At 41.6% G+C, this 72,089-nt stretch overlaps 4 protein-coding genes across 4 annotated transcripts; 3 read left to right on the top strand and 1 right to left on the bottom strand.

Annotated features, from left to right (window-relative positions):
* Positions 1-15,340: 15,340 nt before the first annotated feature.
* LOC128744469 (pupal cuticle protein-like) lies at positions 15,341-16,901 on the top strand. The gene is made up of 2 exons (XM_053841511.1): positions 15,341-15,450; positions 15,717-16,901. Exons 1-2 carry the CDS (start codon positions 15,439-15,441, stop codon positions 16,191-16,193), a joined length of 489 nt encoding a protein of 162 aa, XP_053697486.1. The 5' UTR covers positions 15,341-15,438; the 3' UTR covers positions 16,194-16,901.
* A 9,012-nt stretch (positions 16,902-25,913) lies between these two features.
* Positions 25,914-32,218, top strand: LOC128732389 (uncharacterized protein K02A2.6-like). Its single transcript, XM_053825637.1, has 5 exons — positions 25,914-26,936; positions 26,978-27,948; positions 27,994-28,091; positions 30,112-30,133; positions 31,924-32,218. The coding sequence occupies exons 1-5, from the start codon at positions 25,914-25,916 to the stop codon at positions 32,216-32,218; spliced, it is 2,409 nt and encodes an 802-aa protein (XP_053681612.1).
* Positions 32,219-49,139: 16,921 nt separating this feature from the next.
* LOC128743415 (cuticle protein 18.7) lies at positions 49,140-50,454 on the top strand. Its single transcript, XM_053839991.1, has 2 exons — positions 49,140-49,328; positions 49,455-50,454. Exons 1-2 carry the CDS (start codon positions 49,314-49,316, stop codon positions 50,418-50,420), a joined length of 981 nt encoding a protein of 326 aa, XP_053695966.1. The 5' UTR covers positions 49,140-49,313; the 3' UTR covers positions 50,421-50,454.
* A 513-nt stretch (positions 50,455-50,967) lies between these two features.
* LOC128732387 (uncharacterized) lies at positions 50,968-51,772 on the bottom strand. The gene is made up of 2 exons (XM_053825636.1): positions 51,530-51,772; positions 50,968-51,474 (listed from the first exon to the last, which is right to left on the bottom strand). The coding sequence occupies exons 1-2, from the start codon at positions 51,770-51,772 to the stop codon at positions 50,968-50,970; spliced, it is 750 nt and encodes a 249-aa protein (XP_053681611.1).
* Between the last annotated feature and the right edge of the window lie 20,317 nt (positions 51,773-72,089).

Below are 72,089 nucleotides of genomic sequence, written 5' to 3'. Positions count from 1 at the left end.
TAGAAAAATTCACGACCAATTTCAAATCCAACTTCAAGTCCACTTTTAGTTTTAATTTCAAATCCAAGTGCAAGCCCAATTCCAAGTCTAATTCAATTCCAGTTTCAAATCACGATTTCAAATTCTTTTTTAAGTTTGTTGCGAAGGATTCGCAGCATCAATTTGTGTTGAAGAGCCTAAGTTGCAGAAATTTTATTCAGTACGATTTGTATATGTTGGTTTTACTTACCTTACGGAATCAATTTTACTTCAAAACTCGCTAACCGAACCCTTCTCTTCTAATCATCTGTTGTTTATGAGGTTTATAATGTGTTACCGAATAAATTATCTGTTTGATAGACTGCAAATTCAAAATTAGTGGATAGAAATCAACCATTACGAATTCGCAGTCGATCGCCAAATTAATTTATTTGGTAACACCTTGTTTACCGAACCCCATTGGAGTGTGTCAATCTGAGGTTGGGGCAATAAAAACTCTGGAATAATTACTGGCCCCCATTAAAATTTATGACCGATCAAATCATCCCGCCGCTAAGCTGACAGAAGCGATTGGCTGAGCTCACTCAGCCCCAAACCGGGAAGCTGTTTATTGGCATTCTTTTCCACCATGTGGTTGTCGGATACGCGATTACGACGACGGTGCGGTGTGTTGTTGTGTTGTTAGTGCAGCAGCAGCAACAGCAGCATGACGCCAATACCGGTTTGTTTGTCATAAGACATGAACGCATTTTTTCTCCTTCAACAAAGTCTTCCCTGCCGTCCGCAGTCCGTAGCCTGCTGCGATGGAATGAAAAGTTGCTGCCAACACCTTTGACAACCACCGGAGGCAGCTGACGCATAGAACGACGCTGTCAGTCAGTCAGAGTTAAATTAGTCCACAATTATTTAGAAATGTTTCAAATCTTTTGAACCATCAAATCTTGTGCACAAGAAAATGAACACACACTCGAGAGCGACCGGGGGGTGTGTTATTTTCCATCCTAAACAAACCGGTGGGTGTGCCCACCCGGCCGAGGTGAGAAAAAGCAAAACTAATCGCCAAAGCCCCGTCGTCGGTCGCTTTTCCAACCTGACAGCAGCCAATCTCTAAGAAGATAGCCAAAAACAAACCAGCAAAGAACGCAACAAGAAAAAAATTGAAGTACAACAAAAACGTTTTTCGATTAAGCAATTAGCAATCAACGCGGACCGGTAGACCGAACCAGAGCCGGCCAAGACCAAAGCCGCGTTTTTCGCATGGATGGAAATAATCGAAAGGTTCGAATTAATGCGTACCCTCCGTCCGTCCGTCCGTTCCATTCCGTTCCATTTTTCCATATCCTCTTGGCGCTACGCCACTTCCGAAGCAACCGTCGTTGGTTGTATGGAAATTGGAAGTGCGAGGAAAAATGAGATAATTAACTTTTCACGCATTAGTTGAGAAGCAGCGCCGATCGATTGCTTGCTCGCCCGTAGGTAGGTACCTGCTGTACGTAACACGTACGACGAGGACAAGGAAACTGAAAGCCAACCCGGGGGGGGAGAGAGGCAGAGGCTGTGCAGTTCCACTGCACGGTCGGTATGCGGCCTTCGGTTCTTCATCGGAACGATAGCGGTACGGAATGTGCAACCAGTCAAAGACGGATTTGGAAATTTGCAAGCAAATGGGCTAGTTTGTCATGGCCTGCTTTGGTTAACGGCATGTTAATTTTCAGTGAATTTTTATTTTTGTTAACTTTTTATATGATTTAGGTACACTATTTACCCACTTTCAATAAGTTAAACTCTTTCAATTTGACATTCAGCAGCTATTTGAACCAATAGTTCAAAAATCTCTCTGTACACTCATTGACATAAAGAATACAATTAAATTTACCGAGTTGTTACACCGAGAAACTAGCATAAATATCGGTTACTGTTCAAAATGAACGAATCAGCCAATCATATGCAAGCACGCTTCTGCTTCCCAAGCCCGGTACGACTATCTTATACACCTGCTATTTCGTTTACTCCGAGACTATTCCGCTTTTAAAAGAAAAAATACACAATTTCCCCGTTTCAACGGGCCAGCAATTATCTCTTACGATAAAAGCTAGACAAAGTTGATGTCCTGGAAGGTAAGCAAGTTTGTAAAAGTGTAAAGCTATCCCTTCATTTAGATCGATTTTATCATTTGAACATTGAACCTAGACGAATTTGATGTCCTGAAAGTAAATTTGCTCAACCATGTGATGTAATACAGAAAATTACAAACTAAGAGAACTGCACTCAAAGCCTAGCGATTGGATTCTTCACATACCTTCGATTGTATTGCTGTCAGCACAATGGCGTGCTAGGCTAGGCTGGCGCACGTGTCCCATCTTCTCTAAAAAATTAAACAAAAATTAAAAAATTAAAACAAAATAATTCTTCAAGGTGTAATCAGGAAGTTCGAAATTGTCGATTCAATATCCCGGTATGACTTAAGCCTTACGTGACATAGTTTCATTTTCGTATTGTGTCTCGTTCGCTGTGCACGTACCAGAGTTTGAGTTACGGTCGTTGATAATAAATAAATTCCGAATATTTTTCGTGACCTCAAACATCACGATATTTGTCGAGACGGGATTTGTTGAAAACCGTAAAAAAAATGGAAGAAAACGAAGCATTAGAACTGCAGAGGTCAAAAAGGTTATTTGAGAGCGAATTCGTCGTCACCGCTCAAGTGATCGTATCCGTTGTACCTCCACCTCCGATTTGAACCAAATTTGCTATAATTACTCATTTCGACCCCGCATTCAATTTTCCAAGCTTTTGTACGGATTGATCAATCCCCCTTGCAGTGACGCTTCTCAATTTTTCTCAGATTTTCGCAAAAATCACAGCATATCACTGCAATTGTTTTGAAATTTAAAAGGTTTTTCCCCGGGAACTGGAAAGCATCAGGTTTACGCTTTTGCTGATTGTTGGCCATAGAGCGGTCTGACCGCACCTCTCATTATTCTCTCTTGGACGCTGCTGGACCGGTGCAGATGCGGGGGTTACAGTACTCGACTGTCATTGGAGAAGAAAATAAAAACAATAGAAAGAAGATCAGACAGAGGACGCCACATCTCATTGCAATTCCAATTACTTAAATAACTAAATCGCTAAAGCTAAATTACAAACCAAAATTGGTGCAAGTTTCACCGCGAATTATACTATTTAAATTTCTTAATTAAAATTTCCTAATCGATAGAAGCATGCAGTTAAATCTTAATTCTAAATAAATATAACTTAAATGCTGTTTACGTAAACTAGATTGAAACTAGACGTACAATCGGAAGATTTGTAAGCTGCAGTCAGTTAAAGCTATAGATGCTACAATTAAGAGATTTAGAACCCGAAGACGGTAAGCGTGCGATTTCTTAATACAAAATAAATGAAATTTAAATACAATTTTCATTCTAGGTTATAATTAGGCGCTATAATCAAAGTATTTGTAGGCCACAGTCGGTTAAGCTGTAGACGCTACAATAAAAAGATTTATAAGCAGATATCGGTAAGCGTCGTTTTCTTAAACCTAAATAGTTATACTTAGATGTCACTTACATACTAAGTTAAAGCTGTAGACGCTATAATTGAAAGCCACAGAAAATTACTTTGCGCATATCAACCACTGAGCCGATCGACATCAGATAAAGGCCTAATTAAATAATCGGATAAAACCGTAAGTCTAATAAATATAACCTAATAAAATTCAGAATCTAAAAGCTTAGCAGCTCTGCTGCTAACCAGCAATCATAGGAATAGTTTCAAAAGCGATCGCAGAAATATTACATCTATTAAATAACATGGAAAGTGTAGCGTAACGAGGAGAAAAGTTTAATAACTTTCCAGGTGGACAAAAAAATGATTTTAGAAACGCTTGTTGCATCATAAAATCATACTTTTTAAATCAATATAATTTTCTTTTTGTTCTGTTACTTGAGGGTGTATGTAGGATATTCATGTACCATGCGCCTCCATTGAGTCACATTCTCATACAAATTTCAAGCTAAGTTTTCTCAAAAAAGTTCCATAGGCTACGAGCAGGCTACGAGCAGGCTACGAGCAGTGCAATGATGTTCTGGATCGACAGGACTACACTATGGTGTATATGGTTAAGCTCTAAGCCTGTGACCGATAGTGATGTTTCCTTGTTAGAAAATTCTTGATCGTTTGCTGTCATTAACTCATTCTTTTAAATTTTGCGATTCGGTCTGGTTTGATTTAACGCGGACCAAATGATGAACGTGCTTTTTTCGCGGACGGTAATCGTTGACGGCGACGAACCAGAAGTGGTAGATGAGCTCGTGTATGTGGGATAGCTGGTAGCCGCGGACAACAACACAAATAAGGACATCCAGCGGCATATTCAAGCGCAACGGGCCTTTTTTTTTAAGGGGATTTGACTACTTTGTCCATTAATTTGAACTTTTGTAGTATATCCCTGTTTACCGTACGTGCCATGCAAGCCAATTGCCATTTATAGACAACTAGCCATTTGCTCCTGCACGTTCCCAGTCAGGTATAATATGGTTTATGAAACCGATAACCTTCCCGGGATTAGCAGACCAAATTTCACTAGGAGATAAGCATCTCTTGTCAAGGAATTTAGCTCTGCTCATGTAAAGCGCACTACTACTGCAAAGCAGGTGCAACGGGCCCACTTTGAGCTTCGCCAAACGCTGCGATTAAGAGGCATAAGCCACCTTAGGAACCTGACAATGTACAAACCCCCGATTAGACCGATAGGCCATGCTCACGGAGGACTTACGCGCCTTTGCGGACGACATTCGACGAAGTACAAGCTGGAAGCGAAGAGTAGCGGAGGTACATGAATCAAGGGCAACATCCCCTGCTTGGGAAGACTGCCAACGTACATTTGGCGAAAGTCGGTAAACTACAGTGAACCAGTCTCGTCGTAAGGAAAACGGTTCTATACAACAACCCCACCGACACCGGCCCAGAGAGACTCAACGTGCGAGATGGCTCGTCCAGGTCTATAGCGATATTTTTTATTTTTTATGTAAAAAACTGCGACTTCAGAGATGTCTGAAAAATGGGCGACGAGTAACCCAAGATCGAATTAAAACAGCTTAAAACAGCACGAACCACCGAGTTCCCAGTTCACGACGCCGACGGGGATCGTACAATCAGCCCCGTACATTTTCCTGTGCTTTAAACAACAGCTGGCTGGGAAATTTCAAGCTTGAAAGTGTATAATAAATTTTCTCCTGGGGAGGGTTCGAACCCCCAAACCCTCCCCCCCCCCACCCCCCGTCGCTACGCCCTAACTGCTGCTAACACTATGCTTTTTCTCTACAGCACAAAGTAGCCAATTCAATCATTTCAGTCAATTTTAAACTTTCAAAATGGTTCTTTTCAGAACCATCATAACTGTCGATGAAGAGTATTGTAATTTCCATTAGCAATCAATTTTCTCATAAGTGTTTTTAGTAAGGTGTGTCTAGATTGGCAACTAGTGGCATGCAATTGTTCCTAACAGTTGCTGATGTTTCCAAGTAACTATGGCGACGTACCACAAATGTGCAGGTGGCGAAGCAACATTGAGCAAAAACTAGCAACATATCGCATTTCCAACGTAGCCAAAATTGCCCATTCTAAACGCACCTTTACATTAACCTTGCGTAGTCTTACGTTGAATATGCGGTCGTGTCTTATACACAACCCCTCTGATTTTTTCTATGATGAATTAGGACCCCTCTTCTCTTTAGGAGGAGGGCTCCCATACAAATAATATACAAATTTCCTCATAACTCGAGAAGTAATCAAGCAAATGGAACCAAAATTGGCATGTGGGTGTTTTTGGAGGCAAGAATTTTTTTATGGTATGCTGAGACCCCTCTCCCTTCTAAGAGGGGGGCTCCCATATAAATGAAATACAAATTTCCTCATATCTCGACAACTAATCAAGCAAATGGAACAAAATTTGGCATGTAAAGGATTTTGCAGAAAATATTTTGATCGAGCAAAAATAATGCATTTCGTTGTAGGACTACGTCTTTTAGGAAGGTAGCTGGTATAGGGGGTAATTCCAAAAAATCTTTCTCGTAAAGTGGTCAGGTTTTGAACGCTAATAGCTTAGTGGTTTTCCGATTTCCGATTTTCAATATTCACGATTGGAAAATCTTCTAAGAATTGGCCCAAATGAAGAAAAGTATGGATTCTTGATGTTGAACTATTGAAAAATTGAAAATAATCAACCTATGTTTTACCAGAATTCTCGCTTCGTGATTGGTTGTTGGAAATGACGTCATCAAAGTGGAAATGCGTTTTCACGCATCGACTTACAATTCAGTCAATAGATATCCAAGAAATTAACACCAATTGATCGGAAAAGTGATATGGAAAATATAGAAAACTATTGGTTTTCAATGCGCGTCATTGATAAATTGAATTATTTTCATATTTTTGCCTTCCCACTTCAGTGCTTCCCTAGCACGGATGACAGAAATATATACGATGTGAGCTATGGGCTAAGCTTCCTTGGGATTGTATTTAATTTACGCTTTATAGAATCCGATCGAAAATTGTTAAGCTTCAGGTGTTGCTGCTTCCCCGGATAAGGCAACGAAGACATCCAAATTCACCAAGCGAAACGCCAACAAACCGAAGAATCCATCGACTCATCCGCCAGTGAACGATATGGTTTTGGCTGCTATGCCTTTTACTGCGCATCGTCAGTCGGTCAGCGGCTTTCGTTCGCGACACATCTGCAAGCAGCTAGCTTGCGACACATCGGGCAGGCAGTTTTCGAGTCACATCCGTGGCATAATTTTAAAGGTTATATTTGAAACATTGTTTGCCTTACGGTGCACATCGTCGTCATGGTCATGTTCATCGGCAGTTGAGGAAAGGAAAGTATGCTGACCATATTGGAGCTGGAGCACTCGTCTCGCTGCCGTGAGGGAATATCTGGCTGCTGGAGTTCTGGAATTGGCAGGAAATATGCTGCCTGCGACAACAAAACGACCAGAATTATGCCATGTCACTTGCAGTTGGCCACCTGGCCCGGACTGGTATTTCATCGTGACTCATGAACATACACGAACGGCTTCGTTGATCGCATAGCTGCTGAGGCTTTTTGGTTGGTCCGTTGTAACAAGCCGTGCCTGGTTAGCGGTTGTCGGTATTTCAATTTACAGAAAAGAGAATTATGTTAGGTGCGTTAGTGCAAGTTTATTGCAAGCTAGAGTTATGATAATCAAACGATCGGTCCTTTTAAGGATCACACAACGATTGAAGAGTTTATTATATTTTCTTGCCTAGTTAATACCGTAATAACACAGACAACAACGGAAAAGTTGAACTTTTCGCCGTTGCGGACGACCACCAAATGGCGGGAATAAGTTTACTGGTCACGGGCAACATTTTCTGCCACTTCCAAAACGTCTGCAGCTTGTTAATGCTTTATTATCAGTGTTCTTTTGTAAGCCGCAGAAAACTCTCGTGTACCGTCTACCGATTAACAGAGGAAAAGCACTATTCAACGTAGAAACAGATCGTAAAAATTTATTTACTGTTTGGTTTAGTTACTGACTTGGTTTCGTTTTAATAAAATAGATTCAATCAATTCATGTATATAACATATAACTCCAAAATCGGTTGAGGATTGAACCTATACAATGTTACTACTTTGATAAACGTTACGTATGTAGATTGTAATCGTATTATTACATACATCGACACATCCTACTATCGCTACAAAGAGACTTACGTGGTCCTACGTAACCTATGCGGTCGTGTCTTGTGCACAACCCCTCTGATTTTTCGTCAGTAAAACGGTTGTGTCGCCCACAGGTACTTCAAAAAAAAAAGAAGTCTAACATACATTTTTCAAAGTAAAATAAACAATAAGGAAACAAAATAAATCTTGCTTGTTACCACAATATTCGTAAAACAAGTAGTAAAACGGGGTAACTTGCAACAGCTGGTAGATATAAAAAGCTGTGTTCCGTTAGCTTCAAGAGGCAAGTTATCATTTAATTTTGCATCAAACAATACTAAAGCACACCTGAAGAGTGTAAGATACTTTCGGTAAGTCGGGAATATGCCAGTTTTTCTCGTAAAGTAATGAACATTCATATATTACGTAACCAAGATATCGATGATTTTTAACTCTCCCGCTCTACTTCATGACGCGATTTTGCAAAGTGGATATACGACGTGTAATGCGTTGTTACACAACTCCCGCTTCCCTAAGTTCGTTACGTATTATGTGCATGGTCCTTAAAGAAGGCAGCTCTATCGGAGCCAGACAAGGAACATCAACTGCATGAATGATATAAAAAGTTATTTCTGTAATTTCCGTTACGGGGCTCATAAATTATTTTTACCAACGTGATATAGGGCATTTATGCGTATACAGTAGACTCTCAGAAAAGTTAACTCTCTGAAAAGTTATTTGTTCAGAAAAGTTAAGCGTATATCAGCTCTCATGCAACGCTCTAAAAAGTTAATTTTTGCCTTAACTTTTCTGAGAGTTTGAATTTATTGGTTGTTTAAGCGTTTCTTCACACACGTGTGTTTACCTTTTATCTTTATTTCTCATTTTTCGACTTATTGTCACCTTTTCACAGCTTCATACAGAGTCGCATCATAACTGGGATTAAATTAAACTCTTGTATCGGACAGTTGCAACAATAGTTCAATACGGGCATATAGTTACTTCAGGATTTTTGGAAATATACTGGAAAAGCGGAAACTCAGACTGGATTTTAAATGCAAAAGAAGGAACAGCAAGGAACTAAAAATTAGCGCGAACGCTTATTTTTAATCAAAACGTAGACTACGAAAAAACAAAAGTAAACTAGTGTAACCGACTGTTTTAAACTTAGTGAAAGGTATTATTTTATAAAAAACTATGGAACTAATTATTATTTCATAAAGGTATTGCTACATATTTCTTTCTATTACAACTTCCAGGTACATAAAAATATGTATCCTATATCCCGGAATGCACTTTTAGCTTTTGTGTTCATCATTTTCAATGACTTTTAGGACTACTCAGAAAAGTTAATAGTTCGGAAAAGTTAATCGACCGATTCCCCAATCGATTAACTTTTCCGAGAGTCTACTGTATTCAAAGTAAAAGCATTAAAAATCGCAAGTCGGATTATCATTTGCATATTCAAGTCAAAAGAAACTCATACAAATTTTTAAATTCGTTCAATTTCCAAAAAATATTGCTTGTTGCAAGTTAGTTAGCTTAAGGGGTTACTAGTAACAAATTAGTTAAAAAATTCTACAACAGCCAGTATTGATCGCATATTTTTTCTCAATATGTGAAATTGTTCTATGCTAGATCTCATAACTTTGTATTAATTAAATGTCCTCAAATGTACTACAGATAAGTTTTCACTTGCACTCATAGTTGAAAACTGTTGCAAGTTACCCCGTTTTACGGTAGTTGCTCCGAGCGATCAGCAGATTCTCTTTGTCCCCCCCTTGGAAATTGGCTTGAAAAATCGGGGGGCAAAAACTAATTTGTAGGATATGAGTCAAATTTCTTTTTATAAAATCAATTATCTGTGGGCTCTACACTCTGAAAAACTCGAAAAATGAGTCTCCGAGTTGAATTAAAGCTTCTAGCACGAAACAGAAATGGAAATTCGAACAATGTAATTTCCGAAAATCGTCCAAAAAAGTTTTCCTTCGTTTTTGTCTTTTTTCGTATATTTTTGCATAGAAAATAATAACGTATATATTAAAAGCAAGAATAGATTCGGTTTTCACGTTTAAACCTTAAATAAAAATTCTTAAAATCCATGTTTTTTTTGCTCGATTAAAAGATTCACTTTGTTTCACTTCAGTGGCCGAACACCGGAAGGATAAAAACTTTATAAAATATTTGTAATGGCTTATTAGTTTTACAAAAAAAATACAAATATCAGAGTGCCCATAAGTAGCTCTTCAACAAATTTTAGAGCATAATGTAAGCTACGTTAAAAAAATAAAGTAAATAGGAGGGGATATTTTGAGAAAATTGACATTTTGTGATTTTTACATGGATTCTTTCAGTGTATTTTTTCTGAAAATACACTCAATTTTCCACAACTTTTCCTTTGACAAATAAGATGGTATAACAAAGGTTCCTTTCACCACTAGGTGGATTAAATCGGGTTTTTTATGGTGAATTAAAACCCCTCCCCACTTTGGAAGGGGTGGCTCCTATAGAAATGAAACAAATTTCCTCATAACTCGAGAACTAATCTATCAAAAGGAACCAAATTGGCATGTGGGTGTTTCTGGAGGCAAGAATTTTTTCTATGATGAATTAGGACCCCTCTCCTTTGTAAGAGGGGGGGCTCCCATACTAATTAAATACAAATTCCCTCATAACTCCAGAACTAATCAAGCAAATGGAACCAAATTTGGCATGTGGGGGTTTTTAGAGCCAGAAATTTTTTCTATGGTGAATTAGGACCCCTCTCCCCTTTAAGAGGAAGGCTCCCATATAGAGTAAGGAGGGGTAAAAGTGCGATTCAGTGATTTATCGGTGCAGATTCCGAGTAAATATTCTACATTGGCATGCATGGGTGACTACTTTGACAGCTTGAATCTGACGTAAACTTTGATTGCTTACGAAGCATTGTTGCTGAGTTATCTGTAAATGTTATTTTAGGGCAGTTTTGCTATAATTTTTTGTTATATGACAAATACAATATCAACAGGAGGATATTACTTGTTGAAAATTTGTAGCAGTGTTTTACATCACTCACATATCTGTTTTGAAAATACGGTGAAAATAATTTACAAAATATATTTCGCTCTTCTGAAATTTAATCTAACACCGTCAAGCGCCTAGCGGGGGTAAAAGTTCAATTCACGGACGGGGCAAAAGTGCGATTCATGGACGAGGCAAAAATGTATAGCTAATTATATACAGCATTTGTCAGGATTACCTACGAATGGCCGAAACACAAATGGCCGAATCACGAATGGCCGAAACACAAATGGCCGAAATAACGAATGGCATAATATACCAAATGGCCGAATCACGAATGGCCGAATCACGAATGGCCGAATCACGAATGGCCGAATGTATTCGACCGAAAATATTCATAGCCTTCAACCTGCGCAAACATTGGGTACATGCTGTCCTTACTCGCTGCCGCTCGTTCGGACTTAACTAAGGGATAATCCCTAATAGACAGTAAACCTAGGAAAATGCATGCACCTAAATAGTAGTGGTTTCTGCAGGGGGGCTGCCCCCCCGCAGTGGCCGGCGCTTCCGACGGCGGGTCACCGGCGCACACTCGCGGCCTACGGCCGTCTCGCCCTGAATCATCTAGGAAACATTTGCTACTAACACGGTAAATACGTCTCGCACCTTATAATGAAGATGTATTTATAATTAAGAAATATGAGATAAAAACCAGGTAAAAACAAGTTTATTACTCTATCACTAAAGCGGCCGAAATATTTCATTCAATATCCCGCCGTGTCCATCTTTGTTGACCGCACATAGCAAAGCCAACAGTTGTGTACATTGTTGTTGAACACGGTTTGCTTTCCGCACGGTAGTTGGTAGTTGTCCTGTGAAAAATGAGTGCATCCGGCGATTCATCCGATGTTGCTGGTTTCAACGATGAAGAAAGTGCACCTGTCGTCAAAATTGTGTTGTCGCAGAGAGGAAAACCGATGCTTTCCATTGATGGGGTACTATTCAATAAAAACAAGCAGGTAATGTACGCAACTATTGTTGGTTCCCATCACCTGTCAATGAACAGGATCATCACAGAGCTGCGGGTGGAGCAAAAGGCTATAGAGAGGAACATTCTTAGAATTCTTCAAGGGGATGTTCCGAATTCGCGCCGAGAAATAGACGAAAAAATCTACTCGAAACGTGTTAATGCTCACAAAATGAGCAACAAAAATTTTGTTGACGCAGTTGCGGTTTTATTAAGCCGTAAACAAAGGCGTTCGTAAAGCATGTTTTGTTTGTTTAAAAGTAGTAGTTTGTTTTTTGTTTGATTAAAGTTATTTGTTAACTACTTGCCAATTCATGGTTTTTTATTGAGTAGTTATTTAGGCATTCCGAAAAACTTCGGCCTTTCGTGATTCGGCCATTCGTGATTCGGCCTTTCATGATTCGGCCTTTCGTGATTCGGCCATTCGTGATTCGGCCTTACGTGATTCGGCCTTTCGTGATTCGGCCATTCGTGATTCGGCCTTACGTGATTCGGCCTTCTGTGACTGTTATTGAAATTCGGCCATTTGGATTTCGGCCATTCGTGATTCGGCCATTTGTGTTTCGGCCATTCGGAACCAGCCCATTTGTCACTATATTACAGATACTAGAAATGAAAGATCTGCAGAAAACTGTGTGCTCTACAGATTTTGGTCGAAGAAAAACAATGTGTTACCACTGATGAAACAAAAAACAAACGTTCTAAAAAGTTTCGATCCAACGGAGGCTGCAATACACCAGCGCAAAATAGAAAAGGTGTAAATTGAGAATATCCCTTACCGAAACATAACGCAGATTGAAGATAATATGGTTTTGTTAGCTATTGCTGGGCTAATTCCATGGATTCTAGCTTCGAACTTTTGCCCCGCTAATGGGGTAAAAGTGCGAATCAACACTTGATCAGAAGAAAGTAGAATTTATTTTGCAAAACACTATTACCGCAAATGATTTATAGTTGAATGTGAAGACATTGAGTTACTCCATCACTATAAAATATATTATGTTGTCATTCTTCTTTACATCTCACGAAAATTGATGACAACTTCAAACATCGCACTTATGCCCCGCCCTACTCTATATGTTATTGTTTTCCATGCAAAAACTTACGAAAAGAACGAAAAAATGGCGATTTTTGCTAATTCTATAGTTTGAATTTCCATTCCTGTTTGGTGTTAGACGCGTTAACACCTCCGTACACTCTTTTTTCGAGTTCTTTAGGCTGTACAGCCCACAGACCACGGACTCCGATTTTTCAGGCCAGTTTCAAAAACTTTAAAAATAATTTGCAATTGCCTAATAAGACCACCAAGAACTATGAATAGTAACACTTGATGATTCAGGGTGAGACGACCGTAGGCCGCGAGTGCTACCGACGACCCGCCGTAGGAAGCACCGGCCACTGCGGGGGCCAGCCCCCTTGCAGAGATCATCCCTGTCTAGGTTTATTTGTTTTTCTAGGTCTACTGACCACTATTACTTTCCTTCAGTTGGGTCCGAACGAGCTACAGCAGGTGAGGAGAGTATCACCCCTGCGAAATGGTATTTTTCACGAAAAAGTTTTCCGTGAAATGGTACATTTCGCTTAAGGTTTTTCGCGAAATGGTATTCGGCGAATTGTTGTACAATCACGGCGAATATTCCAATCAGCTTTCTGGCTAAGCAATGAGGGGAGTTATTTTCTGCTTTACTGTGAGAAAACATTGTAAATTCGTATATTAAACTACCCATGCTTTCATAGTTACGTAACTGCCAAAATGAATCATCTAAGGTTGAACTCCTCAGAAACTTTCAAAACTCGAGATTGTGACAAAGATCATCCGAGATTCACGATTTATGTACAACACAGTTTTATTTGTGGTAATACGAATAAACGAAAATAAAATGATATAAATGCCTTTCGCAAGCCAAGGGGTGTAACAATTTCGGCCATAACACAGCCGATGCACAGAATAATATTGCTTTCACTTCAAAGTTCCTTTTGTGTCATGTGGGTTTCTCATAACCGGTATCCAATGTCGTTTGATTTAAATACATTGCCAAAAATCAGTTTGATAAGAAATATTGCGTACTTTGCAACGTAGAAAATTCAAATTTCGAGTACTAAATCAGTTTAAATTACCAACAACTCCGAACTCAACCACTCTTCCTGCAACTAAAATGACTTTCACTGAAATAAAACAAAGCCACCAACTCCATCAATCCATCCAGCCTCATTCTCCGTCACATTAAGCAAACCCGACAGTGTGCGTTAACTGCTGCTATCTTTACTTCAATGTTTGACAGTTCAATCCGCTATCTACACACAGCTCACAGCCTCCTGCGCACTTACGGCCCGTCCCGTGGCCGTGGGGACCGCCTCTATCATCGCGGAAAGCGAAAGCAAGGTCACGCCACCCGGCCCGGCACGGCACGGCCGACGCTCGTTTCCCCGTTCTTTCCGACAAGATTGATGATGAAAATACCTGTTGTGTGTTTAATGTAGATCAGTTTTTTTTTTGTCGCGTTTGCTGCTCGTCGTTCTGAACTGATGGAACGGAACCGGTGTGCGGTGTGGGGTGAGGGTAATTCCTCCAACAGCCCGCTTCTTGGCTTACTATGTTTGGATGCAAAAGCAAAAAGTTGCAAAGAGTGACGCATCGATGAGGGGCTCTCGGTTTGACTTCTGTAACTATAGCGATAACCACACCGAATCGGACCACAACCGACGGACCGCAGTGATTGCTTTGATCGCGCGACAGGTTCAAGTGTTGTCATTCCATTTTTTTTCCTTGTTCAAAATGCGATTCCAGAGTACTTACTGCGCCGGAATCACTGTTGCACTGCAGCGTTGAACAAGCGACGGCGACCGTGTGGAAACCAGAAATTTGTTTAACCTTTTTTGCGGTGGTTGGTTGGTTTGTTGTGCTCTGGTCCGCCTCGGCGGGAACCAGTTTTGGTATTTGCGCGGGGTGGCAGGTTGCCAAAGTTCTTGCCCGGTTTTTTTTTTGTTTGTGCAATCTTTTGTTGGTTGACTGAATCTTTTGCAGCAACGCAAGCGAACCCGGTTTGGTGTCCTCCCGGCTGGGGTGTACCGGGGAGCACACGAGGTTCTTTCTTCCACCGATCGGTGGTGATCGGATCGGTGATCAATCGCTGAGTTGTGGCTACCGTTGGTTGGTTGGTTGGTTGGCTGTGCGCTCCGTGGATCTGAAAGTGCGCGGTGGGTAGGGAGTTTCGCACTTGCATGCCTTCTTGCAGGCCGCTCGATTCGGTTCGGTTGGATTATTTCTTTACCGTAGAGAAGGTGGTTGATTTAAATTCGTACTCGAGAGCTCGCGCACTCGAGATAATCGGTCGGTCCGGCTGCCGCCGGTGGGAAAGAGACAAACTGATCGGGTGTAGGGCGTGTGTGTGGCTGTAAGGGTATGGGTGTTACAGTTTTCCGTTCCACGAGAAGCACGATCGAGTCGGTGAGCCGGGCGGAACGAGGACGTCGGAGGGCGGCGGCGGCGGGCTGTCGGAGAACTCGGGCGGGCTTCGGCTGCTCTGCTGGTTGTGCTTGGGCGGTTCTTTCGAATTGTGCTGTTCTTTGCCGGACCGAGGAAATGTTTTCCCGAGGCAAAAGCCAGTATAAAACCATGTCCCTTCGCATTGTTGGGGCACAGTTTGCAAACAGTCCTGGTTGAGTATCACCTAGGAGGTTTCATAGCACTCAATAGCTCTCCGGTCAAGTGTTCTTAGGAAGCACCAATTAAACTTCAAAAATGAAATCTTTCGTAAGTAGTTTGATGAAGTGTTTATAGTTTATAGTTTCATAAAAGTGATTTGGCACCAATAAGGATATGGCCTTGAATGTGTTGTAGAAAAAAACGGTGAAGATTTACACCAGTGTTGACGGAACTTAGTAGGCCTAGTGAATGTTTTTTTGAAGTTCTGGAATAACGGTGACAGACAGTGAAAAAACCATTCGTTAAATTAGTGCCAGTGCTCCCATCCGTTGACCGTAACTAATTTTTCGTACTTCGTTCCCCCTTCCCGACAGATCGTTGGATCCGTTCTGTTGCTGGCCACCGCCGCTTCCGCTGCACCTTCCTACTGGCACTACGTCCCAGCCGATACGCCTGAAGTGGCGCACGCCAAGGCCCAACATCTGGCCGCTCACCAGGCCGCCCGTGGACTGGCCGGTGCCGGACCGATTGACACACCCGAAGTTCAGCACGCCAAGGCCCAGCACTTTGCTGCCCATGCCGCTGCCCGTGCCGGCCATGCGATCCCAGCGCCCGTTCCAGCCTGGCACGGAGCCCCGGCTGCCCCAGCCTGGCATGGAGCCGGAGCCTGGCACGGACCCCAGCACATCCCGGTGATCCACAATGGAGTTCCAGTTGAAACCCCGGAAGTCCAGCACGCCAAGGCTGCCCATCTGGCTGCTCTGCACGCTGCCGGTTCCGGAGGTCACTGGGTCGGTGGACACGAAGACGACGGCTCCTACAAGCCCCAGTGGGATGCCCACAACTACTAAGTAGTTGCTGTAGTCTGCCAACAACAAACTCCTTTCCCTGGATGCCAAACAACACCCCCCTAGATTGAGCCCTTAACAACTTTAACCCCAACCTCAGCCCCGTTATTCAAGGTATAGCTAGGCCTTAGGAAACCCTATTTTTACGCTGATAAAAGCAAGAAGTGTGTCGAATACTCAGAGCCACTGCCGTTCCTCCTCTTGTCTTTTGTAAAAAATATTTCAAACGCTAGAGCTTCGGTAGTCGCAAGTATTATAGTAGTCAACTGGTCCGCGCATAGTGCGGAACGTGATCCCAAAACGATCGAGAAAGAGAGAGAGAAAAAAAAGCGAAATGACAATCCTATTGAGTGCGAAGAGCTGTCGCAAGTTAGGAAGAGTTTTCCCGATCGGCGAAATTTTGCTCCCTCGCGGCGGCTAGGAAGCCGACCGCCACAGTAGACCATCAACCCTGCTGCGTGAGTGGACGCACGATTTCCATCCATCCATCCATCCATCCATCCGTCCATCGATCCTTTCATCCAACGACGACAGGAGTCGACCGGGATTAGCTTCCACATCTTAGGTTACAGAAACAGAGATGGTAGGACGAATTGAATCAACAACGATTTGATCGAACAAAACGGGAAAAGAAGGAAAAATCTCTCACTCGAATTGTAATTTCTGTGTACTTGATATTTTTACCCTCATTAAAGAGATACGTTATTGCAATCACTTTAAAAGTCGAAAAAAAAACAACGTTGAAGTTTTAATCTGCGGGAGGGAGGTTGAACTGTTGGAAAGAAAACCGTTAGAAATCTTTTTCGTTGTTCAAAACATGAAATTCAACTCGAAAGTGTCTATCCAAGCAGCAATTTTAGTTTTATTGTACGCTTATGATGGCTTTTATGACCAAAATTGGGTATGAAAACCACAATAGGAGTGCAATAAAACTTAACGACTAACTAAATATTTTCTATCTTTTCAGTGTCGATTTCCTAAACTTGTTTTGACGATTCTAGCCATCGAATCACTTGCAAAAAAAGTTAAAATGACGTACATCTCAATCTCACTTAACGTTTGAGTTGTTTTCTGGAAAGAAACGATGATGATGTTGTCTATAGTTTATCTTTGAATTGATAAGAAAAAACTTTTGAAATTGATTCCTATTACATTCACGAATCGGCACGGAACTACTTTGTTTACACGTAACCAAGGCAACGCTCATGGATATGAAGTGATGCCAATCTAAATAATTGGGCAAGAAATTGACTAGATATTATCGGCATTAAATTAGCTTCCATATTGCATAGGAAATATGCTAATGATATTCGTTTTCACCATAAGCTATATTTTAATGTGGTGGAATGGAAGCTAGTTTAATAGCAAGAATAAATATGTGATTGAATGTTTTACAATCATTGCCAAAAAATAATAACTTCTACCTGGAGACCATAGACGACTTCAGATGATTGTTAGGTTAATTTCAGACAACTTTTAGACGACTTTCAAACGATATTCAGATAACTTTTAAACAGCTTTCAAAAAACTTTCAGACGAACTTCAGATTCACCGATTTTCAAAGGTTTTTGGGCGACTTTTAGACGATTTTGGCCGATTTCCAAATGACTTTCATATGCGACTTTCATGGAATCTGCACAGGAATTTTTCATGGTTTTTAAACGTCTTCAGGCGTGCTTTCAGGTGACTTTCAGAGGACTTTCAGATGATTTTCAGAGGACTTTTAGACCATACCTTCAAACGACTTTTAGAGGAAGTCCCTGCAGGTTTCAGACGATGATTTCTGAACGATTTTTAAACCATATTTAAATGACTTCCGGCTGACCTTCAGACGACTTTCAGACAACTTCAAAAATAACTTTCAGTCGACTTTCGGGCGATGTTGAGATCCTTTTTTAAATTGTTTTACAAATTTTGGACAACTTTAAAATGGTTTTAAGACGACTTCCGGAAACGTTATCGACTATTTTCAGATGACCTTTGAAAGATATTCAAACAACCGTCATATGACTCTGCAGCTTCTCCCAAACGGCTTTCATGCGATTGCTGGACGACTTGTAAACGATATTCACAAAAAACGTTTACAATCGACTTTCAGTCAATTTATGAGGACGACTTTTAAATTATTTTCAGATGTTTTAAGCCTCTTCCAAACGACTTTCAGACGAATTCTGGACGACTTTTAGACGATACTCACTCATGATTTTGAAACAGTTTTAAACCGACTTTCAATCACTGTTCAGAAGGCCTTCAGACGACTTTCAATTGGCTTTCAAACTGCTTTCAAAGGGCTTTCAGGGCTGATCTTAGAGGATGATCAGATGACTTTGGAAAGAATTTCAGATAACTTTTAGAAGACGACTTTTGGACAACTTTTAAATGATATTCAGATGACTTCCGCATGACTTTCGGACGGCTTTCAAAAACTTTCATTTGAGCCTCAGGCGACGCTGTGAATTTCACACGGAACTCAAACACATTTGGGCCACTGGCAGAGGCTTTTTAAATAGCCTATCATATGACTTTCAAAAGATTTTCAGGTGACTTTCAAACAACTTACTTAATGGCTTTCAGGCGATATTGAAACGACTTTCAAAGGGCAACTTTCAGGAAACTTTCAGTACACTTTCAGATGGCTTTTTCGGACGACTTTCAGAGAGCTTTCCTCCATATGTCAGGCGATTTCTGAACGATTTTTAAACGATATTCAGGTGACTTTCGGATGCTCTTCAGGAAAGTTTCCAATAACTCTTTCAGGCAACCTTCAAACGTCGCTCAGAGGATTTTTCAGATGGCTTTCAGATGACTTTTTAAGAGACTTAGACAACTTTCAAATGGATTCAAAACTACTTCCGCGGAAGTTTTCGAATGATCTTTGACAGTCATTTAAACGGCTTTTAGCTGACTTTTAATCATCCCCCCTTCTTTCATGCGACTTCTAAGCGACTTGTGTAGGATATTCGTACAGACGATTCAAACGTTTTTAAACGACTTTCAGCCGACCCTTGGGCGGCTTTTGAAAGATATTCAAATGACTTTCAGGCGACTTTCAAGCGTCATCCATACGACTTTCAGACGACTCCAGGGATTTTTGGACTTTCTTTTAGACGGATTGTCACATGACTTTCAAACGGGTTTCAGACTTTCAATCACCCTTCAGAAAACCTGTTGGTATCCAGAGGACTTACAAGAACTTCAGACGATATTCAGATGATTTTCAAGCGGCTTTCAAATGGCTTTTATACGACGTTTTGGCAGCCTTTAGAAGACTTTCGAGAAGAATTTCAGCCAACTTGGGGACAACTTTTAAAGTCTGATGATTTTCGAATGATTTTCAAACGACGTTTAAATGACTTACTTGATGGGCCTTCAGCCGATTTGCCAAACGACTGTTTGGCTTCAGAAAATTTTCTAATGATTTTCAGACGACCTTAGACTGCCTTTAGGGAACTTTCGAACGACCTACAGACAATTTTGAGATTACTTTTAGACGTCTCTCAAACGAATTTCAGACCACTTTCAGAGGACGTCCCAGCAGCCTTCAGGCGATTTCTGAATGGGTTTTTAACTATATTTTTATGACTTTCAGATGAGCTTCAGACCACTTTCAAATGTTCGCCAAATGTTGACTTTTAGTAGACTTCAGATAACTCCCAGAAAAGTTTCCAACTAATTTCAGATGATTTCTGAAAGGTATTCAAACGGTCTTCTTTAGATTATAGACACTTTAACTATGGACTCGCGGATATAGAAGCAGCAAACTGCGCAACACTATTTTATTCAGCGACGTGGCTGGATTTTTTGGGCTCCGCGGATTGTAAATTTGATTTCAAAGGGATAAATAATTAACTTTAAAAAAATATAACCTCTTGCAGCTGCAAATATGCAAAACATTTCATCAACGCGCTATTTTTCTTTACACTTTTCTCACGGTTTATTTCAAATTTCTGTTGAATGACTCTATTCGGTTCGCAAACGTCAAATGTCCGCGGGTCTATAGTATAATATTAATAGTTTAGGTGACTTTCAAAGGTCTCCCTAAAGCCTTTTTCTAGTCGATGTTCATATCAGATGATTCAAACGTTTTAAGTGACTTTCAAACAACTGCTTGGCAACTTTTATATGTTGTTCAGATGATTTTCAGCCGACTATCAGATGACTGCTGAAAGCCTGAAAGGTAATTAGTCCGCTATCAAACGGCTTCAGAGGGCCTTCAGCTAACTTTCAAACGATATTCAGCGACTTAGAAGACTTTCTCATAACTTTTAGATGATATACCGATGATCTTCATGCAACTTTCAAGCGGCTATCAGATTACTTTCAAATGACTTTCAAACGGCTTTCAAAAGGGGCTTAACAGACCGTAGACGATGTTCAGATAATTTTTAAAAGAATATCAGACAACTTTTAAGCGACTGTTGGACAACTTTCAAATGATTTTCAGGCGACTTTTATAGACGATCTCCTGTGAACCTTCAACACACTTTCTGATGGCTTTTAGATGACATTAGATGGCCTTTAAGTAACTTTTAGATCACTTATAGACGATTTTTACATAACTTTAGAGGACGTCCCAACAGATTTCAGACGATTTTTAAACGATATTTAGATAAAATTCGGGTAACCTTTAGGCGACTTTCAGACAACTATTAAATAACTTTCAGGTGCAACTTTATATGCGCCCTGCGACTGTTGACACCGATTTTTTTCACTTATTTTCAGACAATTTTTAAACGGCTTTCAGAGGCTTTTCGAGCGCTTTCGGGAAATTCGGGAACTTTCATAGGCGACTTTTAGGAAACTGTTGGAAGGCTTTATGATGGCTTTTATAGACGACTGAAAACGGCCTTTCAGGTGACCTACAGATGAGTTTCAAATGAATTTTAGACGACTTTCAGATGGTTTTTAGATGATGTCCAGCTTCAACCTGATTTTTCTGCGACTTTTGTTTAGCTTGCAGACATTTTTCAAATGTGTCCCTCAATTGTTCCGTACTCTAACAGCCGGTAGCGAAGTCTGTCGATAAAGAAGAGTCCAGTTTTAGAAAGACGTTTAAACCCAAACAACTTTTTAAATGATTTCCAGATGACCTCCAAGCGAGTCACAGACGACATTCAGACGATCTTCAGACAACTTTCAAACGACTTCTAGGCGACGTTCAGATAACTTTTCGGGTGGCTTTCTGACTACTTTTAGACGACTTTTAGATGAATTTCAAATGCCTCAGTGATCTAATCAAAGGCATTCACACGACTTTCCACTCTTTGCAGTGACTCTCAAACGTCTTCCAAACGGTTGTCAGGCGACTTCTGCACTGCATTTAGACAATATTCGTATGATTTTGAATCAGTTATCAGATGACATTCAAGCAGCTTCCGTACAACTTTTAGACGATATTCGGATGATTCTGAAGTGAAATTCGAGCGTGGTTTAGATAACTTTCAGATGAATTTTGGGCGACTTTCAGACGACCTCTAGATGAATTCCAAATTACCTTCAAACGACTTGCTGAGCGTTTTCAGGCGATTTTAGATATAATTTAGATGCCTTTCGGAAGAATTTCAAACGATTTTTGGACAACTTTTAAACGATATTCAAATATTCTTCAGATGATTTTCAGGCGGCTTACAAATAACCTAGAGGCGAGTTTCAGACGAGTCTTATGCTGGTTTAAGGCGACATTCATTAGGTAACTGTTAAATAATTTTCAGTCGACTTTCAGACGATATTCAGTTGACTTCAGACGACTTTTACATGACTTTCAAACGACTTTAAACGACGAGCTGGCATGCAGACGATTTATAAATATCTTCCAAATGGCTTTCCGATGACTTCTGGTCTACGTAATTCAGGTGGCATTCATATGACTTTCAGATGACTTTTAGGGGTTTTAAACAGATTTTAAGCGATTTTCAAACAGCTTCTTAGTTTTTTTAAGACAACTTTTGGACATCTTTCAGACGACATTTACGTGACTTTCAAATGAAATTCACATGATTTTCAAATAGCCTACAAATGGCTTTTAACCGATTTTGAGGCGACTTTTAGACTGTTTCCACACGACATTAAGGTTTCAAATAATACTCAATCGACTCTCAAATGCTTCTCGGATGCTTTCAGACGACTTTTAGATGACTATCAAACAACTTTCGGTGTGCGAAGTCTATTTTACAGCCACAAAGAACCTTCCAAGTCTTAATGTTTGCTTCAGATAGTATTGGAACAAAATAATTGCGTGTATTTCAGTTATTTATTATTGAATTCAAGATCTTTTCTTACAAAAATGTAGAATTTTCTTCATACTTTTAAGAACAAATACGGATAAAATTATTCGTCACGGTTTCGAAGGAATTCTCGAACTTTTTCTGTAATACGGCTCAATACTTCGCATGTGGCGCATACTTTCTTCGTCCATCGTTTTGGCTATTGATGTCTTTGACAACTTTTCCCTTTGCCAAGACGATTCCACTCATCGAATCACTTCTAAAAGAAGTCCCACTTATCGCTCGAGTTGTTACCTTTGTTATTATATAACAAAAACGTTTTTATAGAAAGAAATAATGATGATTTTCTCTATAGTATACACTGGAGTTAACAAGAAAAACCTCAATTGTTTGCGATTCCATTAACGAATCCACGGCTTTACTTTGTTTACACGTTACCAAGGCAACGCTGATGGATGTGAAGTGATGCCAATCTAAATAATTGAGCTTGAAATTATTCAAGCTATGATTGGTTATTATTATAATTGGTTATTATTCTCACTAAACTAAAATAAAACTAAATCAAAAATAAATATGTGATTATCTGTAGTAATTGATTTTTGACGTAGGACTACGTCTTACGGCAAGTTTTGAAATAGGGTGTCATTCCAAAAAATCGAAAAATGCGAGCGTCACGAAAAATGAAAGGTTTTGAGCGCTAATAGCTCAGCGGTTTTCCGATCGATTTTCAATATTCTTACATCAATTGATCGGAAAATCTTCTAAGAATTGACCCAAATGAAGAAAAGTATGGATTCTTGATGTTGAACAATTGAAAAGTTGAAAATAATGAACCTATGTTTTACCAGAATTCTCGCTTCGTGATTGGTTGGAAGATTCTATACGATGATCTAAACCTATACCAATTTGATATCTGTGCTTGGGAAGTAAGCCAAAACAAGTGACAAAGCTCCCTCATTTCAACAAGATTTCTTAACACCACGGTTCAACCTAGACCATTTTGATGTCCTTGCTTGGGAAGTACGCCAGAGAGAGTAACAAAGCCCCCTCGTGCCAATAGATTTCTTACGAACACTATTAAACCTAGTCCAATTTGATGTCTGTGTTTGGGAAGTGTGCCAGAAAAAATGACACAAGTTCGTTGTCCCAACAGATCGCAAATTCTTTACTGCGAGACGATTAAACCTCGGCGAATTTGGTATCTGTGTTGGAAAAATGTGCTACAACTGTAGTGTTCGGTTATAATATGACTCTGTATGAATACGCATGCTTGCTGCCGTTTCATTGTGTAGTGAAAAGATGTGCTGTTGATAAAATAGGATTGAATTGGTAAAATCCGTTCAACGTGGGAAACCATGGATAATAAAAACAATCTTTAATTTCAGTACGGTAGCAGGAAAGCAATAGTTTATGTTCTTGATTTTGTTAAATTGTTTTCAAATGCACAATATTTTGAGAATTGAACGTATGCAATGTTACTACTTTGATAAATGTTACATACAGCGCATGTAGCATGTATATATGTTGCATATAGCATGTATACATGATGAATCGAATGATTATAAGCATGAATACATCACTACAAAGAGACTTACGTAGTCCTGCGTCACCTATATATGCGGTCGTGTCTTGTACACAACCCCTATGATTTTTTTATGATTTTTTTTAAAACCTTTCAATTCAAAGGGCTTTTAAGCGACCTTCAGGCGATTTACCGACCGAATTTCAGGGGATTTTCCAAACGATTTTCATAGGTGACTTCCAGTGAACTTTAGAAGGCTTTCTGGTGACTTTTAGGCGACTTTCAGGTCACCTATAGACGAGTTTTGAATAAATTTCGGACTTAAGATGATAATAGATGACTTGAGGTGACAGACGATTTTCAAATAATTATAAGATGACTTTCCTAGGACTTCCCTTCGCTATTCAGATGATTTCTGAACGACTTAAATGATATTCAAACGATTTGACTTTCGGCGACTTTTAGATGGCTTTCAGTCCAGCGTCCAGACGATTTATAGTTGTCTTTGAAATGGCTTTCAGATTTTTGGACAACTTTTGAATATATACTGATGACTTTCAAATTGCATTCAGGCCAATTTTCAGACGATTTTCAGATGCCTTTCAGCCAACTTTCAGGAGACTTCTGCACAATTTTTAGGCAGTATTTAAATGATTTTTAATGTCCTCCAGGCAACTTGTTGACGACATTCAGGCGAACTTCAGACTTCCTTCAGATTCACTTCAGATTTCCGTAAAATTTTCAGATGACTTTTAGCCGACTTTTGAAAGGGATTTAGACGACTATCCAATGACTCTCCTGACGTCCTCCAAACGACTGTCAGCCAAATTCTGAACGACTTTTAGACGATATTTATATAGGTGCTGGAGGCAACTGGAGCAGAACTGGGAGCACGTCATTGCTCGTTCCCTGTTTCATCACTGGGCTCTTCCTGACAGCTACGCTGTCACTGCGACAGAAGCCGATCAGCCGTCAAACGACTTACATATAAAAAGTAGCTGTTAGCGTGATAAATCATATCTTTTACTAAATATACGTTATAGTTTTTATTTGATTATTCGCGTTAGCATAACTAGTTGATGTTCGGTTAATATCACGTCCGCTGCCTGTTCGCAAGATACAACAGTGGCGACTCGGGTTCGTGGTTTCAGTTCGCTCGCGTAGTGAAAAAAAAATCGCAAGAAAAAAAATCCCGGTTTCCCACGCGGTAGTATAACCTACAAAAGGCATGGATCAGCAACAGCAGATTCCGGTGGAAACACTTATTCTGCAGGTTCTTCAGCAGCTCCAGCAGCAGCAAAGTGTCACGAATCAGCTTATTGCTAGCCAACGTGAAGCACAGGAACATCAGCGATTGTTCATGCAGCAGAATAGAGAGGCGATCCAGAATATCAGACTGCAGGTTCCGGAGAGCCCGGAAACGATCCTTGATTCGGTCGCTGCTAATATCAAGGAATTTCGATATGACATTGAGGAAGGTGTAACGTTCGCGGCATGGTTCTCGCGGTATGATGAGTTGTTCGCAAAGGATGCTGCAAGGTTAGATGACGCAACAAAAGTGAGGTTATTGGTCCGGAAGTTGGGAGCAGCCGAGCATGAACGCTTCGTTAGTTTTATTCTGCCAAAGGCTCCCAAGGATTTTAGCTTCAGCCAGGTTGTGGAAAAGCTGAAAGCTTTGTTTGAAGCAGCGGAATCAATGGTTAGTAAGCGTTACCGGTGTTTGCAGACCGCAAAGGCTCCAACAGAGGACTACCTGTCTTACGCTTGTCGTGTTAATAAGAGCTGCGTACAATTCGAATTGGCGAAACTGTCAAAGGAGGAATTTAAGTCTTTGATGTTCGTGTGCGGGTTGAAAGCTGAAAGTGATGCTGAGATTCGCACCCGTTTACTTAGCAAGATCGAAGAAAGAGAGATGTCACCTTGGAGCAGTTGTCAACCGAATGCCAACGGTTAATGAATCTACGTCATGATACGGCTATGATCGAAGGCAGTTCGAATGCGGTCAACGTCATCAGCGGAAGACAGCAGAAATTCCATAAGTTCCAGAAACAGTCGGTAGCGAAGAAGGACAATTCGCCGAAGCAGTATTCGTCCAGTATGGAGAAAAGGCCAACCGGTCCATGTTGGACATGCGGGTTAATGCATTTTAGTCGGGACTGTACATACAGAAATCATCAGTGTTCCGACTGCAAGCGTTACGGCCACAAAGAAGGCTATTGTGGAAGTGCACGGAAGAGTCGTCCGAACTACAAACGGAAGTTCCAGCGCGTGACGGTAGATACGAAGACCGTCCGAGTATCAGTGGATACCGCTTCAGACATTAGTGTCATATCCGTGCAAACATGGAAGCAGCTAGGACGACCTCAAGTAAAGCCACCGTCAGTGAATGCCAAAGCAGCCTCGGGGGACCCACTCAAGCTGGTGTCACAGTTCGACTGTTCAATAAGTGTTAACGGGGTAACACACGTAGGCGCGATTTTCGTCGCGGAAAAAGATTTACATATCTTAGGACTTGACTTAATCGAGGCATTCCATCTAGATTCGGTGCCGATGAATGCATTTTGCAACGTAGTTTCCGTTTCTCCATCCTTAGCGGATCGTCTTAAGGCTCAGTATCCACAAGTTTTTAATACCGAGCTAGGTAAATGTATAAAAACTACAGTGAAGCTCGAACTAAAGCCAGATCAAATGCCAGTTTTTCGTCCTAAACGTCCGGTGGCGTACGCTATGTACAGCGCAGTAGACGATGAGTTGCATCGGTTGGAGAGCATGAATATAATAACACCAGTAGATTACTCTGAGTGGGCAGCTCCGATAGTAGTGGTCCGGAAAGCAAACGGCAGCATACGAATTTGCGGAGACTACTCCACTGGTTTAAATGAGGCTTTACAACCACACCAGTATTCGCTACCGCTTCCCCAGGACATTTTTGTGAAGCTGGCTCATTGCAAGGTGTTTAGCATTGTTGATACCTTCAGCTGGAAGTCGACGAAGCCACCAGTAAACTCCTGGCTATTAATACCCACAGGGGCATCTTCAAGGTAAATTGTTTGGCGCCTGAAGTGAAAGCAGCACCGGGAGCGTTTCAGCAAGTCGTCGATGCAATGCTAGCTGGTCTGCAGCACACGAGCGGTTACCTCGATGACATCATCGTAGGCGGCCGCAATGAGGAAGAGCACTGGGAGAATCTGAAAGCACTATTCGAGCGTCTACAAGAGTTTGGGTTTACCATCCAGTTGGAGAAGTGCTCGTTTGGCTCTCGTCAGATTAAGTATCTGGGGCATCTGATGGATCAACATGGTGTTCGGCCGGACCCTGCTAAGGTTGCCGCAATTAGGCAAATGCCTCCTCCTGTCGACGTGTCCGGCGTTCGTGCTTTTCTAGGAGCCGTTAACTATTACGGCAAGTTTGTGCCTAACATGCGCGCTCTACGGTTCCCGTTGGACGAGCTACTGAAGGCAGGCACAAAGTTTAAGTGGACATCGGCGTGTCAATCAGCGTTCGACAAATTTAAAGAAATCCTTTCGTCGGACCTGCTCTTAACGCATTATAACCCGGAGTTGGAAATTATCGTTGCTGCTGATGCGTCCTCCATTGGCTTGGGAGCCACGATTAGTCACCGTTTTCCCGATGGGTCAATGCGAGTTATCCAACATGCGTCCAGATCCCTCGCCCCAGCAGAGCGGAATTATAGTCAACCTGATCGAGAGGGCTTAGCCATAATATTTGCGGTCACGAAGTTTCATCGCATGATTTTCGGCCGCAAATTCCGGTTACAAACTGACCACGCACCGTTGCTTCGTATTTTTGGGTCAAAGAAAGGTATTCCCGTGTATACCGCCAATAGATTGCAACGGTGGGCCTTGATGCTGCTCATGTATGACTTTACGATCGAATACGTGGCCACAGAGAAGTTCGGTCACGTCGATGTGCTGTCTCGGCTTATAAACCAACATGTTCGGTTGGATGAGAATTATGTCATCGCAGCTGTCACGCTCGAAAAGGATGTTGGGTTAGTAGCTTTCGATTCCCTCAACGTCTTTCCGCTCCATTTCAGAGAAGTTCAGCATGGTACGCGGAGCAATCCGATACTCAGCAAGGTGGTTCAGTACATCCATCAAGGCTGGCCAGCCAAGCAGGCTATCACATCCAATCGTGAGTTACAGCAATTCTATAACCGTCGAGAATCGCTCACGACCGTACAAGGATGTGTACTTTTCGGAGAGAGACTTGTCCTTCCAGCTCAGTTACGTATGCGCTGTCTAAACCAACTGCATATCGGTTATCCTGGAGTGGGAAGAATGAAGGCCATCGCTCGAAGTTATGTCTACTGGCCGGCGATAGACGCTGAAATTGAACAAATGGTGAAAGCGTGTTCGCAATGCGCACTTGCTGCAAAGTCATCACATCGTGTTTCACCTGTACCTTGGCCAAAGCCGCAACGGCCATGGCAGCGAGTGCATATTGATTACGCTGGACCAGTCGACGGGGACTATTTTCTACTGGTAGTGGACTCCTTCTCCAAGTGGCCCGAGATAGTGCAAACAAACCGTATCACAACTACAGCTACCATCAAGATTTTGCGAAGTCTTTTCGCACGGCTAGGCATGCCGGAGCTGTTAGTATCTGATAACGGTACCCAGTTTAAAAGCGCAGAGTTTGCACAGTTCTTTCCACCCACAGTCTAACGGGATGGTGGAACGGTTTGTCGATACGTTCAAAAGAGGAATTAAAAAGATTCAAGAAGGGAAAGGCCCACTACAAGAAGCATTAGATTTGTTTTTGCTGACGTACCGAAGTACTCCAAATTCGTATGCACCGAATGGAGTATCGCCATCAGAAGCTTTGTTTGGACGTCGAATCCGAACCCATCTCGATTTGCTACGACCACCAGCAGATCGCCAGCAACTATTCAAGGAAGTAGACCAACACGAAAGCAGTCGATCCTTCAACAAAAGGGATGCTGTGTACGTCAAGATTTACAGTCGAAATACTTGGTCGTGGGTTATTGGTACCATCGTAGAACGAATTGGGAAAGTTATGTATAACGTGGAGACAGAAAAGCGTCGCTTAGTGCGGTCACATGTGAACCAGCTAAGGAGCCGTTCATCGCCACGTACTGGAAGTGCATTTAATAAACCTAAATACTAGCTTCCTTTGGATGTATTGCTGGAAGCTTGGAAGTTGCCCAGTACAGCTGCGTCAGTGCAACCCACTACGTCTTAAATTGCGTCGGCAGTTACGAAGAGCGCGGAAGTAGATCGGCACATCCCGTCCATATCACCACCACCACCACCAACGGTCCCGATAAGCCAGGTGCGCCCCGCAGATTTGGGCGAACTTTATTCAACAACCGTTCCTACCAGTCATCAACCTACTATCGCTAGTACTCCTTTGGTACACCAACCACGACGTTCTCTGAGGACTAGAAGAACACCCCCGCGCTTGAACGTGTACCATCGCTCTTAAAGGAGAGATGTTGGAGGCAACTGGAGCAGAACTGGGAGCACGTCATTGCTCGTTCCCTGTTTCATCACTGGGCTCTTCCTGACAGCTACGCTGTCACTGCGACAGAAGCCGGTCAGCCGTCAAACGACTTACATATAAAAAGTAGCTGTTAGCGTGATAAATCATATCTTTTACTAAATATACGTTATAGTTTTTATTTGATTATTCGCGTTAGCATAACTAGTTGATGTTCGGCTAATATCACGTCCGCTGCCTGTTCGCAAGATACAACAATAGGTGATTCAAACGCTCCTCAAACGAGTTTCAGGTGACTTCTGAACGACTTTTGGGCAATGTTCAAATAACTTTCCAGACTTTTTCAGGCCGCTATCAAACTTCTTTTAGGCGCCTTTCAAACGGTTTTCAGACGATTTCTGCACGAAGTTTTAGATGATATTCACATGAGTTTTAACCAGTTATTAGATAACTGTCAAGCACCTTTCGTACAACTTTTAGACGATATTCGGATGATTCTCAAGTGAAATTCCGGCGGCTTTCAGATAACTTTCGGATGACTTCTAGGTGACTGTCAGACGTCGTCTAGACGAACTCCAAATCACCTATAAACAGCTTGCCGAGGCTGTGCAGGTGATTTTAGATATCTTTCAGATGCCTTTCTGAAGAATTTCAGACAACTTTTAGACAACGATATTCATTTGGTTTTTAGGCAACTTTCAATTAACCTTCAGGTGAGTTTCAGATGACTTTCATCCAGGCTGCTTTCAGACGACGTTCAGATGGCCTTCAGATTCTCAGACGATTTTCAAATGACTTCAGCTTACTTTTACATGACTTTCAAACGACTTTCAGATGACGCTTAAAACCTTTAACCGACTTTCAGACCGATTTATAAATGTGCTTCAAATTGATTGATTTGGGAACAACGTTTAGGGATGATCAGACGATTTTTAGATGACTTTCAGGCGAATGTTTGACGACTTTCAGACGGTTTACAAACGACTTACGAACGGTTGATAGATGATTGCCGAACGATTGTTAAATGGCGTTCAAACATTAATTTTCAGATCACTTCCGTAGAACTTTCAGATGTTTTTCTTGACGATTTTTAAGCGTTCTCCAAGCGGCTTTATGTTAAGGCGACGTCTGGTTTACATTTAGATGATATTAAGGGGTCTTCCCAAACCAATTCAAAGAATTTACAAACGGCATACAGACGACTTCAACCGACTTTAAGCCGACGATCATCGCGCTTCTAGGCAGCTTCAGAGACAGTACACCGTTCCAGAGCGTTGGTCCAAGGATGGGCCTTGTGTGACTCCAGCCGTAACGTTCATCGTATTGCGCCCCTCAGCGGTCTCGTAAACAAGCGTCCGATTCCTGAAGTAACTGCTCAGTACTCTGTGTAGATATCCCGGGACATGCATTCTATGCAGCAACTCGGCAATGGCCTCCCAACTGGCGCTGTTAAAGGCGTTTTTTACGTCGATCGTTACAACGGCGCAAAAACGATCTCCTCTTCGCCTCTGTTTGGACGACTTCTCGGCTCGCTCGATCACTGTCCGAATTGAATCCACCTTCCCTTCCCTCCGGAACTTCCCTTTCCGGAACCCAAACTGCATGTTTGACAGACCGTGTTCACCTTCTGTATACCTCGTAAGCCTATTCAGGATTATCCTCTCCAGGAGTTTTCCGCATGCTTCCAGTAGACATATCGGCCTGTAGTACGCTGGATCCCCCGCAGGCTTTCCTGGCTTCGGCAACAACACTAGCTTCTGGATCTTCCATCGGTACGGGAAGCTACCATCTTCTAAGCATTTCTGCAGCACGGTCCTGAACAAATCACGGAAAGGCTTGTATTGCTGCCTTAAGAGCCACGTAAGAAATCCCATCAGAACCAGGGGCGTTCTTCATGTTTAGCTGTCTTGCCACTGCCACTATTTCATCAATGGAGACTTGCGGACCGTCAGCGCAAGCCCTCTCTTCTGGACCGTACGGTATTGTTGGCCACATCGTAGCCACAGCTTATTCGGACACAACTCCCTAATTGTCACAGGACCTTTTACTTTCGCCATAACCGCTTCTCGGCACAGCTCCTTGAAGCAGTTGCGTTTACTTTGTTTTATCTCCCATTTCAATGCAGCCCTGGCCACTTTAAACGCCGCGCTATGTTCTTCCCGATCTGCTTCAGTTCTGGCTCATGCCCTGACCAATACATCTCGTCAACTCGTTCTTATTCAAGATCGATCTTCCACCGTCCACCCGGAGTGCCTCGACGAAAACAGCCCTGTCAAAGGCCGTCGTTTTCCACTTCTGCTCGTAGGTTCTGGCTGTCTGTCTTATCGCCGGATTTCGCCGGTCGATACTATATTTAATCACCTGGGGATCGCTATGGGATGGCGGACGTCTTTACGAAAGGTGCTAACGGTACCTTCGTTGAACAGTGCAATATCCGTCTTAGCCAGGGCTTCTAACAGACTGTATCCTCTGGCGTTGGTGCATCTGCTCCCCCACTCCACAGCCCAAGCGGTAAAGTCTCCCGTAACGATGATCGGCCTTCGCCCGATGAGTTTTTCGGTCAGCGCGTCCAGCATCTGGTGGAACTGCTCCATGGTCCATGGTCCTGGTCCAACGAACTGGAAACCACCTCTTCAATGGGGAAACTGCCCATTACGTGTATTGCAGTCATTGCTGCTTTATCTGCTGCCCAGTTACCGTTACCGGGAGGAATTCGGTACGGCTCTGCAATTATCGCGACGTCGCACAACGACTCCTTTGTCGACTGCCACAACAGTTGTTGTGCTATGTCGCAATGATTGAGATTAATCTGGGTCACCTCCATCACTGCTGACCCGCCTTCGCCTTTTTACCCCGCTGGGCATTGGAAGCCTCCCGTCGTGTGGTCATTTCTTTCTGAATGCAGAGCATACACCTCAGTGGCTTTGCACAGTCGCTTGCAAAATGGCCATTCTCGCCGCATTTCCGACACGATCTGGATCTATCCGGAGCTTCACAGTTACGCGGCTGATGGCCGAAGTCTCAGCACCTGAAACAACGTTCCATTTCCTTGGTGACACGAGGGATGGCTTTCAGAACACACACTGACCACCCAACTTTAATTTTACCCTTCATCAGTAGCTTGGGCGCTGCTACCGCTGAGAGACGAATCGTCGTCGTCTGCGTCCCACCATATGCCTTTCTGAGCCGAATTACTATCGGTACGTCGCCCAATTCGCACTGTACCTTCAACGCATTCCTTAACTCCTGTTCTGTCCTGATCTCGTCCAGGTCCCTGCACTCGATCACGGTTTCTTGGGAAAGCGCTTTCACGTTCGCTTCATCTCCAAGTGCTTTGGCAACAAGATCCTTGAAAGCCGCGCTCTTAACCGATGGACCCTTTTTCAGTTCAAAAAGCATCTCTCCCTTTTGAGTTCGTCTGGTTCTTACCACTTTCTCTCCGAGTTCCTTCAACTCCGGGGCTTCTCTGACTTTTCGGAGGATCGCTGCGTACGAAACGTTGGCGTTCGCTTCGACAACCAGCGCATCACCCTTAATCCTCTCCCACCGAGGCCTGGGCTTCTTCTGCTCGCTATTCTCCACTTCATTTTGTTTCTGCTTCTCCTCCTTGCTTGCGACGGTACGTCATCCACTACATTTGATTTGGTCCGCATTATCTTCCTCTTCGTTCTTAGCTTTCTTTTGCTCCTCTTCTTCACCAGGCGTTTTCCTCTTCCTTTTGTCCGTGCGAGAATTCACTACTGGAGGTCTTTTCGGCGTCTCTAAGACCTGCCTGTCTGTCTGTCTGTCTGTCTGTCTGTCTGTCTGTCTGTCTGTCTGTCTGTCTGTCTGTCTGTCTGTCTGTCTGTCTGTCTGTCTGTCTGTCTGTCTGTCTGTCTGTCTGTCTGTCTGTCTGTCTGTCTGTCTGTCTGTCTGTCTGTCTGTCTGTCTGTCTGTCTGTCTGTCTGTCTGTCTGTCTGTCTGTCTGTCTGTCTGTCTGTCTGTCTGTCTGTCTGTCTGTCTGTCTGTCTGTCTGTCTGTCTGTCTGTCTGTCTGTCTGTCTGTCTGTCTGTCTGTCTGTCTGTCTGTCTGTCTGTCTGTCTGTCTGTCTGTCTGTCTGTCTGTCTGTCTGTCTGTCTGTCTGTCTGTCTGTCTGTCTGTCTGTCTGTCTGTCTGTCTGTCTGTCTGTCTGTCTGTCTGTCTGTCTGTCTGTCTGTCTGTCTGTCTGTCTGTCTGTCTGTCTGTCTGTCTGTCTGTCTGTCTGTCTGTCTGTCTGTCTGTCTGTCTGTCTGTCTGTCTGTCTGTCTGTCTGTCTGTCTGTCTGTCTGTCTGTCTGTCTGTCTGTCTGTCTGTCTGTCTGTCTGTCTGTCTGTCTGTCTGTCTGTCTGTCTGTCTGTCTGTCTGTCTGTCTGTCTGTCTGTCTGTCTGTCTGTCTGTCTGTCTGTCTGTCTGTCTGTCTGTCTGTCTGTCTGTCTGTCTGTCTGTCTGTCTGTCTGTCTGTCTGTCTGTCTGTCTGTCTGTCTGTCTGTCTGTCTGTCTGTCTGTCTGTCTGTCTGTCTGTCTGTCTGTCTGTCTGTCTGTCTGTCTGTCTGTCTGTCTGTCTGTCTGTCTGTCTGTCTGTCTGTCTGTCTATCTGTCTGTCTGTCTGTCTGTCTGTCTGTCTGTCTGTCTGTCTGTCTGTCTGTCTGTCTGTCTGTCTGTCTGTCTGTCTATCTGTCTGTCTGTCTGTCTGTCTGTCTGTCTGTCTGTCTGTCTGTCTGTCTACCGACACTGATAAAATTATTCGTCACGATTTTGAAGAAATTCTCGAACTTTTCCTGTAATATGGCTCATTAGGCGGCGCACACTTTCTTCGTCCATCGTTTTGGCTGGATCTTATTCCACCAGGTCTTCATCTGATTGATGTTTTTGACAACTTTTCCCTTTGCCTTGAGTCTCCTCTTCATGATTGCCCAGTATTTCTCAATAGGGCGGAACCGGGGGTAATTGGGTGGGTTGAGATCTTTCGGAACAAACTGGACAATGAACGACTTTGCTGTAATGACAGCTTGCCAAATCTGGCCAAAACATCACGGAATGGTGGTGGGATCGAATGAACGTCAAAATTCGTTTTTGGAGACACTCCTTTTGATACAGTTCCGACGTCATTGTCTTATTTGTAACGAAAACTTTCATTTTCCCTGCCAAATCATAAATGTTCGTGCAAATTTGTCGGCAAAAACCAATTTAAATTTGCTTGGAACATCCCCCCGAGCCGTTGCCAAGTAAAATTTTTGTCCTGGCATTTGCCCGAAGTCAGCCTTGCTTGACGTAGGTTTCAACGTCCATCAGAAGACACCCGTCGAACTTGGTTAGCACCCGATCGTAAAGCTTTCGAGCACGGATTTTGGCCACACTGGTCTGTTTTATGGGCCAAAAGCCGCTTGGATACTATGGCGGCATCCTTGAAATCTAGTGAATAGAGAAAAAGTGGACTGGTTGTTTCAGAAAATCGCCATTTTATTAGTTTGAAACAATTTTACGTGCAAAAATGGTCGAAACTTGAATGCAGCATCAATTAGAAGTGAACCGCTCTTTCGCAGCTTCTTCTCGAATTAACATTTTGTCGATGGCGACGATGGAATGGTAAGAAGTTGCATTCGAGAAATTGATTGCTTAACAAAGAAGGATAGCTTTCCAATGTAGACACCTGCAGAGTCCTTCTCTTTCCCCCAACACACGACTTACAGCCAAGGATTGCAACATTCATTCACCACAGGAATTTAATCTAATGGACTTAATAATTCACGAGTGAACATAATTAATTTCGATTAAAGTAACCGAACCCCAACCAGCAGCAGCAGCACCGGTAATTAGTTGAAACGATAATTGAATGGGAGGATCCCGCCAGTTGGCTGCGTTTTAAAATTACCGTATCGCACTGAATGGAATTCATCAAACAAATGGAGCCTTCCATCACTTCCATCATCATCGCTCGTATTAATTAGCAGAAAGGAGAGCAGAAGTTTCCAGCGCGCAGTAGGCTGCTGCTTTTGCTGCTGCTGTGACGTGAAGCACGCGGATGGAGAGAAGAACGGAGCGGTGAGAAGAGAATGTGCAGTAACGCGAAACACCACGCGTGTCGCCGGCTTGCTTTGGTTTTTTCTCACCCATCTCGCCCGTCACCCACTCAGACCACCCAACCCCGGGCACTGCAATGCGTCGGGGGTGCTGAGCGGAAGAAGCACTTGCTTTGCCCGCCGCCGCCGCCGCCTGCTGTGCGGTACTGGTTGTGTGATACCTATAGAGCTTAAGCTCTAGCTTAACTACCATCATTATGACAGTGCTTTGAACAGCTTTACGATCGCGTTTGCTAATTTTACAACCGATGGGCAAGCTAGGTACTTCAAACAGGGATTGTAACAAGCTGTTGTAGCTGATTGGCGAAGAAAAACTACACCGAAAACACATAAAAAACAATAGTCAGTAGCAACTGCATCGACAACAGCTGCAGCCAGCCCGCCAGTAGAGGTGGGTAATCAATACCAATTTCTTACGGAAAATCACGACCTTGCATTTTTTTTTCCTTTCGGTAAAGTTTCGAGACAACACGGCCACGGCTTTCCGGGGTTGTTGCAGTGTAGGGTGTAGGGGAGGTGCTAGTTGCTGTAAAATTTAGTATGATGCTGAACTAATACGGATCGAAATGTCTAATAAAGGTGCAATAAAACATTAATGCGCTGGGCAACCAAATTGGTTATTCTCTTTTGTTAACTAAAGCCCTAGTTTGAACTGATTTTAGGTGAACCACTCTAACAATTATGTTTGGCACAGTATTTATTGGGTCTTTGAGACGGCGTTTGTGCCGTCCCCGGCGTTCACAGCTAAATGGCAGTGAGTAAAACTGCAAAGCACCGTTCGGCACCGTTCAAACGGGGTGAAAACTCAATTTCCCATGGAAGTTACGCACTTACCCTTTTACGGCTAAATAAATTTCGGTTTGAAACCCATCGAAACCAATTCGGTATTCCGTAACTTACGGGCCAGTGTGTGCTGATGATTGTTTTGTTCGGACACACTGACCCACTGTTCGCCGAGATCACCCATATAAAAAGCACTAAAAGAACACACAATAAGCAATTAAAGACTTAAAAAATACTGAATATTGTCCTACACGAACACATTTTGTTGTAAAAAAAGTCAGCAAACAATTTTCGCTTGTATCTCATTGGAATATTTTTGACATTTGAATCCAGTGCCTATGCTGTTTTTCGTGCTAGTACGTTCTTTAGTTGTTTCGTCATTTTATGCAAAACACACTAGGTAAAAGTTAACACAATGTTTTGCCAACTAATGAAGCCGCAATGAACTAAGATTGTAAATTAAGCAAATTTTACAATAAATCAGAGGAAGGTGAAATGTGTATTGCTGCAAACAAAAAAATGGTAAACATATCTTGTGGGAAATGTTGAAAGTACCCTTTTCGCTACAATGTATAATTGTAATCTGATCAAACATCGTTTTAGCCGGCGTACACAAACGCACACACACACACACACAGTGAGTTGGCTGAAAGTTCTTTTAAAAATTTCTTCTGAGCTTACTTAATTATAGGCCTTGCTTTTTAACCAAAACCGGGCCAGGGGGTCAGTGCCGTAGTTACAGCCTTCGCCGGAACTGGTAACATTTACATGCCGGGTAAAACGAGAAAAAAACGTTATTTACATGTACCCCGTCGATGTTCGCAATTTCGTTCGACATTCACTGGAAAACCTTCCGAGAGAACACATTGGTTGGTTTTTGAACACTCATTAAGTCTATCATGTAGGGAATTGAAAGTACCTACCGATGGTTCTGGCGTAATTATCTATTCCCGGAAGGACTGCGAAAAAACATTGACAGAATAAGGGCTTTTACGCCTATTATCGGTTGGATAAGAAAAACGGGTTGTGTTGCTTTTTTCTTACAATTGACTATGACAATTACAATGGAATATTACATCCAGTGTTTTTCAATTCCGGGTTCGTCGCTTGCTCCGAGTGTTCAGTAAAGCAACGCACAATGGGCAAAAGCGAGCTCGTAAGCCCAAGAATTAGAAGCCGCTGGTTTGGAATCTTACAAGGTTTCTCTGTAAAAAAATGCAGGAAATCGATTGGTGATAGTTTCATCTTGCACAGACTTCGGAAAGTGGTCCATTTTGCCCTATTTTTCCCAAAAATTATGATACAAGCTAATTAAACAGTATAAAAACCTATTTGCCGCCCGTAAAACGAACTCAAATAGCTTCCAAAGTTTGTCAAAACATCACAAGAATCAAAATCCGTCCATTCCATGCTGTGCGCGAAATGCAAGAATAGTTCATTTTGCCCAATTCACTCCCGTATACGTAGGTAGATAAGCTAATTAAAGCGGTTAAAACTAACTCGAAGGTAAAAACCGTCTTCGAAAAAATGTGTATTTTATCATACTGAATAACTTTGGAGAACAGTTGAAAGCAGTAAATTAATTGGATGCGGAGTTTGTGTGCAGAATTGATTTTTAGGTGTACTTTTTAAATAAATCATTATATCTCACAGCTAGCAAAAGATAGATAGTTACTATATTCAGCAAAGTTGCTCATTTTAGTGTGTTCTATAATTTTTCTGAAGAAAAATTTTTTTTCGGACGTATTCAAGAAACAAAAGTTCATATCACTCTGATAGATGAATATAAGATCACTTTGATAGTTTCAAAATATGCGCTGTATTTCCTTCATAAACTTCTTCAAAGACACCATCGTTGAAAAATTACGCAATGGCAAATGAACGTGTTTTTGTAGATCTTTCGAGTAAATTGGTACTATTCGAGTTTATTCCCCTGTCTTTGAATTAGTTTTAATCGCTCTAATTAGGGTTTACTATGTATTTAGGGGTGAATTGGGCAAAATGGACTATACCTACATTTCTTACAGCATGGAATGGATGGGATTTGATTCTTTTGATGTTTTGACAACATTTGGAAGCTATTTAGAGTTCGTTTCACGGGTGGAAAATAAATTATCATACTATTAAATTAGCTTTTATCATGATTTTTGGGGAAAATAGGGCAAAATGGACCACTTTCCTAAGTTTGCGCAGGATGAAACCATCACCAATCGATTTCCTGCATTTTTTTACATAAGAACAGGTATCTTGTAAGATTCCAAGCCAGCGGCTTCTAATTCTTGGGATTACGAGCTCGTTTTTGCCCATTGTGCAATGGTACCCTCTTTTTGCATTCGTTTTGCTTTACTTATCTTTTCTTTATACCTTTGCTTAAACCTGTTTGTTTTTTATGCTTTCTAAATGCATTATTTTTGCTTTCTTAAATCTGTTTGTACCTTTTTTTAACTTCTTTTCACTTTTTGCATTCTTTTTCTCTTCCTTTTGCTTTCTTTTGACCCTCCTTTTGCCTTCTTTTCGCTTATTTTTCCCCTTCTTTTTTGTCTTCTGTTTTTGTTTTCTTAATAACTTCTGTTTGCCTTCTTCATACTTTCGTTTGCCTTTTTTCTGTATTCCTTTTGCAATATTTTATCTTGTTTTCGTCTTTTTATAGCTAACTTTTTGCCTGATTTTTACTTTTTTCTTACCTTACTTTCGATTTTTTGCTTCTGTTATTTTGCCATTTTTTTCCTTGTCGTTACCTTTTTTGCTTTCTTTATGTTTTTATCATGCCTTCTTTTTGTTTTCTTTTTCCCAACAATTCCTTTTGCTTTCTTCAGCCATTTTTATTTTATTTTTGCTTTCCTGATGCCTTATTTTTGCTTTCATTGTGCTTCTTTTTTGTATGACTTGTCTCTAACTCGGGGGCCAACTTATACTTTATTTTTATTAATGTGGAGAAGCGTTTGGTGCGAAGACGAAGTTTGGAGGTAGACTGGATGAAACTGGGAAAATTTCGATATGAGGCCCAAAATATATTGGGTAGTTCAATTCCAGAGGGACTCCAAACTTCTTTGCTTCCTCTTTGCCTTCTATTTGCCTTCTTTTTACTTCATTTTTGCCTTCGTTTTCTTTTTCGCTTTACTTTTCTTTTCTTTATACCTTTGCATAATTTTTTATGCTTTCTTAATGCATTATTTTTGCTTTTTTAGATCTGTCTTTGCCTTCTTTTTGTCTTCTTTTTAATTTTTTGCATTGTTTTTCTCATCCTTTTGCTTTCTTTCAACCGTCCTTTTGTTTTTTTTTCGCTTATTTTTCACTTTCTTTTGGCTTTATATTTACCTTCTTTTGTCTGCTGTTTATGTTTTCTTCAGAACTTCTGTTGTTGTTGTCCTTCTTTTTGCCTTCGTTTTGTCTTGTTTTTGTATTTCTTTTGCAATTTTTCATCTTGTTTTCGTCTTTTTTGTCAACTAGTTTTCCTCTTTTTACTTTCTTATTACCTTCCTTTTGCGTTTTTTTTTCTTTCTTTTACTTTCCATTGGCTTTCATTTCACTTTTTTATTGCCATCTTTTTGTTTTCGTGCTGGTTTTAGGCACCAGTCAGAAATGGCGGGGGTATGATCCCACCGCTCTCACCATATGTAGCTCCGCGGAAGCGGAGTATGTAGAGTAAATCGGAATTTTGTTTTCAGTAAACGTGTTTTATTCTGTTCCAATTCAGAATAAAACACGTTTACTGAAAACAAAATTCCGATTCCGAAATTAAACTAAAGAAAAATTAACACACTTTCTTATCGACTACCTTAAACTTCTAGCTGTTCGATTGGAAATGAATTTTACTGTCACATTTAATGTAGACTAACCTGAACCTAATTTTATTTCTTCCACGAATTTGACCTTATCCTAACACGAATTCAATTCTCTGCTCGCGGTGTTATCGCCGGTATTTATCACTTCTTAACTGTTCTTAGTAAGAAGTACTAGAACATTCCTATTTAGTTGCTGAGAAAAAAGAGAGCAGATGTTAATTCTTTGATAGACACCGAATGGAAATTATTTCTAAAGCGAGCAAGCAACTTGGGTTCATCGCACAAATAGGCCGGGATTTCAAAGATCCTCATTGTTTGAAAGCCTTGTACTGCTCTCTTGTACGTCCTCTACATGACAACGCATGCGTGGTTTGGACTCCACACCAGCTCCAATAAACTTTGCGAAAAACCGCACCGAGAAGTAAAACTTTCGCGGTCGCGGAAGCTTCTGTCAATCTTAACCGTACGGGCGCGCTTCTTGGCACTGACGGTGCATTTGTTTTTGCCTTTGTTGCTTCCTTTTGTTTTCATCATGCCTCCTGTTGCCCTCTTGCTTTCGTTCTCCTTTATTCAGCCATTTTTTCATCTTTGCTTTCCTAATGTCTTATCTTTACTTTCACTGTGCCTGTTTTCACCTTCATTTTTTTCTTCTTTTCACTTTTTACATGGTTCTTCTCTTCCCTTTGCTTTCTTTCGACCCTCATTTCGCCTTCTTTTCGCTTAATTTTCACCTTCTTTTGGTCTTCTATTTACCTTCTTAATTTCTTCTGTTGTTGTTTTTGCTTTTATGCTCTCTCTCTCTCTCTTTGTTTTCTTTATACCGTCTGTTTGCCTTCTTTTTGCATTCGTTTTGCCTTCTTTATACTCTCGTTTTGCCTTGTTTTTGTATTCCTTATACAATCTTTTCATTTTGTTTTCGTCTTTTTGTGTGCAAACTATTTTCCTCATTTATACTTTTTGTCATCTTTCTTTTGCTTTTTTACCGCTTTTTATTTTCCATTTGCCTCATTTTGGCTTTCTTTCTGACCTCTTTTTGTTTTCGTTTTTCGTATTGTTTTTATCATGCCTTCTGTTTGCTTTCTTCATGCCCTCTCATGCATTTTATTGCTTTCTTTTTCCTTTCTTCTTGCTATCCTTTTGCTTTCTGCAACCATTTTTATTGTATTTTTGCTTTCCTAACCCCTAGTTTTTGTCTTCTTTTTACACTTCTTCTTCTTCTCTTGCTTTCGCTTTCTTTTGACCCTCCTCTTGCCTGTTTTTCGCTAACCTTTCACCTACTTTTGACCTTTTATTTACCTTTTGTTTTCGTTTTTTTTTCTTTTATCTCTTTCTGTTTTCTTCACCTTCCTCCTGTTTGAATTCTTTTTGCTTTCCCTTTGCTTTCTTTCCGCCCTCGATATGCTTTCGTTTTTATTCGTTCGTGCCCTATTATTGTTTTCTTTTTGCAATCTTTTCGTCTTAATTTTGCCAACAAGCTAACAAGGAAAAAGAAAGCAACAAGAAAGTAAAAAGAAGAGATTTTTTTTTACTTTCTTATTGCTTTCTTTTTTGTTTTCGTTTTGCTGTCTTCATGCCTTCTGTTTGCCTTTTTCATGCATTCTTTTTGTTTTCTTTTTACCTTTTTCTTGCCTTACTTTTGTTTTTATGTTATTTTTGCTTTCTTCATGCCTTATTATTGCTTTCTTTGCGGCTTCCTTATGCTTACCATCTTTGGTTAAAAGGCCACTGCGACAGTCTTAATGATCGTCTTTTGTGGCAGGCCCCGATTGCTGTACACAGTTTACGGATCGATCATACCCATTGACGGAGTTGAGCGGGATTGTTATAATCCTGTGCCCCAATTCGGTACTACATGGTTTATAAAACCAATGACCGTTTTGGGATTTAGGATCCATACCTGATATGGAGTAAGAAGGAAACTTGCTAAGAAGTTGAATTGCCTTGAAGATGCAAAAGCTCCGCAATAGCCGAGCAGATGCGCTAAACTTTCAGGTTCAGAGTTACAAAAGCGGCAGGTGTCGGATGATACCTTGCTGATATTCTTTAAATGATAAAGAGCGGGGCTGTGTCCTGTTAGGAGTCCCGTGATCGTGCGTAGTTCACTACGAGTTAAATGGAGTAGTTTTTAGCTACTAAAGGGTTTGGGTAGATAAACTGTTTAGCTTGTCTACAACCCTGTGTTTGATTCCAACGGGATTCGATTTCTAACTTTTCCCATGTCATCAATTCGCCTTTTACGGCGGACGAGGTGGTGCCCAGAAACGGTCCAGGACCAATTTACTTTCGTTTTGCTCTATACTTGATTTCTTTTGGTTTTCTTTTGACCTTTGCTTCCTCTTTTTCGTGCTTTCTTTATGCCTTACTTTTGCCTCTTTTATGCCTTCCTTTTGCTTTTTTTGCCTGCTTTTTCTTTATTTTGCCTTCTCTTCGTCTTCATTTTTGTCATATTTTCGCCTATTTTGCTTTCTTTTGGCATTTGTTTTTACTTTCGTTTTGCTTACTTTCGCCTCCTTTTCGCCTACGTTTGCCTTTCTCGTTTTTTTGCTTTTGTTGCCTTCTTTATACTTTTTTACCTTCTTTACGTCTTTTTTCATAATTTTTCATTCTTTTCGCTTTCTATTCGCTATGTATGCTTTCCTCTTGCTTTCTTCTTCCGTTCTTCTTTTTTTGGTTTTGTGTTCTTTTCGCCTTCTTCAAGCTTTATTTTCAATTTCTTGACACCTTTTCGTCTCTCATTTTCCTCTTTTTTGCTTTTTCACTTTCTTTTTGGTTTACATTTGCCTTATTTATGCATTCTTTTTGCCTTTTTTGTTATCTGTTTGTCTTCTCTCCGGCTGCTTCTGTGTTCTCTATGGCTTTTTGTGTTTTGTTTTTGCCTTCTCTTCGCCTTCTTTTTGCTTTGCTTTATCTTCTTTCTCAGTCTTTGTTTTGCTTTTCGCCTTCTCTTGCCTTTTTCGCTGTCATCGTGCTCTCATCGTGCCTTTTTTTTTGTTTTATTTTCGCCTTGCTTTTCTTTTTTTACCTTCTTTTTTTTCTGCGAGTTGTCGTGAGGCGCTTGAAGCAAGCAAACCAGATTGCTGGCTCTGAGTTCTTTTCGAGAGAGTATCGCGTGTACATCCCTGACAAGGCTGTAGAAGTTGACGGTGTAGTCACCGAAGGGAATCTCACTGTCGAAGATCTTCTGCGTTGTGGAGTTGGCTGTTTCAAGAACCCTATAATGCCGAAGGTAAAGATACTGGACTGCAAGCAATTGCAGTTATTATCAATCGAAGAAGGGAAGAAGAAATTCTCCCCATCGGAATCCTTTCGTGTGACTTTCGCTGGATCTGTTCTACCGAACTACATTCTCTTGGATAGGGTTCGGCTACCTGTACGCCTGTATGTACCACGGGTCATGAACTGCCAGAACTGCAAGCAGCTAGGCCATACAGCCGCCTTCTGTTGCAATAAGGCACGCTGCATCAAATGTGGCGGAAATCATGAAGAGAGTATCTGCAGTGAAGAGACCGTAAAGTGTCTTACCTTGAGGAATTTCTTCATGATCTTTTGGCATGTTCCACGTACAAGCAACGCGGGGAAAAATTAAAGCGTTCTCTTAAAGAACGCTCAAAGCATCTTTTACAGAGATGCTAAAGAGAGCTCCGACACCTATACCAGAAATTATCTTTAAACTTTTGCCATCTGATGATCCCGTCGCAGGACCTTCTTGTACCTTGCAAGATAGATCTAGAAAGAGAAGAAAGAGTAACACACCTAGTCCTTCTCGCAAGGGACGCAAGATACCTCCAGGCGGGACAACATATAGCACAAAACCACAAAAAGGAAGCGGATTACAAAATCCGAAGCAGGTACCTCCTGGTTTGCCAAATTTTAGGTCAAATCAAGAATACCCACCGCTTCGTAGAGCACCAAGAACCGCAAGTGCACCTCATTCGCGGCATACGACGACGACGACAACCGCTCGTCTTTAATTTGTAGTCTGATTGACGAATTGGATATGACACTTTTAAATACCGGGGAAGCGACACGAATACCTAGTCCGAGGAAGCGTGCTCGATTTGTCCCTCTACTCGACGTCACTAGCGTTAGAGGCTTATGAAGTACTTCCTCCGGAGGAAGAATATACGTTTATCACTAGCTTGATCCTCGACGCCGCGACTCAAGCACAGACGAAACCGATGCTGGGTGCTAGAATTAACCGGCGGCCTCCCACTAACTGGTGGGACAAAGATGCTCTGACCTGTACGGCGTATAAGGACTTTCGAAAACGTGGTTCGATAGAACTGCTTAGGAAGTACGAAGTACTTGAGAGGCAGATGAAAAGCTTGATGAAAGCAAAAAAACGCGGTTTTTGGCGCCGGTTCGTGAACGGATTATCTAGAGAAACAGCGATGAGTACTCTTTGGCAAACTGCTAGACGCATGCGGAATCGTAACGTTACAAACGAAAGCGCGGAATATTCGAATCGATGGATCCTTGATTTTGCCAAGAAAGTCTGTCCGGACTCTCGTGACGCGTCCCCGTCGATTACAAACGAACCGCCGTTTTCAATGTCAGAATTTTCAATTGCTCTCCTTTCGTGCAACAATAATGCTCCAGGGTTAGACGGAATTAAATCTACCTAACCCTGCCAAAAGGCGTATAATGAACCTGTTCAATAGGTTTCATGAGCTAAATATTGTTCCGCAAGACTGGAGACAGGTGAAAGTTATTGCCATTCGAAAACCAGGAAAACCAGCCTCCGACCACAATTCGTACAGGACGATAGCAATGCTCTCCTGTATCCGGAAATTGATGAAGAAAATTGTCTTATTTCGTTTAGACAAATGGGGTGAAACGAACAGCTTGCTTCCAAATACACTCAATTTGGTTTTCGCAAAGGTAAAGGAACGAACACAACTCGCTTTTGCTCGTAAAGAGGAAATGGCATCCGTATTCTTGGATATCAAAGGAGGTTATGATTCCGTTTCCGTGGAAGTCTTAACCGAGAAGCTTCATTCACGAGGACTTTCACCGAATTTGAATAAGTTGTCAGAAAAACGCATGCTTTTTAAACACGACGGTCTGACAACCTTACGAATCAGCTACATGGGCCTCCCCCAGGGCTCTTGTTTAAGTCCTTTGTTGTATAATTTCTACGTTAACGACATTGACGAATGTCTTGCCAACCCATGCACGCTAAAACAACTTGCTGACGACAGCGTTGTATCCGTTACGGGAAACAAAATCGATTATCTGCAAGGTCCTTTGCAAGATACTTTGGACAATTTGTCCAGCTGGGCTTTTAAGCTTGGTATCGATTTCTCCCCGGAGAAAACTGAGCTGGTCATTTTCGGAAGCACGATCCAGTACAATTGCAGCTTTTACTAACGGACAGAACGACCTCGGTTTTAGTCACAAAATATCTCGGGGTCTGGTTCGATTCTAAATGCACTTGGGCATGCCATATTAGGTATCTGAAACAAAAATGCCAACAGAGTATCAATTTTCTCCGTACAATAACCGGGACCTGGTGGGGCGCCCACCCAGGAGATCTTATCAAACAACGATACTGCCGGTTCTCGAATATGGTTGTTTCTGCTTCCGCTCCGCCGCGAATACGCACATTATTAAACTAGAGATAATACAGTATTGCTGTTTGCGTATTGCCTTAGGATGTATGCAACCGACACATACGATGAGTCTCGAAGTGCTGGCTGGTGTTCTTCCGTTGAAACACCGTTTGTGGGAACTGTCCTATCGTCTGCTCATTCAATGTGAGGTTATGAACCCATTAGTGATTTGTAATTACGAGAGGCTTGTCGAACTTCAATTTCAAAGTAGATTCATGACTTTATATTTCGATTACATGACTCAATATATCAGCCCTTCTTCATACACTTCCTTTTGTGTCGCGTCGCAAGATACTGCTGATTCTGCTATATTCTTCGATATCATCATGAAAGAAGACATAATTGGTATCCCGGATCAAATTCGTGCACTTGAGAACCCTAAGATTTTCTTCAATAAATTTGTAAACGTTAGTTCCGATAAAATGTTTTTTACTGATGGATCTAAGCATAATGAGTCCACTGGTTTCGGTGTCTTCCATGAAAATATTACTGCTTCATACAAACTCGATGCTCCTGCTTCTGTGTACGTGGCAGAATTGGCCGCAATTCACCACGCTCTAGGGATTATCGAAACCATGCCCATAGAGCACTATTTTATCTTTACAGATAGTCTCAGTGCTATTGAGGCTCTTCGCACAATGAAGCCTGCAAAGCACTCTCCGTATTTCTTGGGGAAAATACGAGAGCTTTCAAAAACCTTGTCAAGGAAAAAATACCAGGTTACCTTAGCGTGGGTCCCCTCTCACTGTTCCATTCCGGGCAATGAAAGGGTTGACTCATTAGCCAAGGTGGGCGCAACCGAGAGCGAAATTTGTTGTAGACCAATTGCCTATAATGATTTTTTCAGCATTTTGCGCTAGAGAGCGCTCGTCAGCTGGCAATCCTCATGGAATAAAGGAAAACTGGGACGGTGGCTACATTCCATTACTCCTAAGGTATCGACAAAAGTTCGTGGTTCAAGGGGTTGGATATGGGTCGAGTCTTCATTCGTTTGATATCTAGGCTCATGTCCAATCACTATACGTTAAACTCGCATCTCAACCGAATAGGACTTGCAGAAAGCAGTCACTGCGTTTGTGGCGATGGTTATCAAGACATCTAGTATATTATATGGTCGTGTTCCGAATTTTGTGATGTCAGGTCCCAGCTAACAGATTCCCTTCGGACCCGAGGAAAACAACCAAACGTGTCGGTGCGAGACATTCTGGCAAGCAGGGATCTTCAATACATGACTCTGGTTTATAACTTTCTAAAGAAAATTGATGTAAGAATTTAATACGCTTTTGTGTAATTTGCAGACCAACCATGCCAACGATTCCCACGCACCAATGCCACCCCGATGAAGACACATTAACTTTGGCCCATACCCACGAAGTACGCTATTGGACCCTGCCCACGGCAAATAAAAGAAAACAGTAAATCGGGTGTAACGATTGTACCCTCTGACATAGTACATAAGCAGTGATCATCACGTTATAAAAATTAGACATTACAAAAAATTGGCTCCTTAAAGCTAACGCATACGAGCCTGAACAAATAAAGGACATGATAAAAAAATAGTAAAGGTTCTACAGTTCCTAAACAAGCAAAGATAGAGGTATACTATATTCAGCAATGTTGTGTATTTTTAATATTTGTACAACTTTGTAAAGCGGGAAAAGTCATACAACAACTACAAAAGCAGCTAGAACAGAAAAACTGATTTTCACGATTTTTCATTTACGAGAAATTGAATTTTTCTATCTATGCGGAAGAGATAGAAGGTTACTGTCTTCAGCAAAATTTCTTGTAATAATATGCTGTAAAACTTTGCAGAACACATCAATGTGTTATATTGAAAATGAAGAAAAATAATTTGTTTATTGCACTTTTAGGCTGATTAATCAAAAGTTGAATTCTGCTGGACGATAGAATTGTTAATTTGAAGAAACTCTTCCAAAGGTTCCATAAACCTAATACCAAGTTTTCCCGTTCAAAACGTAATGCGCACCAAAAAAAAAGCTTCTGGACCAGTGTGCTGTGAGTGACCGGTTCATTGAGCTTTCGGTTGAACAATTGAGAGTTAAAATTTAGTTTAATTCTTGTTGTTTGCTTAGGAAATTCTTGATTGTTTGCTCTCATTAACTATTCTTTTAAATTTTACGACTTGGTCCGGTCTGATTTAACACCGACCAATTATTATGCAATGATACATTGCAAAAGTTTAGTTAATTTAATGCTCTAAACTGCTTGACGAAAGCACTTCAAATTTGCGAACGTCGTCTTGGTAACCGTCGCCGTTAGGTAAACAAATTAGCTTCATAGATTGCGCACAGATTGAAATAAGTTTAGCGCTAACTAACGAGAACTTTTGATTATCTTCTTCTAAAGTAAATTTGGATAGTAATAAAGACTCTTATTATAGTGTCAAGTTAATTGTCGATTAAAACTGTAATCTAAAGGTATCGCAATGAAGTTCCAATTCTGTTTAAATTATTCTGTGTCTCGCCGCTCTCGATGGAATGCACACGCTCGGTCGGTCGGTCACTGACATTTGCGATCGAAATGACCTCCAGCGATCGAACAACCTCGCCGCCGATCCCGATCATTCCGGACCACTTTGGGTGGGCTTTTCGCCTTTCATCCAAATACCGAAAAGTTCTGCCCGTACAAAAACTAAAACCGGCAAGCAGAGAGCGGCAACAATAATCAGTTTCGCCAATCGCCCAATAATCGTGTGATCTTTCCGCTCGAATAAATTCACCTGCTTTGCTGTTGCTCTTAATGGGGGTTTGTTGGTTGGGTTTGGGTGCAGCAGCAGCTGCAGCAGCAGCAACACCAAGCCTACTATGTAGCTGACCATTTCACGGAAAATGCCAACCAAGAACAAGAACATCGGACTTTCCGAGCGTGCGGGCGCGCAGGCGCGAGCTTTTAGGACCCGCAGCCAATCTACCCCGGGTAGGGTAGATCGTAGATCAAAGCAAGCTTGGTTGCTTGGTTGGGTAAAAGTCTAGCAGCGAAACGTGTGCACCTGTCACCTAAACAAAAAACCGTGGGGGCCGCCGGATCTCTTGGTCGTGGTCGAGCACATTATAATTTTGAATTTTCTTGCTTTCCACCCACCGGCACCGTCGTCAGCTGAACGCTGAACTGAACTGAATTGAACCAACCGACCGACGACCGACGAATGGTTTGGTGGAAAAAGAGAGCTGCAACGCGATCGCGTCGTCGCGTCGTCCTGCCTGATGATGGAAATGCTTTTCGGCTAGCCAAGCCAAGCTCTGGCCGGAGCCGGAGGAACACGCGATCCCAAGCCCAGCTCCGCTGGCCCCCCTTGCTAGGCTAGCCGAAGAAGGAGGCAAACCGGTCGGTATAAAATCGCTTCCCTTCCAACCGTGAAGGCACAGTTCGCAAACAGTCCTAGTCCGGAGCAGAGCTAGGAGGTTTTTCGCCTTTTTTTTCACTTCACCCACTTCAACATCAACACCCTTTTTTTTGAAGCTGAAAGTGTGTGCACTCAATAGTGTGATCAGTTTATGTTGTTTTGTTTTTTGTTTGCAAGTTGGAGCTAGTTTTCGGTTTGATTTGTTTACCGTGTTATAACAAAACAACGTGTAGTGCAAGTGTTTTTGCATGATGAGAGCCTTTGTAAGTAGTTTGCAGTTCTTTTTTCCGGTGTTTCGGGTGGGATTCGGTTGAGTGATTCCGTTGTTGCATAACCTGTGTTCAATAATTGGTGTAATTGTGAGTTTTGATGATCCCTTCTCCATCTAGGTGTTGGGATCCGTACTTCTGCTGGCTTCGGCTTGTTCTGGGGCGTACCACGCGCTGTCCTCCCAGTACCAGGCACATGATGGACTCGGTGGCTACTCGTACGGTTACGCGGATCCGAATTCACAGAAGCACGAAACCAAGGACGCCCATGGTATTACCCACGGGGGCTACTCGTACGTTGACGGTGATGGCCACGTGCAGACAGTGAAATACACCGCCGATCCCCATCATGGCTTCCAGGTGGTTGGCACCAATCTACCGAAAGCACCTGCTCCACTGCACCCAGTCGCCCCTGCTTATGGCCATTATGCTTCCCCGTGGGCTTACGCTCCGGTCGTGCTGGGTCACAACGGCGCTCCTCTGGAAACCCCTGAGGTTCAAGCTGCCAAGGCTGCCCACTTTGCCGCTCACGCCGAAGCCAAGTCTAGACTGCACCGCCGCTCGATCTACGCCGCCCCATGGAATCATGTCCCCGCAGAAACCCCGGAAGTCGCCGCTGCCAAGGCTGCTCATCTGGCCGCCCACGCTTCCGTCAAAACTGGCTACGGTCCAGTAGCTGCGCCAAGCCAGTGGGATCATCACGAAGAGCCAGTTCAAAAATGGCACGGACCCATCCACATTCCAGTGATCCACAAAGGAGTTCCGGTGGAAACCCCAGAGGTTCAGCACGCTAAAGCTGCCCACGCTGCCGCTTATGCCAAGGTCCAGGCATACGGTCCTGCCCCTGAACACTACCAGGGTCCAGCCCACCAAGAAATCCACCACGACCACACGTACGGTCCGTGGAAGGGACCTCAGCACGTCCCCGTCATCCACAACGGAGTTCCAGTTGAAACTCCAGAAGTGCAGCACGCCAAGGCCTTCCACCTGAACGCGGTGGCAGCGGCCAGTGCCCATGGCGGACCACACGGACCCGAAGACGATGGATCCTACAAACCGGAACTGTACGAAAAGGAAAGCTACTAACTCCGAAATCGAATGCCTGGACCCATACACTGACCTCCCCCCTCTTCGATTGCTACGCAGAGCTTCCGGATCTCCGAGCCGACTATTGAGTGCCAAATAAAAAGCCGCGATTTAAGTAACTGTCACGGAAAAAAGTAGGAAGAGTTGTCCCCCTGCGTCGTCCCCCTCGTCCGCCACTGATACAACGGACCGAGGGGGGCACAGGGGACTAGCTTCGAAGCAAGTAATAATAGTAGAATATAGCCGAACGAATCTGGAATAGTCTGTGTCATCGAAATAATGTGTCTCTATCACTCACAAACACATAAACACACAAGTATACACCTAACCTATTTAATGTAAATATCGCTAGCCTCGTGTAATTATAGAATTATTGCAAAGTAATGCAAAGTACTACTCTGAAAAGTAGTTTGGAAAAAACCCGAAACAATTTGTTTTTCTTTTTATTGTTTGTCCCCTTTGTTTTTCTTCTTCACAGCGTCCATCGGTCGACCCCTTCCGATTTCCTAGTTGCCAGTTTTTGAAGCCGGGTAAGTTCACGCTTAACTTAAGGTCTCACCTGAACTATTTCGATTTCCCAATTTCGGTACACCTCCTGGTAGAACCGGTCCGCTTGGTAGACCAAAACCGTCAGATCGTCCCGGTAGTAGTCCATCAATTGTTCCATCAATTTTTCCCCAACCATTTGGTACATCCCTCGCAGTTGGGCCGCTTCCTGTTGCCACTCGCGGGCGGACTGCTCAGCAGCGCCGAACCCCAACCAGTCCGGTTCCAGTTTGAGCACCGCCGTGTACTGCAGCAGGCAGGGTTCGCAGACGACGCTGTACGGTTGCCAGTACGCGCCGTACGGATTCCACCGGTTCCGGTCCGACAGTGCGAAGCGGAGAAACTGCTCGAAAGTGGGCGCCCGCTGCAGGTCGATCGCATCCCCCGATCGGGAGCGGATTTCTCGGCTCAGAACGAACAGAGGGCTGTCGGGTGCGGCGTCCCGCAGACCGTCCCGATAGAAACGGGCCAACCGCAGGAGCGGATGCTCCACCAGCATGATGCGGTTCTAGTTAAAACGGTTTATTATTATTAACCGCAGGTTGAAATTAGATTCGACTAACCTTTGTCGTTGGATTATTAGTGCTGGTGCTGATGGTGGACGGATCGGAAGCTTCACGAAAAGGGCGCAGCCACCGAAGCCGGTTTAAGCCGGCAAAGGAAGCATTCCGGTCGAAAGTTTTGCACCAGCTGAAAGTTTGGCCCGGCTCGGCTCCTGCTCCGTGCAACTGTACCGTAACGAAATTATCCTTGAGCTGTTCTGCAGCTACTAGTTTTTTTTTTATTGTTGTTTTGTTTTGTATCATCATGCAGGAATATAGGAAAAAAAAAATGGGAAAGATAGTTTCAAAAGTGATTGCACATTCTGTATCCATTTCTCTATTTCTCAAAGATACACACACACACGCGCGCTGTCACAGTCGTCGCCTACTCTTTTAGTCATGCCATGCGGTGCGGTCACGGGCGTGTCTAAGGTCTTTAATAGTAGAAGGGGTACTAATTGTTTGCAATTTTATGCAGACCAGTTTAATATATTTTACGATTTTATTTTAATTATTTGATTCAAAGGTTTTTACTGTTGAACTTTTAGGTTTTGGATATAATAACTTTTTCACTTTCAATTTTTTATTTGTTTTTACTTTTGGGATTGTGGACTTATGGAGCTTCAAACTCTTCGACCATTTGAATTTTTCACATGAACAAAAGTTTACATTTTATCTCAATCTTTAAGTTTTGATTTTCACCATTACTTTTCTAAACTCTTGGACTCGCATTTGTGGATTCCCTTTCGCATTTTTGAATTTTTCGTCTTTTATATTTCTTTGCCTCAGAACTCTTGCATTCCTGTAGTTTTTTATTGTTTGAGCTTTTGACCAATATTCTTATTCGCTTGCTTCGAATTTGGACTTAAAATTGAAAGCATAAACGATAAGTAAGACTTTATTTTAGTGGTTTGCTCTAATGCTCTAATTACATGGATGATTACTCTTAATTACATGGATGATTACAGAGCAAATTTACATTTCACACGACAACAAAGCAGAAGCAAGAAAACAAATAAATTTATAATAAATTCTGGCATACTTGAAAAAGATGTAAAACAGTTACCGAAACGTCGAGTGTAGAAGCAAAACGTCGATTTTGCTGCTAACTAGAGACAGGAGTGCCGAAGAAATCATCTCTAAAAATTGAATATTTATTTGAAGTTGTATTTCAAACGGAACTTAAAGTTGAATCTGAAACCGAAGTTCAAATACCACATGAAATAGGACTTTAAATTAAAATTGGACTTAAAATAGGACTTGAAATTGGATCTCAATCCAGCTTTCCACGAGCGATCATGGCGGCTGGTGGGTACAACTTTCTGAAGGGTACAGTTCGGTTTTGGCAACTCTAATTTCCATCATTTCTTAGGGGGATTTAATGAATACTCCAAAAGTTCTACTGCTGATTTGATTCAAATACACTTACCTTCCGATCCATGCCCTTGAATTCACTAAAAAGCGATTATTAAAGTATTCTATTCAAATTATGCAACTGACTTTATATCTTAAATTAGTCGTACCGTTTTAAAATCCGTCCATCAAAATGTTTCATCGTCCGAACTAAAAATCACAACAAGGTTTACGAAGCTAGCGCGCATGTATTTGTGTAGGACGGCATGACAAATGTTATTCTGTAAAATTTCAGCAGGTCAGGCAAGTTTTTCTGGCTGTAGAATAACGGCAATGCCTTGCGTGAGTTATTTGCATTTATGAATGACGGAAATTAAAACGATTAGTCGACATTTTCTTCTTCGTCGCACGAAAAAACGTAGGAAATTTGGCTGGTAGGACTTCTTTAATGATAAAAAGCATTTAAATAGATTATCTCAGCTCACTTTGAATGATCGCGTATGATAGACAACTAACTAAAATATTAGGGAATAACTAGTTTAGCATTGTGTGTCATAAAAATGCTGATATTTTTAAAAATTTGTGTTGGATAGGACGGGAATAGGCAATTACGACGAAGCAGCAACATACCCAATTTTTCAAGCTGCATTTTGATTCAAATGGTTACGTTTTATTAACAGCTTTCACTTTTAAATATTTTTATATTTAGTTTTTTAAACTTTGAAATTTGTGATCTTTTAGATTATGGTTATATTGGCGTCTATTTTGCGAGGCGAGTGACGTGAGATGCCAATTTTCGTTGCATTGTCATTCGCATTTACTTCAGTGTTACGCGAATTGAGTCGCATGCCGCGAAATATTCGTTGTAAAACTCACACGTCATTGGATTCGACTCGAAAAAATTAACCTTGTCACGTCACTCGCTTTGCAGAATAAGTATCTTTAACTTTTGAACTCTTGGGAGCTTTTTTGCTTTACATTTTTTATTTTTGAATTGCGCGGTTTTCGGGATTGTGGACTTATGGAACTTAGAACATAAAACTTTGACATTTGAATCTTTATTTCATGTTAACTTTCCAACAATTTTAGACCATTAATTTTGCCAACAATTTTGGCCCGTTCGATCTTTAATGTTTCGTAAACAACTTGTACTCTTAGACTTACAGGCTTTGACAGTTTTAGCTTTTCGGACTTTCATAGTCCTAGGCTTTTGCCTTAGAAGTGTTAGAACTCTTGGATTTTGTATTTTTTTATTGTTTGGCTCTTTGACATTCTATCTCTTCCATTTTTTGAATTTTCAGCATTAGATTTTTAAACCTTTCGACCTTCGGATTTTTGTACGTGGAGCTACTAGATTTCTTTTTTTTTATGTAGAACTACGTCTTGCTTTAATAGGGTGGCATGCTAAGAAAGCAAAGATAATCATGACACGAAAAAGTGATAGATTTTGAACGCTTATAGCTCAGCCAATTCTAAGTATATTTTTATGGTTCGTATACCATTCGAACCACAAAAGATGTGCCTTTCGTTTAGTTTCCATTAAAAGATTGAATTTTGCAAGAAACTCCTGAAGTTTCCACGTAAAGTTGAACAATTCTTACAAATTTACTACAGTTTTCAGCACATTATTTCATTATTAGTTTCGTTGCTAAGTTGGTACAGGTAGCACCCTCTAGCCACGTCGTTGATAAAACCAAAGAAATTAGAAGAAAAAAGCTTCAAACTATTTTATTTCTTCGCTTTGCAAAATAGTTTTTTAACCAGGATCCTTCCTTATTAAATCAACCAGAAACCCTTTCCCGCAAATAAAGCACAAGGTGGTGCTATCTGCCGGATGCAGTTTCTTAGGAGTCCAAAACCCAATGAGATCATTTTTTTGTGAGGCGCTAATACTTATTATAAGCTAGGCAATTATCAAAAATCTGCTAATTGGCCTGAAGACTATTTAGGTATCAAAACAGGTGAACAGTGCCGCAGGCTTTTTGTGCTTTGCACCAGCACTTAATAGCATTAACTTTACATAGTCCTACGTTAAACAGGCGGTTGAGTCTTGAAAACAACCTTCCACTTTTTGCTCTAAAATAGCCCCAATTATGATTTACAGCACTTCATATTTAATTAAACTTTCAATCTCTCGGGTAAATGGACTCTAAATGTTTGAATTTGTGGTCTTCTAGACATTTTAGCTTTTGAATTCCGGGACGTTTGTGCGTTCACAATTTGGATGCGCGTGGACTTGTTGACCGTCAAACTTTTGTACTAGACTGGTGAACCTTCTTCTTTTTTCTTTTTTATGCTTTTGGATCGTTTGAACTTTTTAACATTGGGATTTTCAACATTTGACCCTCTAAGACCCTTTTATTTTAAAACAGTTTTATATTTTAGTTAGACTCAGATAACTGTCCTGTCAATTTTCCTCCTCCTTTTGAGAGTATTTTTCTAATCTAATTTACTGATACTTATTCTATTTACTGTTCGACTTTTGGATTTATACACTCTAAGACTTTTCCATTCCTTTCGACGTTTGAGCTCTTGGACTATCCGTCTTTTTGGTCATTGAACTTATAGAACTTGGGATTTCCGAACCGATGAACTTTTAAATTCGCTTCAACCCTTTAACGGGCAATCAAAGATGCAAATAGGGTAATGACAATGTTTTATGAAAGTACACTCATAAAAAGCTCTAGTGTTGATTATTATCTAGACGAACGCCAGGTTACAAATAGTCTGATTTTTTTAAATGATTTTTCATGTTTAACACTCTTCCCAGATATTATGCAAACAACTTTCTTTTAAAGATGATAACTCTTGAACGCATAATTAGAATGCTATAGTGTTTGTATCAAAATGTCAAGTAATCTGTTCTTACCACATTGTGCCCTGGCTCTGAAGTTCTGAAAGCGAAGAACGTCTTTACACTTAATCTTTGTACTCTGGAATTTTGGAATTTTTAGCTTTTTTAGACTTGCAACAAGTTGTAAATATTTGCTCTTCTGGTCTTTTGGGCGTTTTAACTTTTAAATATTTGCACTCTTGTACTTTGTATTTTTAGGAATTTAGATTTTTGGGTTCTTCTACATTTAGAGCTTTAGGCCTTTTGGAGCCCTAGATATTTGAACCAACTTTATAAATATACTTCTCCGAAGACACCACCCTTGAAAAGATATACATTTTTCATCAGACGGTTTTTAACCTAAAAACAATTATATCTTATTAATTAATGCAGAAAAAGCAAAACAGTCTTCAGCAAAAATATTCCTCTTTTATGTGCAAAATGTTGTCTAGAATATCACATTGAGCTGTCTATTGAAATAAACATGTTACAAGAAGAAATGTGATTTGAGGGGTCGTTTATAAACAAAAGTCTATTGCTGAAAAAGGGTAAAAGATAGATTTCCGGATTTAGCGGTTACACCTTGAAGAACTATTGTATTATACATTAAATCAGGAACCACTGTGCCCCAGCCTAGGCACACCAGTGTGTTGGACTCTTGGATTGGTGGGCTTTAGGATATTTTTTTAATTTACTCCTATATGGATATACGCGGTCGAGACGTAAACTATTTTGGAAACTGATGCGGAAGTGATAGAGTCGGAACAATAAAACAAAATTAGATATTAGACTACCTAATATAGCGGGTGGCAGTAGTTTAGTTAGTAAAACACTCGGGTACCAACCAAGAGAGCGTTGGTACGAACCCCTCTGCCATTGCCCCGATATATTTTTGATCTATATCAAATTTTTCAGTACATCCAATTAATCATTCGCATCAGGCACTTCCTTACTTTCCAAAGGACTGTATGATGTTTACTTTTTTGTAAAGTAGATCAAGCTTTGAAGGAAGAGTAAACCCCAATACCCACAAGCATGCATAAAATTTAATAAGCATATTGCTCACTCACTAGCGATTATAGCAAAAAGAAATGCAGTGCAGGCCAGACAGCAAACACCCGGGCAACATCACAATAGATCAGCTATACTGGTCGCAGTGATGAGTCCACACATGGAAAAAAACATGCAAAAACTCTATCCCGAACAAATAACTTTAGTCACGTTACGAACCGGTTTGAAACTCCTAAATGTGAAATTTGATCAGCTGCCTGTGGTGATCGAAGGCCACTTTCATGCCATCTTGAAATTCAGGTTGCGGGTCTTTTATTCAAAGAGATTACAGAAACATTACAATATTAAATAATAATCCAAAAATGGCTCAGAAATGGCCCTAAAGCGACTTGAAAATGATCCTGAAATGGCTCGTAAAATAGCCCTAACGTGCCCCTGAAGAGGTTCGGGAATGATGACTTAGAAATGGTCCCGAAGTAGTCCGAAATAGGTTTCTGAAATAACCCTGACGTGACTTAAAAATGGTCTTGAAGTGGTTCGGAAAAATGTTCCTCAAATGGCACTAAAGTAATTCGGAAATGGTCATGAAGTGGTTCGGAAAAGGGTCCTGAAATGACCCTAACGTGGCCCTGAAGTGGTTCGGAAATCGTCCCAAAGTGACTTGAAATCGGTCCTGAAATGGTTCTAAAGCGACGCGGAAATGGTCCTAAAGTGGTTCGGAAATGGTTCTGAAAAGGCCCGAAGTGGCACTGAAGTGGCTCGCAAATAGTCCTGAAGCGGCTCGGAACTGGTCAAGAAATGACTAGGAAATGATCCAGAAGTTGCTCGAAAATGACCCTGAAGCGGCTTGGAAATGATCCTGAAATGACTCGTAAATGGTCCTAAAATGACCTTAACGTGCCCATGAAGTGGTTCGTGAATAATGGCTCAAAAATTGTCCTGTAGTAATCCGTAATAGAGTTTTAAAATGACCAAAAAATGGTCTTGAAGTGGCTCAGAAATTGTCCTAAAATGGTACTAAAGTGGTTCGGAAAAGGGTTCTGAAATGACCCTTACGAGGCTCCGAAGTGGTTCGGAAATGGTCCTAAATAGACCTGGAATCGGTCTTGAAGTGATTCTAAAGTGGCTCGGAAATGGTCCTAAAGTAGTCCTGAAATGGTTCGGAATTAGTCCTGAAGTGGTTTAGAAATGGTCCTGAAATGACTCAAAGTGGCTTGCAAATAGTTCTGAAGTGGTTCGGAGATGGTCCTGAGGTGGCTCGGAAATGATTCTGAAGTAACCTGGAGTTGGTCCTGAAATGATCCAGAAGTGGCTCAGAAATTATCCCGAAGCGGCTTGGAAATGATCCTGAAATGGCGCTTGTAAATGGTCCTAAAATGGCCCTAACGTGCCCCTGAAGCAGTTCGGAATCGCTGGCTCAGAAATGGTCCTGAAATGGCACTAAAGCGGTCCGAAATAGGGTTCTGAAAAGACCCTGAAGTGACTTAAAAATGGTCTTGAAGTGGTTCATAAAACTATCCTGAAATGGCACTGAAGTGGTTCGTAAAAGGTCCTAAAGTGGTTCAGAAATGGCTGCTGAAATGACGGTTACGAGACTCTGAAGTGGTTCGGAAATGGTCCTAAATTGACCTGGAATCAGTCTTGAAGTGATTCTAAAGTGGCTCGGAAATGGTCCTAAAGTGGTCCTGAAATGGTTCGAAAATAATGCAGAAGGGATTCAAAAATGGTCCTGAAATGGCTCTAAAGTGGCCCTGAAGTGGCTTGCAAATAGTTCTGAAGTGGTTCGGACATGGTCCTGAGGTGGCTCGGAAATGATCCTGAAGTGACTAGGAAATGATCAAGAAATTGCTCGGAAATGACCCTGAAGCGGGTTGGAAATGATCCTGAAATGGCGCTCGTAAATAATCCTCAAATGGCCTTAATGTGCCCCTGAAGCAGTTCGGAATTGCTGGCTCGGAAATGGTCCCGAAATGGCACTAACGTGGTCCGAAATAGGGTTCTGAAATGTCCCTGAAGGGACATAAAAATGGCCTTGAAGTGGTTCGGAAAACTGTCCTGAAATGGCACAGAAGTGGTTCGGAAAAGGTCCTGAAGTGGCTCAGAAATGGGTCCTGAAATGACTCTGAAGTGGCATGCAAATAGTTCTGAAGTGGTTCGGATATGGTCCTGAAGTGGCTCGGAAATGACCTTGCTTTATATAGTTAATGTCATTGAGCATTTTTTCTCAGCTTTCCAATGGTGGCCTTAAAATGAAAATCGGTTGGGGGGCTCATGGTGAAAACGGCCTTTTTTTGATAAAATCCAATATGGCGACCAAATTCAAGATGGCCGCCAAAAATTTTTTTTACTCCATTTGAAAGCCCTGTTCTTCTTCTTTACAGAACCGGGCCATTTGTTAGTTGTTTCATGGCAAATTCATGAAATATCACATGATATAGTAGATCTCAAGGTTTGCTCAAAATTCAACTTTTTTTTAAACTGTTAGGCCCCTTGGCGAACGGAGGGGTCCACTATTTCGAGGTATCAAAAGTGTAATTCTTATTTTTTAACCATTTTTAACCAATTAAGCGCAAAAGTACCAATATTTGAAGACCTCGTGTCAGTAGTGGCGCCCCGTTTCAGCGAGAATGATTACTCAGTTATATTCTGGAGTTCTGGACTTTATATTGTAAATTAGTAATTTTCAATTTCGAAAATGGAATTTTCAATTTCGAAGGAAACTTAGATAACGTGAAGCACGTGCTCCTGTAAGTTTCTCACCCTGGGCACGCCAGTGCCCACTGCGATGTGTCAAAAGTTCAAACAAGAAGGAAAAGTTGGCTGGCGCTCGCACTGCTGGCTGGCTGCCTTCGATTGTGCTGTGTCGTACACGTCGTCGTCGTCGTCGACGACGTCGCTAGGAAACTACTCTTTCTACTCGTCCTGTACATGATATAATTTGTTTCGGATAAAACTTTTAATCGTCTTCCAAGTGGATTTTCTTGCTCTAAGAACCTGCTAACGCGTGTGGGAGGTAGGGATGCGGAAGGGTGGTCACGTTTGAATGTCGTTTCAGGGGACGACCGGAAAGAAGAAGGATGAAAAAATTCTACCCGTAACATACGTGTTGTGAGCTCCCGGTCTCGGTACTGCACCCGGCAGACCCGTTTGATGTATCGCAGATAGTTCGCCTGCCGGTCGGCTGCGCCGCCGTCGGTGGTGTTGAAGGGAAAATCGAAAGGAAGGTCCTGCCGCTGCGGCTGCGATCGTCAATAATGGAGGTTATTCAAGATGAGCCTATACTTTACATGTAGTTATCTGGTGTGAAACTCACAAGCAGAAGTAATAGCAGGATTAAGGAAACCAGCAACAGTAGCACGAAGGATAGTACAGCTAACGGACCATGCACTTGACTACTGGTAATTCGAGGACGAAACCTACTTGTTGCCTTCATTTTTTTATTTTTACTCGGCTCAAGATTACACTGAGGACGGTTTTGAACAGACTGAAGCCGAACTGGGAATTTGTGGATGTTTACTGTCGGCTCTTGTCGAAACTCGAAACAGATTGCTGCGACAATATTTGCTTAGGTGTTTTTATTCCAAACTCTCCTGGCCTGAGTATAGGTATTTGAAGTGAATTTGTTTTTCTTTGCCGGCGACAAACTGTGTAGAATCCAAGAAGGCCAAACGACTCGAAATTGCATGTCAGTCAGTTCGGTTCGGAAAAATGTTTTCAATTTAATCGTTAGTTTCTTTTTGTTGTGCTATCTTTTACAACCAGAATCAACAGCATTGCGAAAACATCATCACATGTCGTCGTGTCTGTCGTCTGTCAATCGCTCCGGTAACCATAAACCTGCCGCAGGCAGGCAGGCCAACCAACAACGACTTCAACGGAGCAAGGTTTATTTATCCTATCAAACACACACAGAACTAATTGACATCTCGCCATTCTGCTGCCGACGGCAGCCGGAGCAAAATCAATCATCGGATTTTATTGGGTCAATATCCGCTCGGTAGCGCTTGAATAGCAGCGAGCTGGATGCAGACATAACCTATCATAATATGATAATGCATAACGCACGAGACGGTGCGGGGTCGGTCGGTCGGTAAGTAAGACAGGATAAAGTTTCCCCGTAAGCCTGCCTACTGCGCCCTCGGTCGGTCGGTTGGTCGCTCGCTCGGTCAATCGGTTCAACAGCCTAAGTAGGCCAGTATGTTGCGACTGAACTGATGCAATGCTACCGGGGGTGCACTGGCACTGGTTCACGCCTGGTAGCGCACTGGAAAGGAAAATTGTTTGCATTTTTTCCCTTTTTATTTTACTACCTATCTACTTATGTTGTACGACCGAATTGTAATAATTCGTTCGTTCGGTTAGTTAGTACCTACCTCTAGATTGGTTACCGAAGAATCGTAAGCAGGGACGGGAGGGGTTCAGTGCACTTTTACCCATTTTAATTGAACACTTATGGGTGTGCATTTGTAATGACGACCGTACCCGAGGGGGGGTGGCGGCGGTGAGATAAATAGATTGCGCAAATCGCACATTGCACATGCAAGCGCCGGGCCGGTGTGCGCAAACAACATTTAGGTTACCTGCCCTAACCTGCAGCAGCAGCAGCAGCAGCAACAGCAACCGTCGTAGCACAGTACGGTAAGCTGATTTATTTTTGCCGGGTGAATTGAGTAATCCAGTTTAACGGTCGGTCGGTGGCTGAGCATTGCCTTGCCGGCCACACGGGGTGGTTTCACTGTCCGTCCGTGTCTCATATTAGATAGTTTCTTCCCAGGTCTGACTGCGGACTGTCTCAGATGAATTGAAGAAAACGAAAACGAATGCTTCACTGCGTTCGCCACGGGGAATTCAATTACGAGCAGATTAACCGAAACGATTTGTCTTGTCGTTTTTCCTCCTATTTAGCTGGCTTTTGTTTTGTGTTTTTTATTGGACTTGTTTAGCTTTAGCTAGTTAATGATGATAGCGAAAATATCTTTCTCCTAATGGTTTTGGTCGTGAATCGTAGTTGGTTGGAATGTTTCTATCAAGGAGGCTTTGAACTTATGCAAGGCAGTAAGGTTAGGGTTGGCTAGCTTTTAGCGACAGGTTTTAGGATGAAAGAAAACAGTACGTTGTTGCTAGCTTACTTAGATCTAGAAACCATCGAGAGGTGTTCCGAGGATGGAGAAAATGGAAACTGAATATGCCCATTATTGGTCTACAAATTCAATTCAAAACTGTGTTTAAGAGTGAACATTTCCATTTTACTTTTTATTACCCAAATCTTGGCAGCTGTTCTTAATTTTGCGCGTATGAATTGGCAATACTTTAACATGGCAAACAGCACATAGAAAGTACTTCTGCACAAATAAGAAACCCGTCCGATCTAGAGCGTCTGACGGACGGCAGTAAAAATAGCCATCAATATAGACTTCGCATTTGTTTAGAGTGCAAGTGCAATTTTTATCACTATAATTAGTACAAAATAATCACATTTTTCAGGCAATAAAGACACGTTGCCTTTCGTTTAAGCTTCAGTTATGAAAGGAAATTGCTAGAATACCTGTTGGTTATAAAAAAAAAGCAATAAAAACAGCTTCCGAAAATGGAATTTAGTAGCTTTTAGCCTTTGATTCAAAAATGCCGCCCAGAGGGCGGTTGGTTAATGGGTCAATTCAGACAGCTGGTTTTGCAATCGAAATATGCCACATGGTAAGGTGGTATATTTACGAGGCGTTTGCGTTGCGACATCCCCGCATGACACGTGAAACTTGATTGTTTTTTAGTTGGAATGCACAGCACAGCTTAAAGCGTTACTTTTAACAACAATTTAAGTAATAACTTTTTGAGTAAAGTTTTTTCACCTTTTTGGTTTCAAAATATTAAAGATAAACCAATTTCAAGTAATTTTTCTGAAGATATGAAACTTCTACCTTTTACCCATTTTCAGCAATAGACCTTTGTATATAAACGATCCCTCAAATCACATTTCTTCTTGTAACATGTTTATTTCAACAGACAGCTCAATGCGATGTTCTAGAAAATATTTTGCACATAAAAGAGGAATATTTTTGCTGAAGACTATTTTGCTTTATATGCATTAATCAATAAGATATAACTCATTTTAGGTTAAAAATCGTCTGAATAAAAATTCGAATATCTTAGCCATCTGCAAGTATCTGCAATTAGTTTGCATACCAATTTGTACCTGGGAATAGTGCGGATTTTTTTTTTCATACATTTTATAACTTAATAAATATGCGTCCTAGCGTCAAACAGTCTTCACAGAAAATATGTATTTCAACATACTGAATAACTTTGTAGAACATTTGAAAGCAATAAAATAATCGTGTGCAAAGTTATTGAGTGTGATTGATTTTTAAGTGCTCTTCTTTAACACATCATTATATTTCGCAATCGGCAAGAGATAAATAGTTACATTATTCAGTTACAATGTTGCTTATTTTAGTATGTTTTGCAACTTTTGGAGAAAAAAACTTTTTTTTATAAATTTTATTTAAGAAAACAAAAGTTTGTATCACCCTAATAGGGGAATTCATGGTCACCCTAATAGTGCAGGAAGATGAGCTATATTTTATTATTTTAAATATATTGAAAAAATACACATTTTTCATCCGACGGTTTTTAGCCTAAAAACAGTTATATCTTATTAATTAATGCAGAAAAAGCAAAACAGTCTTCAGCAAAAAATGTTCCTCTTTTATGTGCAAAATGTTGTCTAGAACATCACATTGAGCTGTCTGTTGAAATAAACATGTTACAAGAGGAAATGTGATTTGAGGGGTCGTTTATAAACAAAGGTCTGTTGCTGAAAATGGATAAAAGGTCGAAGTTTGATATCTTCAGAAAAAATAGTTAAAATTGGTTTATCTTTAATATTTTGAAACCAAAAAAGTGAAAAAAAATTATTCAAAAAGTTATTACTTAAATTTTTGTTAAAGTAACACCTATATATTGGACGACCCCAGTTTAAAAGATGCATCATTTTTTTATTCAAAAAGTGGCCGAAGACCACATTGAGCTGAGACATGCCGCTTAACCGCAAATATATTTGTCCCGAAGTTTTAATTTCTGGCCCATATTGGCAGTGGGACCATTCTGGAAAAAGGCAGTCAAAAGTCTTTTCTCGCTTTTCTTGACGTTTTCGAGCTTAGTTGTCAATATGCCCGACCAGACCCGGCCGAGATTTTTGGCACACTATTCTATGGCGGTTCAAGCGATACTAACTTTAGCTGCCAGTAGGTGTCTATTTACGGAAAAAAAATACTTGTAAAAACGGTAAAATTTATGCTTTAAATCAATTTTTAAAGCAAATAAAGCAACATATGATATTTGCACTTTCTAGAAAGTTACGTATTTTGACAGTATCAAATAGTTTTTAGAACATGTCGAACCTGTTAGATGAGGTTTTATGTACAAAAAGTTTAAAAAACTGATTTTAAGGGGGTCACGACAGAAAGTCAATTTTATCTCGCAAACCATACGATGCGGATACTTAGCATCTTCGGCAAAGTTTAATGAAATTTAAAGTTATACAGCTTTGCTGAACACATGGCCATGCTATCTAATTCCTATAAAAAATTAATTTTTTCAAATTTGTTATCCCCTTAATATCTAATTATATGAAAATGTCATTAGATGCAAAATACTTTTTTATGAAACTTCTCCTAAGACAACTAAGCTCGAAAACGTCAGGAAAAGCGAGAAAAGACTTTTGACCGCCTTTTTCCAGAATCGTCCCACTGGCAACATTTATGTAGTCTGATTAGAGTAAAATGTTGCTAAGAAAATTCTTGATCGTTTGCTATCATTAACTCATTTTTTAAAATCTTGCGACTTGGTCCGGTCTGATTTAACACCGACCGTCAAGTCGAGCAGGCTAGTCGAGCAGTTAAATCAAGCTGTTCAGTCAAGCAGTCCGGTCGAGCAGACGAGTCGATCAGTTGAGTCGAGCAGTCGAATCGAGTGGTCGAGTCGAGCAGTTAATTCGAACAGTCCCGTCGAGCAGTTTAATTGAGCAGCTAAGATGAGTAGTCCAGTGGAGCAGTTGAATCGAGTAGTCTAGTCAAGCACTTGAATCGAGCAGTCAAATCGAATGGTTTAGTCAAGCAGTCGGGTCAAGCGGTTAAGTCGAACAGTTCACTCGAGCGGTCGAGTCAAGCAGTTGAGTCGAGTCAAGCAGTCGAGTCGAGCACATACAGTCGAGCAGTTGAATCGAGCAGTTAAGTCGAGCTGGCAAATAAAATAGAAGTCAAACAGTCTAGTCGAGCAGTTAAATCAAGTTGTTCAGTCAAGCAGTCCAGTCGAGCAGTTGAATCGAGTAGTCTAGTCGAGCAGTCAGGTCAAGCGGTTCCGTCGAGCAGTTAAGTCGAACAGTTGAGTCGAGCAGTTCCGTCGAGTAGTCCAGTTGAGCGGTTGAATAGAGCAGTTCAGTCGAGCTGTCGAATCAAACAGTTAAGTCAAGTAGTTCAGTCGAGCAGTCAGGTTGAGTGGCTAAGTCGAGTAGTCTAGTCGAGCTGTTGAATCAAGCTGTCAGTTGAGTCGAGCAATCGAGTTGAACAGTTCAGTCGAGCAGCCGATTCGAGTAGTCCAATCGAGTAGTTGAGTCAAGGAGTTCATTCGATCAGTCGAGTCGAGCAGTTGAGCCGAGGAGCCGTGTCGAGCAGTGGAATCAAGCTGTCGAATCGAGCAGTTGAGTCGAGTAGTCTAGTCGGGCAGATGAATCATGCTGTCCAGTCAAGCAGTCCAGTCGAGCAGCTCAATCGTGCAGTTAAGTCAAGCAGTCGGGTCGAGTAGTAAGTCAAGCAAATGTGTTAAGCAGTCGAATCGAGTAGTTAAGTCGAGTAGTCCACTCGAGCAGTTAAATCGAGTTGTTCAGTCAAGCAGTCAAGTCGATCTGTCCAATCAGGCAGTTGAGTCGAGCAGTCGAATCGAACAGTTCAGTCAAGCAGTTCAGTTAAGCAGTCCAGTCGAGCAAACAAATAGAGCAGTCTAATTGACCAGTCCAGTCGAGCAGTCTAGGCAACCAGTTGAGCAATCGAGCAGTCCAGCAGTCGACCAGTGAGGTGACTGAGAATCCAACCAATAGCTACGAAAGCATGACGTCCTGTCAGGAACCTGTTTTCAGTTACCGATAAGCCTCTTGTGACCTCCTGTCAGAGACCTGGTTTTCGGTACAGACATAAGCCTCTTATATAAATAGATAGAAGATAGATGAAAATGAATGGCCGAAACTCAACTAAACGAAATAAAAACATCAATGTTATCAATATTTTTCGAAAAATAGCTTTCGGCGAGATTCAGCCAAGTAAGGGCTTGGCGTTTCGTATTTCGGCCTTTTATGATTCGGCCAAATAGAGGTTCGATCTTTCGTGTGATAGCAAGCAATAGCAAGAGAATTCGTAGGCGAGCTTTAAGGGGACCCTTAATTTTCACTCTCCGACAAATCCTCCAGAAATGTCGGGAGTACAACGTGCCAACGCATCTTGTTTTCGTGGATTTCAGGGTAGCCTACGATACAATCGAGCACGAACAGCTATGGAGGAAAAACGATCTTCAATAAAAGCAGCCAACTCCAAGCCTTCTCAGACGATCTTGATCTTGGCATCATTACTAGAAACCTCAGGACGGCAGAGGCAATCTATGTACGCCAGACTAAAAACGGAGACCAGGAGTATGGATCACCGAAGATTCAACGACGTATTTAAGCTGAAAGTCGAGTCGAGCTTTTCCTTCGCAAGACGCTTCGATTGAACCACGAGCTGCAGGCGCTACTTGGAGAGATTACCATCGTACACCTGGCGAAAACTGGGGAACTACGCTGGGCCGGCCACATCGCAATGATGCCGGACAGTGAAATCCGTTCTCTCCGATAACCTAACCAGAACCAGGAATAGAGGGGCTAGCAATAGAGATGCGTACATTGGTGATGTCTGAAAAAACCCGCTGTGTATGGAAACCTAGTCAATTTATGAGGGAAGAGCGTGCTTCGTAATACTTTAATCCGTCTTTATCTAAGCAGCAGTCGTTTCACTCCGCACGGTTCGTCGTAGTCTGAAAGTTTTCTGAAAGCCGTGTGAAAGTCATCTGAAATCTCGTCTGAACATCGTGGGAAAACTATATGAATATCTCTAAACATTGTCCAGAAGGCACCAGAAAGTTATTAGAAAATCTGTTAAAACGCATCCGAATGTCGTTAGAAAGTCATCTGAAAATCGTCTAAAGTTACATGAAAGTCCTAAGAAAGCCGTTTAAAACCGTTCGAAACTCCTATAACAGTCATTCAGTTGTATAAAAATTCAACTGAAATCATCTGGCTGTAGTCTAAAAGTCGTCTGTAAAATATTTAAAGTTTTAAGTCATCTAAAAGTTGCATCTAAAAATATATCTGAAAATCGTCCGAAGGACCATCTGCACGTCGTCAAAACGCAAAACACACAAAACGTATGCTTGCCGTACTCTCATTTGGGTGGTTTGGGACAAGCGGAACCCGTACAAGTTTATAGTAGTCGACTTAAGCTTTAAGATGAAGTGCTGATTTCATAAATCCATTTTACCCCATGGGCTCGTGAAGCTATGGAAATTTAAAGCTTGAATATGCGATAACTCAGCAAGTAAAGGTCCAAGAGATTTGCGGTCTTCTGCAAAAACGTGTATTTTGAGAGCTTCGATAATTGCCTAGAATATTGTATTCTTGTAAAATGCAACTAACAAAAGCTCTAAGTATGAAAAACCAATTTTCAAAGAAGTTTTAAAGAATAGGCCCTATAGTTCAGTACTCGATAAATATAGAAATTTTATTTCTTCAATAAAGTTGCTTGTTTTTACATTATTTACAACTTTGCTGAAGAAACTATGTCTATATTTCCTAACACAAAAAAGTTATTTTTTTATTTTCATTATAGTAAGCGATGACTAACGTTTGACAGTTTTATATTAAGGGGGATATTCATACGAACAAAAATGCTGAAGACCATAAATGATAAAATGAAAGCAAGACACTAGGAAAAAAGTTCCCATTTTCGCCCTTTTGGACCGCTGTGCATCGCAATACAATAAACTGAAAATTACACCGCATTAGTGCAACAGAGAATGATCGACAATACTACGGAAGGCGTTTGCAAGTTGTCGAAGAGCCGTCTGAAAGTCTATTAAAACCTGAAAGTCTGGTCTGCAAACCATCTGGACGTCGTCTGATAGTCGCAAGAAAGACGTCTAAAGACCGTCTAAAACGTATCTGAAAGTCATCTAAATACACATCACTCATTGGTTAACCAGAAGTCAACTGAAAGCCGCTTGAGTGACGTATGAGCTATTCGAAAGTCTTTAAAAATTCGTCTGAAATGGTTTGAAATTAATCTAAAAGATAAGGCTTGGAAAGTCATCTGAAAATCGCCTGTAGTAGGTTGTCTGAAAACCATCAGAAAGTCGTGTGAAGGTTATCTGAAACATTCCGAATTTCGTAGAAAAATTTCTCTGATAATTGGGGTGAAAATCATCGAAAAGTCATCACCTAGTTAGTACGCTGAAAGCTGCTTTGAAGGCATCTGTAAGCCATCCGAGAGCCTTCTGAAGGCCATCTTTGGGCATTAATTTTAGTGGTCCGGACTAGTTCACATTTTAATAAACAATTTTCATATACCTATTAAACTAAACGAACTTTGAACAGCTTTGGTACGAGTTTGGGAAACGAAAACTGCAATTCCAGCAATTAAATCCGTGTTCATTTGAACGGGGAAAAGTGCTACTCACTACTCAATCCACCTGTCAAAACTGCTGATGCAAACAAACACTCAGACGGCCGGCAGCACCGGAAATAAACAAACCACTGATTACGGGGGAGACGTTCCATCATCAAACGGTTCTAATCAGAGCGAATCAGAGTGTGCAGGCCTCTAAACGTTTTTTTTTTTGCTCATTTTCCAACTAATCACGTGTTTTTCGACCTTTCGACAACGATAATATTTACTAATTATGACACAGAAGCTTTCCGGTCGAACGAGCGGCCTGCTGTGATTGACAGACAACGCGATTAAACAAACCAGCGCCGCTGGCGCTGTCGGAGTGTTGTATCAAGTTACGCACAGCTTTTTTCTCCCCCGATCCGGAATTCCCAGAAAGTATCGGATTTTTGTTTCCGGTAACTACTTTCCACCGAACAATAGAACTACAGTTACAAAGTCCCGGCGGGGGCAATCAAAGTGGAAAAGTAATTTCCAACCATTGCATTGGCAGTGCAGTCGCGTCGCTACCCTTGTTGCTGCTTGCTAGTACCATCAGAGAAGAAGAAACTCTCTAATTTAGCGTGAAAATAAACACACACTCACATTGCGCGGGCATGTACAAATGCGCAAAGGACATGTACACACTGTCGGTAACTTGGTACACAGTATGTTGTAATGGATGCACACACAGAGCACAGCACAGAGTCCCCCAAGGCCAGCGGAAACAATTACACACTGTGCTAAGTTCTTTGCAACTGCAAGGAGAACAGAGAAGAAAAAAAACAACTAAATAGCAACATAAAGAATCAAAAGACGAAGAAGAAGCAGCCAACGGAGGAGAACCGGAAATGCCTGGTTGGTTGCTTTCTTCGGCAGCACACAACTTTGTGCTGCGCTGTAATTCCCAGCAGCCACACCGACCGGCCGGGAGTGGCTGGCTGTGTGGCGGATTTCTATAGTAATCCTCCACAGTCAGTCACATCATCATCGTAGCAATTTGTTGATGGATTCTCCGTTTCAAACATCCATCCTTCTACAGCCCGCATGGTCCTGCATTCCGAACCGTCGCCGCCCGGGTCCGGATCCGCCCGTCGTTTGGATCGGAATGGACGTGGAAATGGATGAAGGGCTGAAGAAGGCGAGGCAGAGTAATTGCAGAATCACTGTGTGTCTGTGTGTGTGTGTTTCTATGTTCTTGAAGGGGGGAAATGATGGGACGATGGGGTGCGCCTAGTGGTGGAGCCAATTGAATACTTGTCGTCGTTGTCGTTGATGTCTTACTGAATAGGATGAATCTGGGATTTACGATTGAGGAAGAAATATTTGATGGGAATGTTTCTGGGGGAACAATGGAACAGACAGTAAATTGTTAGGTCAGCACAGTATAAGCATGTTATCAAGTCGTATTTGCTTTGTTAAATTAGAAAACTATTCGGCAGTTGGTTTTATGTTTGTGCTATGGTCGTTTGCGTCTAGGATCAAAAGCCATGCAACTCCGTTGCTTTTTGTGTTTCATCGGTGGAAAATGAAGAGGTTGACTTTAAGTTTCCCTCCATTGCAACATAGTTTCATGGAATCCTGCTTTCCAAGAAGGGGAAAAATGGTAAAAACCTGCTGAACAGCCCACGTTCGAGCTCAAAAAAACATAACCTACACTATTATTCTTCCCTCTTGGTCGGGCGTCCACCCACTCTGTCAAGAGCTAACCCCTGCGATGGCGACGACGACCCACAGTAGGCGTCGTTTACCCGTTTCATAGTAAAGAACAATAAACTCACCTTCCGGCACTGGATCGTCATCATCCACCTTTCTATCGTGCGCTTTGTGTCGTTAGCTGCTGGCTGGCTCGTTCACCGTACGGACCGGAAGGATTTTCAACTGCTGGTAACTACCGGTAGGGCCTATCAAAGCAACAGCACCCGGGTCTGTGGTTGGTCGGACTCACGTGGCTGCTTGCTTACGGAAGCTTTCGATGTGAAAACTGCAAAGTAACTCTCGGAACGATAGCACTTTGCACGTGCATTAAACTTTTTTTTCCTTCAATAACACCAACAGCAGCAGCTGTCTCACGCACATAAAATTTATGTGCTTTTGTTCCAAACGGTTAATTAGGTAGAAGAAAACCTTTCACCAAAGCTGTTGTTCACCATTTCAGCTGTCACGCCAGCTGCTACGTACAAGGATTTACAAAATTCAAACTGTCAAACGTGTGTGTTGTGTTGTTCTGTTGTTCACAGTTCAAATTCAAAGCCTGCTCTGTTATGGTGGGATTTCAAATGAATTTAAATTGTCAATTATAGATTCTAACACATGCAGATTGGTGCTGTCCTTTCAATGCCAAGAGACAAGGGAAGAGCCCTTATTCTGCATAATTTCATGCTCCATTCAACACGATGACGACAACGATCCAACAGACCATTGAAATCAAATCCAGCCAGTACACGTAAGATAATCCTGAAGACAATGGGAACCAACTGGAAAGACACCGGAAAAGACCACTCTTCTTGGTGGATGGACACTTAGACTTACTTATGCACAAAACCTCCCGCTACTGCGGTAAATTACTGGCAGTCGGTGATGATTTACTGACAATTTTCGATGACCAACATCGTGTCCTCGATGCTGATGGTATCGCGGGAGGCTGCCGAGCGAGAAGGGGCAAAACGATAATAATGTTTGCTTCTGATGGCGTGTGTCATTAACTGCACCGCTGTAGTGCAGTTCGATACGGTCGAACGGAAGTGATTTTCGCTGAGTGGGACACTGCTGGGAGTTTCTGCTATTTACCGCCATTTGATTTTATCCCAAAACTCCCAGTTTCACAGCAGCACAGCCTACTTGCGTTTGTTTGTGAAACGAACAAACGTTTGGTGACGGTGACAGTGCTTTGTTTGGTTCGCTAATTGCATACCTATCGGGCGGTTTCTGTATGGTCCAAATGTTAGTTTTCCGAATCGAAGCAATCTTTGAATTAATTTTCAATTTAAATACAATACAATGTATATCGAGAGGAGAAATACAATTAGTCTTCAGTCACTGTCAATCTATTCAGATCATTTCCTCGTTCCTTCCGAATATCCCTACCCCCTAACAAAGTGACAGTTATTAACAGTTTCCCATAACACCCGCCAGTGTCAAAAATGTCGCGACGATCGTTTTTACGTGCCGTTCAAAATTGACGCACCTTCGATTTCCAAAGTAAATATTAATTTTTGTTACGTTAAATGTGAACGCAAAAAGCTGTCTGGACAACGATTTGAAAAGTGCGTGTTGATTATTTCAGCATCGTTTCATGTTTTCGGTAAAACTGTTTGAATTCTTGGTGGGTTGTTTGATTGATTTGTTTACAAGATAAAAAGCGGTATTTATTACAAGATTGTCACTCTTGTGTACGAGTTGTCTGCTGTAAAGTATTTAAATATTGCTTGTTTCATTGAAAGTTATCCGCTGCGCAATTCAAAATGAAATGCTCTTTCATGATTGCTGGATCGATTTTGTCGTTAACAGAACAAGTTAAGCAAAATTCAAGAGTAAATCCAAGCAATTGAGATCGTTGCAGTTGTACAAAAACACTCTGTTACATGACAGAACTAAATAGAGCATGTTATTATGACAGAAGAACCAGTTATGCTGCTATTGTCATTACCACGGAAACGTT

This window comes from Sabethes cyaneus, chromosome 1, assembly GCF_943734655.1.
Source record: "Sabethes cyaneus chromosome 1, idSabCyanKW18_F2, whole genome shotgun sequence".
Lineage (NCBI taxonomy): Eukaryota > Metazoa > Arthropoda > Insecta > Diptera > Culicidae > Sabethes > Sabethes cyaneus.
Note: the sequence above shows the minus strand (reverse complement) of the source record. Positions and strands in the feature narration are given on the sequence as shown.

Bases quoted from the DNA above. Each gene is read 5' to 3' on its own strand.
- LOC128732389 (XM_053825637.1), top strand. From the start codon at position 25,914: ATGATCGAAGGCAGTTCGAATGCGGTCAACGTCATCAGCGGAAGACAG. The intron at 27,949-27,993 runs GTTAGTAGCTTT...GCTCCATTTCAG, and splicing joins ACGCTCGAAAAGGATGTTGG to AGAAGTTCAGCATGGTACGC. The intron at 28,092-30,111 runs GTGAGTTACAGC...TTTGGTTTTTAG, and splicing joins GCAGGCTATCACATCCAATC to GCAACTTTCAATTAACCTTC.
- LOC128732387 (XM_053825636.1), bottom strand. From the start codon at position 51,772: ATGATACAAAACAAAACAACAATAAAAAAAAAACTAGTAGCTGCAGAA. The intron at 51,475-51,529 runs GTTAGTCGAATC...CGTTTTAACTAG, and splicing joins CTAATAATCCAACGACAAAG to AACCGCATCATGCTGGTGGA.